The sequence below is a fragment of the Mastigoproctus giganteus genome, chromosome 6, assembly GCF_048544385.1.
Source record: "Mastigoproctus giganteus isolate SK-2022 chromosome 6, ASM4854438v1, whole genome shotgun sequence".
In the NCBI taxonomy this organism is placed as follows: domain Eukaryota; kingdom Metazoa; phylum Arthropoda; class Arachnida; order Uropygi; family Thelyphonidae; genus Mastigoproctus; species Mastigoproctus giganteus.
In genome coordinates, this window is record NC_143580.1 from 20,555,710 (window position 1) to 20,616,657 (window position 60,948).

General features: G+C 36.6%; 1 protein-coding gene across 1 annotated transcript; it reads left to right on the plus strand.

Moving 5' to 3' along the window:
* Nucleotides 1-21,792: 21,792 nt before the first annotated feature.
* Nucleotides 21,793-60,374, plus strand: tzn (hydroxyacylglutathione hydrolase tenzing norgay). The gene is made up of 8 exons (XM_090375008.1): nt 21,793-21,881; nt 34,867-35,036; nt 43,337-43,401; nt 47,081-47,198; nt 51,931-52,036; nt 52,141-52,244; nt 57,304-57,405; nt 60,175-60,374. Exons 1-8 carry the CDS (start codon nt 21,806-21,808, stop codon nt 60,346-60,348), a joined length of 915 nt encoding a protein of 304 aa, XP_090231134.1. The 5' UTR covers nt 21,793-21,805; the 3' UTR covers nt 60,349-60,374.
* Nucleotides 60,375-60,948: the final 574 nt, after the last annotated feature.

Below are 60,948 nucleotides of genomic sequence, written 5' to 3' on the forward strand. Positions count from 1 at the left end.
CTTGGCCACCAAAGTGAATCAAACGCCCCAGCAAAGTCAACAGAGATGAGCAGCAGATACTTTCGTCTACAATCCTGGAAAATCCTTAGCAAGTTTCCCAGTGCGTCCACGGTTGAGGATCCTGGTCTGAAGCCATACTGATTTCTGGCATGTAGGCCTGCCGCTTCATAGTGTTTTATAACTCTCACATGGAGTAATCTTTCAAACAATTTGCTTGCCACTGGGAGCAGTGCGATGGGTCGATATGAATCCGGAAATTCTGGATTTTTGGTAGGATTTTTCAGTATTAGTTTTAAATTTGCTGTTTTCCATGCAGTTGGGAAATGTCCTGTTTCCAAGCATCTATTGTATAGTGTTAGGAGTAGGTGCGGATTGTATTCCACGGTTTTCTTCAGTATTTCAGGCTCAATAAGATCGAGGCCCGGGCATTTTCTATTTCTGACCCTACTAGCGGCCACGCTGAGTTCATCCAGGGTGAAGGGAGGCTCAATCGCCTGGTTTCTGTAGTTATCGTTTCTGTAGCATGTCTGTTTCTGACCTGGCATAGTTAACATATTTGGTTTTTGATATATTCTGTCGAGTATGTTATTCATCGACTGCTCCCAGGTTGTGGTGAGATCTCCCTGCCGAGTCCTAGTGGTAGAAATCACCCCCCCCCTAGGCAGTCTATTGGTTGTTACTTTGTAGACAATGCCCCAGGGGTCATTGTTCCCTGCTGTGGAGACCAAGGACTCCCAAGAGCGTCTTTTACTTGTCTTTATGGCGTCAGTGTACCGGTTTCTTATTTGTCTATATATTTGCCTCAGGGCTTCAACCTCATTTGCTGGCCATGTTCTTCGGGCCCTCTGGAAGTCCTTCCTACTCTTGTTCATTTGTCGCCGGAGCATGGCAATGTCCCGGGTCCACCAGGGGACTGCGCCCAGTCGGGGTTGTTTCTTCCTGATAGTTTGGTTGCTGATATCTATCATCAATTTAGTAATTGCCTTCTGCAGTTCGTTCGGATTATTCTGTGGATCTAGGGACGGAGGTTTGTTGTTAACCGCTGTAGTTAGTAGCTCTTTGTATTGGGGCCAATCTGCCTTGGCAACTGCGTATCTGTGGGGTGTTTGTATATTTGCTGTTGTTCTTGGCAGCGTTCTTGTTACTTTGCAGGTGATGACTCGATGGTCCGAGGTGGTCCAAGCGTCTTCCACCCTCCAGTCGGTCACGTGGTTCGCCAGGTTCCTAGTTGCTAGAGTGATATCGATGGTGGCCTCCCAGAGGGTGTTGCAGAATGTTGGCAGATGGTGCGGTTGGTTCAGTACAACAAATTGTGATCCTATCAGATAGTTTTCGAGTTGCTGCCCATTTGTTGTTCCTCTTCTGTCGGCAGTAACGCTGTGCCATAGTGGAGAGCGACAGTTTACATCCGCTCCTATAATTATTTTTTCATTCGGCAGAGTGTTTTGGAGACGGCGCAGGTAGTTGATTGTGGTCTCAATTTCCTGTCCTGGCCTGCTGTAAAGGGCCACTACATATAGGGAGCCTAGTGCTGTAATGAGCTGGGCACAGGCAGCCCAGGTCGTGCACAGTTGAGTTACTTTTGTTGCAGTGATTTTGGTGTTCCTGACTAGGACCGCTGCCCATGGGGTGTCCTCCTCCGTGTGGACGGCCTTATATTGCAGTGGATACCCCACCACCCGCTTTGCGTGAACGTATGGCTCCTGCAATATGATTATGTCGGTGTCTTCCTCATCGGCCCTGACCCGGATTTGGTCTGCCACTGTTTTGGCTCGTTGCGCGTTAGTCTGGATTATCTTAATCATTGCTATATTATACTTTTTATTTCTTGTCCCCATAATCGATTCTATTTTGGTATATGCTTTTGGCTTTAAGGTAGACTGGGCACTTCGGGTCCTTGATTGAATGCGCGTGTTCTATTTTCATTGCCTTACAGTTTGCGCAGGTGGCTTCCTTGTCTTTGTGTGGACAGTCTTTAAAGGCGTGTCCCTTCTCTGTGCAGTGTCCACAAGTTGGAACTGTCTGGGTGCAGACATGCGTAGTGTGTCCGAACTTGCAGCATCTAAAGCATTTCGGAACCACCACTCGCTCCCGGAATCGGTAGCTGCCCCACTCAATATATACCCTTGTTCTGTCCTTTAAGACTTGCCATGCTTCCGGTATAAGCTCCACACTCCAGTTGTTGTTTATTCCTCCTCTCGCCTTTATATGAAACTTTGTGGTTATTACTTCGTGTGTTTCTTTGTCTGGTATTTCCTTTTGCAGATTCCTGAGGTAGAGCTCTTCGGCCAGCTGGGCTGCTGTGACTTCTGGATTGACGTCATAGATTATTATTGACGGTCCCTTCCTTTTGGGCGGCTGGGCCGTTAATCCGAGAGCGTCTATTTTGGGGTTTTCTATGATACTTTGTATTTCTTGTCTAGTTTCGGTTTCAATTACTAGTCCTACGTCTCTCATTTTCCGTATTCCTTTTATTCTTGTATTTTTAAGGTCCTCCCTCATATTACTAATTACTTTTGTTTTTAATTCCTCACTAGAGGGGATCTTGCCAGTCTCTTTTGGTCGGAGTATCACCAGGTTTGGTGTTGGCAACAGTGTTTTCCTCTTGTGGTGCGTCTCTGCGGTTGGTTGGGTTTCCGTTGCTATTGGGATCCTCAGCGCTTCCGAGTATGTCGGGACGCGCTGTGGCGTTTGTTTTTCCCCGCATTCTTTATATGCTTGTAGCCGTGGTGTAGGAAGATTCGGTAGAGTGTCCAGCACCTTCTCAAGGATGGAGGTTCTTGTCTTAAGTTCCTCGTTAGTGGTTTTTAGTTTCTCGCTGTCGATAAGGAGGGCAGTGGTAATAGATTCAAGGGTGGCCCAGAGTTCTTGAACATAACTTGCCGCTTGTCTGTTGAATCGACTATTATCTTGATTAAGAAAGGTCACAAGATTCCTATGTAAAGCAGATATTATTTGATGGGTTGGAGAGTCTTCATCTATAGGTTTGTGAGTTGTAGGGTATGCAGAAGGTGTAGTTACTGTGACGGTTAGTTTTCTAGATTGGGGGAGGCCTTCTGTCTCAGTCTGATCCAATGCTCTGCGTGGTCTCTCTGGTTGTTTGGCAGAGGAGGTCTTAGGAGTCCCTGATGGGGTAGGAATATTGGTTGATAGTTTGGCTGCAGATAATGTTCCAGGACTCTCTGCTAGATTAGGGGAGGGCCCTAGAGCTGCCTGGGAGGCAGGAGCACTTATAGCTGTTGGAGAGAGAGTGGTCTGTAATTTCCCAGTGTAGGGAGAGCTTGCCTGTGAAGGTTGCAGAGTAGGAGGGACAGGGGCTAGGCGAACTACTACTGGCGTTGAAGTGTTAAATTGAAACTTAGATGAGATCACAGGGTCAGATTCATCAAGAGGCACTTTGTTGAGAAATTCTAGTATGGTTTGAGGAGACCGGGGTGTTCTGGTTTTTGCTCTCCTCTTACTTTTCTGTTTCTTTTTCTTGGACTTGTTCACTTTGGGAGGCTGGAGGCCAACTTGGTCTGAATCGTCTGCTACAGCATTCTCGTCAGCCGACGATGAGGATGTTTCTCTTGAGCTCATGTCTAAGGGTTGTATGGTTTGGGTCAAAGACCAATAAAGCTATAATAAAGCAATTGTAAGGGGTTGCTCCTGAGTAATCTGATTTCTTCTGAAAGGTCTACCGGAGGTTTAACGGGGTTGAAATTTTTTACGCCTCAAGAGGACTGAAAAAGCCGCCGAACGAAAGCGTCAGGCCCGTGTGATGATCTGAAGCCGCACATCAACGCCTCGAAAATCCCCGAGTTATCCCCAGAACACAAGTGGGGGGAAGAAGTAGCCAGCGGTGAGCGTGGCCCTAGAGAGAGGAACCGACGGCGTAGCCAACTGCTTTTGTTCTATAGTCGGGAATTGGAAGTACTGTATTGATAAAATCATCCAAGAAATAAATAAAACATTACCTGAGGAAGATGCAGGCGATTTGGCATTATTACCGGACAGATCATCTTTAGAACATCTTTCTCGAAAATCAAAACAGTATAACCGCACAAATTATTAATTTTAATCGGAGCTCATTCGTAGGCTGCCACACACTATACGCGCAAAGGGTACTAGGAAAGTTTTGCAATATGACGCAACAATGAATCACAGGAAGCTGCATGTTGAGACATGTTCATACGTGCATAGTAGCCGCCGCGCCAAGTCGATGGGCTCAGTTATTCATTAGTAGTGAGAGTGTAAAGTGCTTGCGATGGCATCGTGGTCACGAAATGAGATAAGGACAGTTTTGCGGTATAATTTCGTGCGTGGTTTAACCATAGACCAGTGCTTAGAAGAAATGACTCTTGCACTAGATGACGATTGTCCACATCGTACAACGATATTCAGGTGGTATAGAGAATTCCAAAGGGGAAATTTCACTCTGGAGGATTCTGAGAGGCCGGGAAGGCCACGAACGTCAGTTACGGAGGAAAACGTTACTGCTGTGAGGAAAATGCTTGACGAAAACAGGCGAGTGACCTACCAACAGATAGAGGATACTTTGGGCCTAAATGCACCAGCAATTCGTTCGATTCTGCAAGATCATTTGCACGTGAAGAAACTTTGTTCTCTCTGGGTGCCGGATCAACTGACTGAAGAGCAGATGACACGACGTGTGACTTGGTGCCGGGAGATGTTAAAAAAGTTTGATAAGGGACAATCTCGGTATGTGAACAACATCGTGACAGGTGACGAGACTTGGCTGTACTATTACGATCTGCCGACCAAGGCTCAAAACAAAGTTTGGGTCTTTGATGATGACGACACACCCGTAATTGTCAGAAAATCCCGATCTGTAAAGAAGAAAATGATAGCTGTATTTTTCAAATCGAGTGGAATTGTGGAACGTGTCGTTTTGGACACGCAGAAGACAGTCACAGCTAAGTGGTATACTGAACAATGCCTGCCTAAAGTCATTGGATCTATGAAGAACCTGCGGCCAAAGTCAAGAATGGACACCTGGTACCTCCATCACAATGATTCTCCAGCTCACCGCGCCAAAGCCTGCACCGAATATTTGACCACGACAGGACTGAAACTTCTCGAGCACCCTCCCTACAGTTCAGACCTTGCTCCCTGCGACTTTGCACTGTTCCCGCATGTGAAAATGAAGCTAAAAGGGAGGTGGTTTTCCAGTTATGAGGACCTTCTACGGGCTTGAGACAACGAGTGTGCTTTACTCCCTAGTGAAACTTGGCAGAACTGGTTTAAAGATTGGTTTCGGAGGATGGAGAGGTGGTGTATTGAATGTAGAGGAAATTACTTTGAAAAAATTAAATAAACAAAGCTGTATTGCAAAACTTTCCTAGTACCCTTTGTATATATATATATCAATACCAAGTCTTCTGTGAAACTCGTTGAAGAAGTGTGGACGTGAATCTCGTCAGAAATTCGTGGAATTCTTAAAGGCCTCTTCAGTCGAGAAATATAGTTAACCGAACTGAGGAGTAAAGAATAGGATTTTACCGTGAATTATTCTGGATTTTTTAGTCTGTACATCACACAAATAGGCCTATATACAAGTACTTGCCCAGAAATAATACACACATTCTTAGATGCTAATGCCTTATATAAATGATAACAGCAGCAACAACCAATACAAATACACATAAAGTGAACGCAACATTTTTGTTTGTAAATTACTGATTGCACAACAAAGAACTTTCTCACAAAAAATTAAATTCACGTGTGAAATGGCCTGATATCCTGTGATTCAGGTAGTGCAGTTGCACCAGAGTCCTGAGTTCAGGACGGTCCAAAAGTAAAGAAAATAAATTGTACTTCGTAATCCAATAAAGCAAGATAACATTAGGACTATTAGAGCTTGGGTCCTAGTGCAATCGTTCTTTCTATTGGACCCCAGGGGCTCACACTGGTGAGTATGGGCTTGGCACACGCAGGGTCCTGAGCTCGATAACATTATTCTTTTCTTCTTGGTGATTCCCTTCTACTTTTGACACACACTCTCTCTCTCTCTCTCTCTCTCTCTCTCAGGGTAACTCGGGAATTTTTTTTTTTTTTTGGCTGGTGCAGCATAAGCCTCAGGCTTCCTCGCACCATATGGTTAATAATAATAATAATAATAATAATAATAATAATAAAAACATTGCGAAAGTTACCCCATTGGAGGAACCATTACCCTGGATCTGTATATCGTATTCAAGGGGAAATGACAGGTCGGCTTAGGAAATGTTTGGCTTCGTAACTAATGGGAATAACATCTGATCCGGTGAACGAGGTCAAACAAGAGAAGAGAAGAGAAGATTGTGGGAACATCTGACATCTGTGTGGCAGGATCGGTGGAATGCCAGCGAACATGGAATAGTTACGAGGCAATTTATAACCAAAGTGGTCTTTACTGCCGCCAAGGAAATAAATCCTTGGTTTGCTCCTTTGATAAATACAACGTACTTATTAAAGGGACATGGATCCCTCAGAGCCAAGTTACATGAACGTGGACTTGAGCCAGACCCTTACTGCACTTGTGGGGGTGTGGAAACTTGGTCTCATGTTTTATTTGACTGCCCACCATATCTTCAGGCACGTTTAGAGTTGTTTAGCAGTGTATCGGATCTGACAGAAGATAACGTCCCTTGGTCGAAAGCTGTAGGAATTTTAATGCTTTACAAACATTTTCAGTGACTGTTTTTAAAAGAAGACTAGAAATAAGGTCCCTTCACCCTCGAGGAAATTAGATGTAGGATGTACAGATGAATTATTAAAGAAACATATACTAAGATTATTTGTTTAGTTTCTCAGCTGGTTGGAAGTCGCAGATCGGATGCTTCGATAGAACTCTAATGGGAGGATATACAGGGACCCTCAGGTGTTAACAGGATTCTCAAAAGAATGTTGATTGGTTCTGGGGCGTGATACCTGAAATTAACAACTAAGGAACTAGATGGAAACATGGTTTACAACCATAACTTCTTCTGAAACATACGCAGTTATACCTTGTGTGGTCTTAAGTGACATCTAGATTTGTGACCATATAGATATGAACTACCGCATACATACACTTGAAAACTACATGAACTTAATGAAACGTGTTTTTCACAACGAGAACTTTTGTAAGTGAAAATACTCCATTTTCTTACCTATGGACTGGCATTAGGACTTATGGACTTATGGACTTATACCTGCGTGTACACCAATGCTAGGAGTTTGGTAAATAAATTTGATGAATTTGAGGTATTGCTCAAAACATCAAAGGCAGATATTGTTGGGATATCAGAGACGTGGTGTCACACAGATATAAGTAATGCGGAACTGGAATTTGGGGAATACAATGTATATAGAAAGGATAGACACGACAGGAGGGGAGGAGGGGTTATGCTATTAATTAAGAAACACATAAAGTCAAAGGAAGTGAAGCCAGTTGACATCGATGGACAGGGCAGTGTCGAGTCAGTTTGGTGTGACATAAGCATAGGGAAATCAAAATTGAGAGTAGGAGTGTGCTATAGGCCTAATGACTCTGATGAGTATAATAATATATTGTACAGGGAAATAGAGTGGGCCAGTAAATCAGAGAGTCTTATAATGGGGGATTTTAATTTCCCAGATATTGACTGGAATTTGTGGGTTGGTCACTCGCACACTAGCAAGGCTTTTGTGGATTTATTGGATGATTGTTTTCTACATCAGCATGTTCGTGAGGCAACAAGAGGGAGCAATACTCTTGATCTGATTATCAGTAGTGATTCTTCATGCATTAAGAACCTGCAGATAAATGAACCACTAGGTGGCAGTGATCACAGTGTGTTGAAGTGGGATTTACTCAAGGAGGTAACTACCATCAGCGGTAAAGGGAAGGGTTTTTGTTTTCGTAAAGGCGACTATGATGGTCTGAGACAGTATTTAAATTCTATACAGTGGGACCAACTGATGATGTTACCAACAGCAAACTCAAAATGGGAAGCATTCAAGGAACTAATCTTGGTGGCTACCAGGCTTTACATACCAACTAAGAAATATTGTTCAAGGTTTAGGCCTAAATGGTTGTCAGATGGACTAATGAGACATGTGGCAGAGAAGAAAAATGCATGGGATACATACAAATTAATGGGTGACGTGGAAGCCTATGATAGATATAAGTTGGTCTGTAACCAAGTCACAAAGGAGATTAGGCAGGCAAAGGCAGACTACGAAAAATCCTTGGCAAAGGATGCAAAGAAAAACAGAAAGGAGTTCTTTACATACTTGAACTCGAGAAGGAAAGGGATGAATCAGATTGGTCCACTGGATATTGATGGTTCAACAGTTGAGGATCCTGCTCAGGTGGCTAACAATCTAAACGAGTATTTTGCATCTACATTCACGCATGAGGAGTTATTCAGGAAGGAGAATGATGTAGGTAAAGTAAACATTGGCAGTGAGCTGGATGATTTTGTAATAACTGAGAGGAAAGTGGAAGAGAGATTGTTGAGGATAAACATAAAAAGGGCACCTGGGGTGGATGGGATCTATCCAGTTATATTAAAGGAGGCAGCAAAGGAAGTATGCAAACCCCTAGCCATAATTATGAGAGCTTCTTTGGACTCAGGGGAGGTACCCATAGACTGGAGATGTGCAAATGTAACCCCAATTCACAAAGGAGGATCAAAGGCTGACACAAGTAATTATAGACCTGTTAGTTTAACTTCTGTTCCAGGTAAATTAATGGAGGCACTGGTTAAAGAAGCACTGCAGGATCATCTAGACAAGAATTCAGTTATAGCTCAGACGCAGCATGGTTTTGTTAAGGGCAGGTCTTGCCTGACCAATTTGATTGGATACTATGATGTAGTCACAAAAGAACTGGATGCAGGGAATAACTTTGATATTATATATTTGGATCTTAGAAAGGCTTTTGATACTGTTGCACATGGAAGACTGCTGCACAAATTGGAGCAATGTGGCATTGGAGGCAAATTGCTGCTATGGATAAGGGGATGGTTGAGTGGCAGAAGACAGAGAGTGGTAATCAATGGACACTGCTCAACGTGGACTAATGTTATTAGTGGAGTTCCTCAAGGTTCAGTGTTGGGTCCATTGTTGTTTTCGGTGTTTATGAATGATATTGATGATGGGATATCAAGTTTAATGTCTAAGTTTGCAGATGATACAAAGGTTGGCAGGGTCGTTAAGGACACTACTGACGCTATGCTGCTGCAACAGGATCTGGAAAGGTTGAACAGATGGGCTGAGAGGTGGCAAATGAAGTTTAACATTGACAAATGTAAAGTACTACACATGGGAAACAGCAACCCCAGAGCAACGTATCAACTCTGTGGTACTACACACACAATGGTAGAGAATGAAAGGGACCTGGGGGTGGTTGTGCAGGCAGATATGAAGTTCTCTGAGCAGTGCAGACGAGCTGCAAGAGTAGCTCATGGTGTTTTGTCAATGATATACAGGAATTTTTCTAGCAGGGATAAGGAGGTGATTATTCCCTTGTATAAGGCAATGGTTAGGCCACATCTTGAGTACTGTATACAGGTCTGGAGGCCTCATTTCAAGAAGGATGTAGAGCTGCTGGAACGGGTACAGAGAAGGGCAACAAGATTAGTAAATGGAACAAAGGGTTGCTCTTACGAAGAAAGGCTTAAGTTTTGCAAATTACAGAGTCTGGAGACTAGGCACTGGCGAGGTGATCTGATAGAGGTGTATAAGGCTTTGAATGGTTTGAGCATGCTCAATGCCAATGGGATTCTTCATCTTTCTCAGAATAATCACCTGAGAGGGCATAAATTCAAATTGAGGAAGGACGGATGTCGGATAGATGTGCGGAAATTTGCCTTTGGCCAGCGGGTGGTTGGTTGGTGGAACCGACTTCCATCACTTGTTGTTGAAGTTGATAGCCTAAACAAATTTAAAGCTCAACTGGACAGGTATTTCGAACGAACGGAGGGGTGAAATGGGAGAGGGTTTTTTTTTTTTTTTTTTTTGGCTGATGCTGAATAAGCTTGCTTTCTTGCATCATATGCCTCTACTAATGCTAATGCTAATTAGAATTCCAAATCATACACAAGTTAGGATTCTCGGGAAAAAGAGAATAGTTAGAAGTCTTCAGCAACTAGAAGAGAACTACCTGAAGAAGAGTTTTACGACTTATGCTGGCACAGAACGGAGAAGACTACTGGGACTAACTTCTTTCTTGAATGAAATAAAACTGGACAGTTCAACTTGTGACTTCATTTGAAAATAAGAAAATGTACTGAGAATAATTGAACTGTGGTGAAAAAGACTAAGACTAGGAAATCATGTATATATGTTAATATAATTGTTACAATTGTTTTGCTAGAACATCCTCCTAGCCTTGAAGTGGTTGGTCCTTGTAACTCGGGACCAAAATTACATATCTCCTAAGAACAGGAGCGTTTGATCGAGGTACTCAGACCATAAATATATATAACTACTAGTTTTGTTTTGTTTTTTTTGCTGGCTCTCAGGTAAGGGCAACCTGGGAGCGGGATTGCAAGTACTGCACTACTTCTGGCGGGTGCGAGATTTTGCGTGGTAATTACACCGGTACCGGATGAATATTGACCCAGGCCCGGTGCTAGGGATGGGCACCAGGCAGCAGCTGCCCATATGTTGGCTGCACCCTGGTGGCATAATAGCCTGACACAAACAAAACAACACACATTAATATTACACACATACACTGACGCTTTTCAGGTCCCTTATGCAGAGTTTCTACACCATAACAGAGTACAAAGGTGGAGATGGGCTAACGCCTAGGAGCCACCCCGATATAAGAACACACACACACACCCCCATTGGAATTACCTTCCCCAAGGTCGGAGTGACGGCTTAGGCAGATAGTGGCGCCATGTGGTGTCACTCACGAGAACTAAATAAATAAATAAAATAAATAAATCACTGGACATAAGCCGAAGCTAAACAAGTCCACCTCCATAGATGGATGATGTCGCGGAGAAATATTATTCACACTCCATCGAGTGTGGCGCAGGATAAAGTCACTCTCGTTCAGGTCGGTTCAGGCCAGTCACTCGCGTAGAGAGGTCGGTTCGAAAAGTTGGAGACAGTCTCCTGAGCAAGACAGTGGAGCAAGTGGCGCTGTCCCCCATAAGGCTACCACAAGAGAAGGGCAAGACCATCCAGCCCCATCAACTGGAAGTGTTTCCTGTGCAACTGCACTAGTGACCACCCAAGAAGGAACAAAACACCAGCGCATGAAGTGGAGCATTGAAATGAATACATACATCATGCGAGCATACTATGAAATAATCAGGCTAGAGACCGATATGACAATGTACAGATCGCGACTACATACCCAGTGGTTGGAACGATACCCGGATATTTAGGTCACCGAACAGCGATTAGCAGACCAAAGAAGGACCATCGTCACGAAGAACTTAATAGCTCCTGCCATCTTGGAAAAAATCAAGCAGGATGTCAGCGATCTGCTAGAAAGCACAAAGAATATGGTCAATATGGAACCAGAGGAGGAACAGCAAGAATAAATACAACCCAGAGTAACTGAAGTGGAAATAGACGAAGTCATGCTATCCAGAATAGAAGACGAGTGGAAGAAGGCCCTAACAGAATTCGAAGGAATGTACCCCACAAGAACCCACGTGATACCTAAGCAGAGGCCAAATAAAATCCTGTGGAGAGTAACAGACCACCTCAATCGGCAAATAATGCCACATTACCTTGACAACAATTGTGCAACGCTGGAGGCTTTCCACACAGCCATATACTGTGCTGCCATAGGATTAATGAAAAAGAAACGAGAGACCAGCAACAGAAGAACCGAAAACAGAAGGAACCGCAAGATTGGGAAAGAAGACTTCAGCAGAAGATAGAAGAATTAACAATCAAGATAGGCCAGTTGACCCAGTACCAACAGGGTAATAGAAGTAAGAAATTGATTGGAAAGGTGAAGAGCATCCTCATGAGATAGAGAGACAGCGTCCACAGCAAACATGAGACCAGAAATCAGAGAATAGGGGAATACTTAGACACACTGAAGCAGAACCTCCTCGCACTCAGCAAGAGACTACACCGATACAAAGAGAGCTCCCAGAGGAAAATAAACAACCGAATTTTCGATGAGGACCAAAGAGCCTTCTATAGGAAACCGGGTGAAGATGAGAAAGCAGGAAACGGACCACCTGAGAAGAAGACGATCGAAGAATTCTGGGGAAATATATGGAGCAGTGAAGGAAGATATAACAGCAGAGCACCCTAGATAGAAGTAGAACGGAAGAAAACGAAGGACATACAAAAGATGAGAGAGTGGGAAATTCGAGAAGAAGTAAAACAGTCGATCAGGAACACCCAGAACTGGCGAACCCCGAGAATTCATAACATCCACAACTACTGGTACAAGAAGCTCATCTGTACGCACAAGCACCTAGCAGAACAGTTCACTCGAATGATAAGGCACCCAGAGACAATCCCGAAGTTTCTCACTGAAGGAGTCACATATCTGAAGCCTAAAGATGAAGATACAAGAAACCCGGCGAAATACAAACCAATCACATGCCTCCCAATGATGTACAAGATCCTGACCAGCTGCATAACTAAGAAGATATCAGACCATTTAGAGAGTCAGAACATAATGGCCGAATAGCAGAAAGGATGCAAGCGGAAGAGCAAAGGATGAAAGGAGCAATTAGTATTCGTATTAGTGTTAGTAATGGCCGCATGGTGCAAGAAAGCCTATGGCTTATGCTGCACCAGCCAAAAAAAAATTAACCATAGATGCCGCAGTTACGGAGCAAGCCTTCAAGAAGCACCGCAACCTATACACGGCCTATATCGATTACCACAGGGTCTTCGACTCCGTACCTCATAGCTGTCTAATAGAGACCCTGAAGATCTACAAGGTCAATCCGATAATGACAAACTTCCTAGGAGCAACAATGGCGAAATTGAGTACCACCATTAAGGTCGAGAACATCACAACCGGGTCAATCCCCATTAGAAAGGAATCTTTCAGGGAGATGCTCTGAGCCCACTATGGTTCTGTCTGGCACTCAACCCGCTATCCACCATGCTCAACGGCAGCAAGTATGGATATAACCTCAAAGAAGGAAGAAAGAACCTGTACACTCTCACCCACCTGACGTACATGGATGACATCAAGCTCTACGCGGCAACCGAGAAGCAACTCCAGCAACTACTCCGGATCACCGAATAATTCATCACCGAATAAGGACATCAGGATGGAATTTGATCTAGAAAAATGCAAGACCCACACACTCCACCAGGGAAAATTAGTTGTCCGAAACTACCAGCTGTTGACTGGTAAAGATATCGAAGCTATGACAGAAGGAGAGACCTACAAATACCTAGGGACGATGCAGGCTGAGCAGTTAGAACACGAGGAAATCAAGAAGTGCCTGACCGAAAAATATCATCAGAGACTCAGAAGACTGCTGAAATCAAAATTGAACGGAGGGAACACAGTTAAAGCCATAAACACCTATGCAGCTCCCTTACTAACATACACATTCGGGGTCATAGATTGGACTAACACTGAGCTAGAAGATATCATGCGAAAGACAAGGACAATGATGACCAAGAGTCGCCAACACCACCCGAAGTCAGCAGTGGAAAGAATAACAATACCTCGGAAAGAGGGAGGAAGGGACCTGATAGCCCTGATAGAACAACAGAAAACAGCGATAGCTAACCTGAAGGATTACTTCGAGAAAAACACAACACCACTCCACCAGGCCATAAGGAAGATAGATAAGTGGTATACCCCACTCAACCTAAGCGAGGAAACCCTTCCCGCCGAGACGGTACAAGAAACGAAGTTAGAAAGATTTGCAAAGAAGACACTACAATGACTTCCATCAAGATCACATCTTGATGGAAGTCATTTAGCTTATGCAGGGCGACTCCTGAGCGTTGCTTCAACTACATTGTGATGTTCGCGATGATACAAAACTCTGTAAAAGGACATGAATGAGTTTAACGCATGTTTGTGCAGTGTGTACTGTTTAGTTGTTTCAGAACACTTTGCTACTAGGAAATGTTTGTCACCTTCCTCCCCACACCGGATGGAAAAGGCTCGGGTTCGAATCCCGTCGATGACGCGAGCAACTTTAATGGGCTTTTATCACTTCGTGGCTCAGTTAGTCGGTCTCAGGTATAGATAGCAAGGTTTTTCCCCCAGAAACTGGGGCTTTTTGTCCAGCAAAACAAACAAATCGACCGTAGAACACACGCAATTAACAGACATAAGGCACATAGCACGGCAGATAAATTTAATTATTCGGGTGGCCTAAAAATAACATTTTTTTTTTTTTTTTTTTTGCTACTAAAAAATAGCAATCACAGAGAAGGTGACGGCTGCCTCCTGGTAGTTACCCAGCCATAAGGAAGCTGGCTACAACTATGTATGAACGTTTCACGGAGAGGCAGGACGGATATGCATGTACTGAACTCTCATAAACGCTGAAGCGAACATAAAGAGTCAAGAAAAAGACGGAGATTATAATCACTGTCCTGAAAAAAAGTGAACCACTACAGAAAAATAGAGAAGTCGTGCTGCATGCAGTTATGAGGGGTATATTAAGCTAAAACAAAGCACTACGAAGCATTAGTACTGTATATCAGTAGGCTACACAAAAGAGGCTTTATTAGTCGGTTCGGATTGAGCTGGTCAAAATCGCGAATAAATCTCTATGTACTGATAAACAACGGATACAGTTTTACCCGTGAACGAGATCAGCGCTTTATATCCTAAATCTTTTTGCTAGTGTGCACTAGCACCACGGTTTTATCTGTAAACTCAACTACGTGCTTTAGTTAACGCAGTTATTTGTGATCAGTTTCTCCGTTGATTCGTAGTTGTGGGAATTCTTCTTCTTCTTAAGTTGCTTCAGTCATGTGTCTGGTAGCTCAGTAGCTTCTATTCTTCTCCGTCGTTAGCATTCATCTTTACCTCTTGGTAAGAATTTATTTTTGTACTTTCCTTTAATTGTTTAATATAGCTTTTCCTTGGTCTCTCTATGGTCTATTCCCTTCCCCCAAAACTTCTTTTTGTTAAGCTTTCATGTCTGAATAACTGCCCGATTCATCTTTCTCTTCTGATTCTTAATGTCTTGATGAAGATTTTTGGCTCGCCGATCTCTTCCCGAACTTCATCATTTCTTTTACTATCCGTCCATTTTATTTTTAGTATGCGTCTCCAGCACCATAATTCAAAAGCTTTCAGTCCTTTCACGTTTTCCTTTCCAAATATTCCAAATATATGTTCGTAATAATCTGTTTCTGAGCTTTAGGTTACATTTTCCTGATTAGTATTCTTCTCATATTGTTAAATTGAATCTTGACTATTCCAATTACAGTTTTTTGATCTTCCCTACGCCTTCCATCTTCTGTTATAATACTGCCAAGGTATTTGTATTTTTTAACTTGTTCAATTTTTGTTCCATCTAAGCTTATGTTTGTTAATTTGTTTCTTTCCTTGTGTGGACCATTATTTTTGTTTTCTCTATATTTATTTATTTTAATTTTCTATTTTTTAAAATTATTATTTATAGTTTCTAGAATTTTTGTAGGTTCATTTTCATCTTGGGGCAACGATTGCAATGTCACTGTGGGAATTTGTTTAAAAAAATGCCCAAATTATTGTGCAATTCATTGAACCATATATAAACAACACCCATATCTGTGGAGGGCAAAATCCAAATAGCATACCAATAAAAATTTAAAATTAATAAACTTATTGAAATCTGTATATCCAGTAGCAGACTGTTGTTGTAAAAAAAAATACAAAATTTACGTGGGGCATGAAAAGAATTGCCAAAAATTTATGCTTCGAAAAAATCAAGAATATCTGTATGACACTTACTACTTATTATGACTTATTCACTAAAGACTGCAGCGAACCAGAAGAAAGTATTAAAAATATCATTGTTTCCGAAGAAAATAACGAAATTTCTTTCATATCTACTATTGTTGTTGTTGTAAAACTGCAGCCATTATCAACCCACTGCCGGATGGAAGCCTCCTCAACAATTCAAGCTGAGGAAAATGGACCATAATCTGCCACGCTGGTCCAGTGCGCGTTGGCAGATTGACTGTATTTAGTAGTCAGGGGCTTGAACCCCGGTCTAACCAAAGAGCATTTGCTTTGCACTCCCGCTCCTGACCACTCGGCTAAGGAACTAGATTTTAGGAGCATCAGCGACTAAGGCCATATTGCTCAGTGTTCATTATCTGTAAATTGCGTGTATTCTGAGGCACCCAAAAAAGTTCCTCCCATCATCAACGGGGCTCGAACTCGAGTCTTTTTTTACCCGGTGCAGGGAGAATGGCTATCCTACCAATTGTGCTACCCAAGAGGACGCGTTAAATGCCAAGGCATCCAAAACTATGAGACATCACTGTATGTATTTTCCCTGTAATTCTTTGTGTATTCTTCAGTCAGATTTCTGGACGAAAAATCCAATTTTATCGAAGGAAGAAACCATGAAACTCCAGCCTGAGAGTGATTAACACAGCTCAGTTATGAAAAAAAGTCAACAAAAATTACTTGCACCATTCACGGGATTTTAACGAAAGCTTTTCCATTAGGTATGGAAAGACGGTGATTATCACCGCAATGCTGTCCCCGTGTGCTTTTCCCCTTCCATAGATCCATTCTTCCAATTGTGAGCAAACGTCAGTGAAGTGCGCTTGCATGAGTATGTGAATTCAGATGGAATCAAATAAAGAGCAAGATTGAGCGATCAGGTTTCGTGTTCGTTTGAAGCAAACTGCTGCAGAAACATTCTATATGATACAAGAAGCTTATCGTGAGGTGTGCATGATAAGAACACATTAAATATCTTCTGCTTGCATAAAGCATTTTCAGAAGTTAGAAAATCAATGGTGGATCAGCATCAAACCGAATATATTTCGACCTCTCGTAAAGAAAGTTTGGAGAACGTAGCGTATTTGACAAGGTTTGTTCATGTTTTATCAGTTTTAATAAGTACTGAATATGCAATCTTGAAAGCTGACTTAAGAATGAAACTAATGTACATATTTTGGATTTCCATTCAAATTAAATTGAGTGTTAAATAAATCTAAGTCAAGCTCTAAACTAAAAATTTGAGGGACTCGGTGAGTTCTCCAAAATGTTATTGCTGTTGACGAAATTTCGAATATTTCCTTTCTATCAGGCGATGTTTATTTATTTATTTTTTTACTCACAAAACAAAGAATAATAACAATCAGAATGAGACATCAATGTAATTTATGTAATTCCGCAATTCCGGAAATGTTACTCTGTAAATTATGTGTTGTTTTGTGGTTATTTTGCTTATATTTAAAAAAAAAACAAACTATTCTCTGAAAAATCTGTGCATCTCGGTTCTTTCAGAGACTGACTGAAGTTGTCATAATATGAAAAAAAAAGCCGAACTCTATCCGTCTTGACGTGATTCGAACTAGGCCTTTCCTGCATAGTTTAGGACAGTGATGGTCATCACTGTGCTGCCTAGTAATGACGTTTCTTTATGATCTCACTTCCCAACAATTTTGATGGAAAACTCCCTGTTCTTCAATCACCCACCCAAAAGCACAAAATAACATTATTTTGAAAGGTGATGATGATGACAACCATTTTCGACCACTTAATTTCCTGCAATAAAATGTGCTAACAACAATCAGATGATGCCAACCATTTTCGACTACTTAATTTCCTGCAACAAAATGTGCTAACACAACGTTCCATTATTAATGGATGTTGTAACGATAACGTTTTTTTACACAGTATATGATTTCCGATGGACACGACCGGGGGGGGGACAACAGGCAAAGCTTCTCTTTAATCACTACAATGCACATCAACAAACGTTGCGCTCTGCTTCCCTTTTCCAGCATGAAAGAAGCTTCTAATGTCCAATAGGAACAGATTTGCCATCAGCCAGATCTCGCACTTCAAACTTGTATTTCTTTATGGATTTGAAAAAGACTTAAAGGAGAACATTTCCCCTTTAAAATTTCCGATTGATTACCCCATTACATACACGAAAATGCATGCATGGAATGTACGCACCTCGAAATGCCACTGGTTAGGGGTGCCGACTGAATGGCGGTGTTGTTGTTGTTGTTATTTGGTTTTTAGGAGCATTAGCAACTAAGGTCATATTTCTCCGGGGATATGTGGTGTCATTCCCTGAGCTTTCCACATCCTCCGTATTTGGTGGTTATGGGCTCGAACCCCGGTCTAATCAAGAAGCGTGTCCTACGCACTGCTTCTCCTGCCCACCTGGCTACGGAGGTGCCTCGAATGGTGGTGATGCTCTCTCGCATAGTATGGAAAAAAAGCCATTCGATTTCTTTCTGTTGGTCAAAGTGGAGAATTAATTTTTATTTGGAACAAAGAACGTGTCTGGGCATTTTGACACAACAGCAGAGTTAGCCAGTGTCAATTAAGGGAGTAAACGAGTTTTTTCCACTAGAAAGTTAGGTTTTTTTTATGACATAAAACTGATAAATGAATACTCACAATTTATACACATGAAATACTCAACCGAAATGGCTTGAGTTGCTAATAATCCAACCTAGGCGCAGTTGTATAACTCGCTCTCTATCTATCACATTATATGGGAAATTCTTAGATTCAATTTCACTATTATGCTGTCCAGCAAAACAGGCAAATCGACCATGGAACATACGCAATTTACACACACAAATACGGGTTAATGTATTTAATTAGGGGCAACCCTAAAATAATAATAATAATTCACTATTATCCTATATTGAATTTGTTCAGAGTTTTGGCACAAATTCCAAATGACCAAACCTGTCTTCATATTTTTGTGTTGGTCGGTTGTCCGCACGGTATCCCAGTTTCCAGGAGAAAAAAACCATGTTGCTCTCGCCTGAGACCGATTAACTGAAAAAGGTGAATAAAAATTCTTGACGACATTGAGGGATTTGAACTCAAGTTGTTCACCCAGGTGTGGGGAGGACGGTGATTATATCAACTGTGCTACCACGATATAATCTACTGGATACCTGATCTGCCTCCTCGTGGCAAAGTGTGGGCAACGGTGGATCCCATTAGGGGCCCAACGGCTAAATGGTCAGAAGATATAACGCACCGCGACATTACATTACAGAACAATACACAGAGTACTGTGTTTCACAAACAATGCATACAACGCGGAAATGGGGGGGAACCCCTGGTGCCGTTAGACCCTAAATACTTTACACAACTCAGTATACACTCACTTCATTTTCCGTCCTTTCTTCTAATAATTAGCCATTTCGTCTTTAAATATATTCGAATTTCCTAGATAATGTAGTAGGACATTTAAGCGCATCATCAACTTAGGCCATATTTCACTGAATATAATTTATTTGTAAATTGCTTCTGTAATCACTACAATGTTGCTGCTGTTGTGCTGGATGAAAAACCCTAGTTTCCGGGAGAAAAAACCACATTGTCCTCACCTGAGACCGACTAACTGAGCCATTATTATTATTATTATTATTATTAGTAGTAGTAGTAATATGGTGCAAGGAAGCCTACAGCTTATGCTGCACCAGCCAAAAAAAAGAAAACATTTCTGAATTACCCCGAGAGAGAGAGAGAGAGAGAGAGAGAGAGAGAGAGAGAGAGAGAGAGAGAGAGAGAGAGAGAGAGTCAGAAGTAGAAGAGAATCACCAAGAAAGAGAAAAATGATGATATCTAGCTCAGGACTCTGGGTGTACCAAGTCCATACTCACTAGATGTGATCCCCTGGGGTTATGTTGTGAAAAAGGTGCATAAAAATTCTTGGTCATTGAAGGATTTGAACTCAGATATTTTCCATCCAGTGTGAGGAGAACGGTGATTATACCAACTGTGCTACCCATGAGGGCTAAACTTCCCAGAAAACGAGTGGACACCGGAAAAACGAAACCTTATTTATTTATCCAAACCTTTATTTTTTTATTTTATTTTTTTAAAATCCCAGTGATTTAAAAATTTTACCAAATATCTGTGCAGTTTTAGCAAGAGCTGGCACAAAGTATCCTTGCTAGTAGAACAGTGCATATAAACAACATCCACTCCACTCTGGGTGAAAATAGCCGGCTTCAAATCCCGTCACTTATGTGACGAATTTTAATGGGATTTTTTCACAACTTGTCTGAGTTATTATTATTATTATTAGCCATATGGTGCAAGGAAGCCTGTGGCACCTCCATAGTCAGGTGGGCAGGAGCAGCAGTGTGTAGAACACGCTTCTTGATTAAACCGGGGTTCGAGCCCGTGACTACCAAATACGGAGGATACGGAAAGGTCAGGGAATGACCACCGCATATCCCCGGAGCAATATGTCCTTAGTTGCTAATGCTCCTAAAAAAACAAACAAACAGCAAGGAAGCCTGAGGCTTATGCTGCACCGGCCATAAAAAATTCCTGAGTTACCCTGAGAGAGAGAGAGAGAGAGAGAGAGAGAGAGAGAGAGAGAAGAATGATGATATCCAGCTCAGGACCCTGGGTGTGCCAAGCCCATACTTACCAGATGTGAGACCCTGGGGTTGGGTCTCAAGTGAGGATTGCATGGTTTTCTCCTGCAACTTTGTTATTTCTTCTAGATAACATACAAATTAACCAGAGAAGACGCAATCTGCAGACGTAATATGTACGGCACAAATGGTCTAAGTAAAAAAAAAAAAAGAAAGAAAAAAAAAGTATTAGTGTTTTTATTTGAAATCCACTCGTTCACAACACCTCGAATAATCGAGACTTTGCTGCGAATCTTTTAATAATTATGGAAAAATGAGAAATATTACTCCGTTGGAATAAGAACAGTCTAGCGATTAAGTCATGAAACAGAGAAATAGTGACTCACAGGGATACCGTTCTGTTATCCCCTCCACTGAGTTCAATACTTTTTCAGTTCTAAATAAGAAACCTTATTTATTTATGTAAGCGCTTTTTTGTTGTAAATCCCCCTGGAATGCAAATATTTACCAAATATCTGCGCTAAAACTGAGCAGATATTTGGTAAATATATAAGCATCAGGGGCTCACATCTGGTGAGTACCGGCTTAGCACACCCAGGGTGCTGAGCTAGATATCATCATTCTTCTTTTTCTTAGTGATTCCCTTCTACTTTTGACTCTCTTTCAGGGTAACTCGGGAATTTTTTTTTTTTTTTTTCGGCTGGTGCAGAATAAGCCTCAGGCTTCCTTGCACTATGTAGCTAATAATAATAATAATAATAATTAGTTTATGGCATAGTTCGTAATTAGTTTTTACTTCGCAGCTCCCCCTTTCTAAAAAAGAACAGAAAAAAAAAAAAAACACGATTAGTATAGTCTTTTCGATTATTTGAAACACTCTCGGTCCAGTACACCTCGGATAATCGAGGCTGTTCTCTACAGTTGTCAATAATTATTGAAAAAGAGTGATATTAGTTCTTGGGAGGAAGAATTGTCCAGCGAATAAAGCATAAAGTGAAGATTTGTCGATCCCAGGAATTAATACCATTCTGATTCAACATATTGTTTTTCAGTTCTAAATAAGCATTTTTTTTCTGAAACGTGAACCACATCCTAAAAAATAACGAACTACATAAAAATGGAATGAACTTTGTCACAGAGTAATACGTGTACTCTGTGAGTAATTACTATTTTTAATCACGAAAAGCAGTTTTACAAACTGAGGTTTGAAACTCAAATATGCATATTAATTTCATGTCGTGAATTGGAAAAATTAATAATATATTTAAATACCATTTTATAGTCAATGTTTACTTGCCGCCATTACTCTTCAAAAAGTAATATCAATCGCTCGATTTTGCGCATTATGTATCATTCACTTGTACGATTTGCTCTTGGTTGTCGACCTATAGGTTGTGTTGTTAATACTTTGTGTAAATCAGGTAATTAATTTTTTTGTATTCAGATATCTGTTCATTTACGAATGGAATGTAGGGTTTTAAATGTAATTTTGTTCTTTTTGTTGTTTCCTCAGTCACCTGTGTGCGTGAAATGTTTAATGCTATGACTGCTACCCCTCATTACCATTTGGAAAGTGTGAGCAACTTTAAAATTACAGCTACCTTACAGTTTTCACTTTTACGTCAATAAAAATGAGACTTTATACATATGTAGACTACATATATAAATTTTTAATATGCTGCATTGAATATTCTTGTTCCTGCCATTGAGTTTTTTCGGACTTCAGCAAATTTCAATTTTTTAGTATACCAAATATTCTAATATATTCACACCTACGGATTATAAGCATTAGTTGTTGGCATAGTTCATAATTAGTTTTTACATCGCAGCTCCCCCTTTCTAAAAATATTTGCCGTACGATATCCACTTTTTTGTGTCTAAGAATTTATATATTTTTTGTATTCTAAGGTAGATGCATATACCTAATAACAGAATAGTAACATATTCTACGAAAACTTACGACACTACTGCAAGCTTGAATAGGAATGGGGTGGGGGGGGATCACCGCTGTTACTTTTTATCTTTGTTTAAAAAAAAAAAAAAACTCCCCACCCTTCTAAAGCAAAAATTTGTGATAGATATGTTTCATGCTAATTTAGAAAATCCTTTGTCAAATTCATGTAGTTCTGGACCTGCTGCAAGAATATTGGACTTTTTGTAATAGTGTCCACAAAATTCTCTTTTAAATATTAATATATATTAGTATCAATTCTACATTTATAATTAGTTTATTGTACATATGATGCTTTTAAGTCATTCCAAGGTTTTGGGAGCTGTTGCCCATGCCCTATTTGACAAAAAAAAAAAAATAAATAAAAGAATAAATAAATAAATAAAACAAAATGCATACAAAATATTCTCGTTCACAGATGAAGTTTTTAGGGATTGGGATACCAGAAGTATGGCAAGTTATGACCAATAGCTAATTGATTTTTTGATAACTAAGAGGAAAGAGAAATTGTTGAAGCTGAAAGTAAATAAGCACCTGAGGATCCATCCAGTTATGTTAAAGAAAGTGGCAAAAGAATTAAGCAACCTTTAACTATAATGAGAGTATCCTTGAATTCAGGGAAGAACCCTTTCAATTGGAAATGTGTAAATGTCTCTTCTATTCACAAATGATGAAGTGGGTAATTAGCCTGTAACAGGCTTGCAAGCTTTATTTCTGTTCCAAGAAAATAATGGAGTCAGAAGTCAATGGCAGAACTATCTTGACAGGAATGCAGTTGTATGGCAATCGCAGCATGGATTTGTTAAAGAGAGATCTTGTTTGATAAATATGATTGGCAGCTACAATCACTAGCCAAAAAAATTAGAAACCTTCATTAATATCCGGTAGGGGTCACCTTTTGCTGAATTGCAGCCCATGCACATTGTAGCATGGATTCCACTGCTAAGTTTCTGGGGAATCTAGCTCCTGATTTGACTAATCTTCCATCAGGGTACTTATTAGCTGCTTTATTGTGGTTGAAAAAGAATGCAAAGCTGAAATCCCCTTTCCAACATATTTCGGACATTCTCAATAGGATTCAGATCCAGAAAATTAGGTAGCCAGGGTAATGTTGGAAATCTTGGATTATTCCTCAAACCATTCTGTCTATAATTTTTAATGATGGATAGTTGCATTGTCATCTTGAAACAGTCCATTACAATCTGGGTTTAAAAGAAGCATTGCAAGGTGAAGTTTGTCCAATATGATATGACAGAAAGATATTTATTGAAGGCAACATGACCTTCTGACAGTATGAGGATCAAGGCTGTACCAACAGAACAAGTTGTTACATAGTTCAGTTAGAAATAGGTCTTTCTTTACATAAATTTTAATTTCCCAGATACTGACTGGAACTTGTCGGTTGGTCACTTGAACACTAGCAAGGCTTTTATGGATTTATTTGATGATTGTTTTCTACAACAGCATGTTCAGAAGGCAACCAGAGGGAGTAATACTCTTGATCTGATAATCACTAGTGATTCTTCTTGCATTAAGAATGTGCTGATAAAGGAAACACTAGGTAACAGTGATCACAGCATGCTGATGTGGGATTTACTCAAATTGGTAACTGCTATCAGGGAAAAAGGGAAAGGTTTTTGCTTTCGTAAAGGTGACTACAGTGGGACTAACTGATGATGTTACCAACAGCAAATTCTAAATGGGAAGCATTCAAAGAATTATTCTTGAAAGTTGCTAGGCTTTTCATGCCATCTAAGAAATATTGTTTGAGGTTTAGGTCTAAATGGATGTCAGATGAACGAATGAGATGTGGCAGAGAAGAAAAATGCATGGGATGCATATAAATTAATAGGTGACAAAGAAACCTATGGTAGATATCAGCTGGTCTGTAATCAAGTCACAAAGGAGGTTAGGCAGGCAAAGGTAGATTATGTGAAATCTTTGGTAAAGGATGCACAGAGAAACAGCAGAGAGTTCTTACTTATGTAAACTCAAGAAGGAAGGGAATGAATCAGATTAGTCCACTTGATATCAATGGTTCTACTGTTCATGATCCTGCTGAGGTAGCTGACAAACTGAATGAGTATTTTGCATCTACATTTACACATGAGGAGTTCTTCAGGGAGGGGAATGCCAGAGGTGTATTAAACTCTGGTAGTGAGCTAAATGATTTTGTAATAACTGAGAGCAAAGTGGAGGAGAAATTGTTGAAGTTAAACATAAGAAAGGCACCTGGGGTGAATGGGATCTATCTAGTTATATTAATGGAGGCAGCAAAGAAAGTAAGCAGACCCTTAGCCATAATTATGAGAGGTTCCTTGGACTCATGGGAGGTACCCATGGACTGGAGATGTGCAAATGTGACCCCAATTCACACAAGGAGGATCAAAGGGTGACATAAGTAATTACAGACCTGTTAGTTTAACTTCTGTTCCAGGTAAATTAATGGAGGCACTGGTTAAAGAAGCACTGCAGGATCATCTAGACAAGAATTCAGTTATAGCTCAGACGCAGCATGATTTTGTTAAGGGCAGGTCTTGCCTGACCAATTTGATTGGATACTATGATGCAGTCACAAAAGAACTGGATGCAGGGAATAACTTTGATATTATATAATGAATTTATGCCCCCTCAGGTTTGTAATCTGAGCAAGAGGAAGAATCCCATCAGCATTGAGCCTGCTCAAACCATTCAAGGCCTTATAAACCCCAATCAGACCACCTCGCAGGTACGTAGTCTCCAGATGCTGCAATTTTCAGAACTTAAGCCTTTCTTAGTAAGAGGATCCCCTCGTTTCCCTCACCAATCTTGTTGCCCTTCTCTGTACTCATTCTAGCAACTCTACATCCTTCCTAAAATGAAGCCTCCAGACCTGTATGCAGTACTCAAGGTGCGGCCTGACCATTACCTTATACAAAGGGATAATAACCTTGTTATCCCTACTAGCAAAATTCTGTATATCATTGACAAGACCCTATGACCTGCTCTGGCAGCCTGTCTGCACTGCTCAGTAAACTTCATATCTGACTGCACAATTACCCCCAGGACTTTTTCATTCTCTACCACCCTGAGTGTAGCACTGCACAGTTGGTACGTTTCTCTGGGGTAACTTCTACCCATATGCAGTACTTTGTATTTGTCAACGTTGAACTTCAGTTTCCACTTCTCAGCCCATCTGCCCAGCTTTTCTAGATACTGTTGCAGTAGCATACTGTCATTAACAACCCTGCCAACATTTGTATCATCTGCAAACTTGGACATTAAGCCTGATATACCTTCATCGATATCATTGATAAATATACAAAACAACAATGGGCTGAACCCTGGGGGACTCCACTAATAACATTAGTCCATGAAGAACAGTGTCCATTGATTACCACTCTCTGTTGTCTCCCACTCAACCACCCTTTCATCCATTGTAGCTACTTGCCCTTAATGCTATACTGCACCAATTTGTATAGCAGTCTTCTATGGAAGCAACAGTATAAAAGCTTTCCTGAAATCCAAGTATATGATATCAAAATTATTTTTTGCATCCAGTTCATTTGTGACTACATCATAGTATCCAATCAAATTGGTCAGACAAGACTTTCCCTTAACAAACCTAGTGCTGTGTCAGAATTACTGCAGTCTTCTCTAGATGCTTCTTTAACCAGTGAGTCCATTATTTTCCCCTGGAACAGAAGTTAAACTAACAGGTCTGTAATTATTTGTATCACCTTTGTGAATTAGGGATACATTTGCACATTTCCAATCTGTGGGGACCTCCCATGAGTCCAAGGATGCCTTGTAATTATGGCTATAGGTTTGCTTACTTCCTTTGCCACCTCCTTTAATATTCTGGAATGTTCTGCCACATACAGGAATCATTTACAATTTTCTACTACATTCATGAGCCTTCTGTACCTTTCTGGAATATTCTCAAATATTCTAGAAATTTCTTAAATATATCATTTGTTTTTTTATTTTTTGCATAACAGAAAATATTTTAATAAAATTTGGTAAACAATTTGGTTTTAATTTAATACAAGTTTTGATAATTAAGAAAAATGAGATGTGATTCCAGACTTTTAGTCAGTGTATTCATGATCTCCTTCACTTTATAATCACTTTCAAACCTTATTTAGCTATTCTTATTAAATTACATTGCGAATTGAGAAAATTCAAAATAGAATCCAGAAACATTGAATTAATCTTCCATCCTGATAGTAAATGGAAACACATTCTTGGGCATTTTCAGTTTGTTGAAGAGTATAAGTTTATCAGCCAGTTGTGTTTATCCTAAGTCTTCAAATCTGGACTTTGAACCATATAGCAGTGATAGCTTGATCAAGAAAATAGGTCATTCTGAATATTGGTTTTACCTTTCAAGGTTATAATGTATTTAGCTGCACACATCTTTTTTCTTGTCAGTTTGTTCTGTAATATTTCTGTAATCTCCTTTTTTATATTTCTGTACTGTAGGAATTTTACTGTTCGTTTCACCTTTTTCTTTTTTTTTTTTTTTTTCTATTTGTGATTTTATCACATATTTACATTGTTTTTCTTGTATTTCTTTCAGCTCTCCTAACACATAGTTCTTATTTACTGTACTTGGCTACTGTATTTTACTATACTGTGTACTCAATACTTAGATTTTTCAGTAATAATCGAAGAAAATTCTCCTTTAAAAAATGATTGAAAAGAAAGCGAGAACCGAAGAGCACTTTTAAAGTATGGTTTGAGCACAATAGCCTCTGTCTTAATTGTGATAAATGCTTCATCATTTTGTGTAGCTTTATAAGTGCATTATTCAGTTATAAACTGGATAATATTTAAATGAATCAATCAGAAATATTATAGATCTAGTTGCCTTCACTACCACTGCATTCTTCAATTAGTATTAGTAGGGAAAATGATGCAAGAAAGCAAACTTATAAAGAATCAGCAAAAAAAAAAAAAAAAAAAAAAATTGTGCATTACCTCTCCATGTTTTCCAGTAATTTGTCTAGTTCTTTGAATTTATTCAAACTACCTACTGCCACACATCTGTCCTGCAGCCATCCTTCCTCAATTTAAATTTATACTCACTCATGTATAATCTGAGAAAGAATGCCATCAGCATTGAGCTTACTCAATCCATTCAAAAACATCTCAGCCATTCTTATTCCATCTTAAAATTGCATCCCTTATCTTAATCTTGGTTTTTCAATAAATGTATTAAGGCTGTTCAAGATAAGAATGTTGCATATTAGAATGGGCATGCATCCAAATCTCCAGTTTCATTTTCTGTCTACACAAAAGCTCACAACAATTTTAAAGCAGTTATTAATCGATCCAAACTAGATTTTGATACATTTGTTGAATTAAAATACATTTGATACTAGAATTAAAAATACATTTGTTGGAAGACAAAAGCACTAAATTCCTGCATGAAAGTCGATTGAAAGATAAACTAAAATCAGATGAAAGTGATAATGTTGAGGAAATCTGGTCAAACATGAAAAAATCAATTCTGGGAGCTGCTGAAGAAAGTCTTGGATATAAACCTATAAAAAATAAAAACTGGCTAAGGACTTGGAATGAAGAATTGAAACAAACAATCAATGAGAAAAAAAAGACCTATAAACTGGACCTACATCTACACATAAAATATAAAAAGCTTCGAGCAGAAGTCAGAAAACTAACCAGAAGAATCCGACGAGATGACTGGGATAAATTTGTTAAATCTTTAGAACGTGATATCACGGGCTCACAGAAGAGGTTTTAAAATTTTTAATAAATTATAACTAGACACAAATGATCAAATAAAAACCAACTCCATCTCTCAAGCGGAATGGAAGCAACACTATTCCAAACTATGGTATAACCCAGGCACTAGGGAATTGGAAGATGAATCTGTGATAGCCAAAGATAAAGAAAAAAATATAACAATGGAAGAACTAGAGTTAATATTACAAAAATCAAAAAACCAAAAAATCCCAGGCATAGACAATTTGAATGTAGAACTATTTAAATATGGGGACACCTTACTAAAAAATGCACTACTAAAATTATTTAACATCATATGGCATAAGCAACGGATACCCAAAGATTGGGAAACAGGAATAGTAATCAATTTACACAAAAAAGCTCCAGAAATAACCCTAACAACTACAGAGGGATAAAACTGCTGCAAAGCTATAATCTAATATACTAAAGAATAAACTTAATAAATACAGTGAACAATTCTTAGAAGAAGAACAATGTGGTTTCAGAAAAGATAAGCACAATAGATGCCATTTTCTCACTACAACAAATTTTGGAGAAAAGAAGAGAATTCAATCTACCAACATTTCTGCTCTTTATTGATTATGAAAAAGCATGTGACAATGTAAACCGGGAAAAACTTTGGCAAATTCTACATGAAGAAAATATCCCAACCCAACTCCGAAAAGTGATCCAAAGCCTATATAAAAACTCAAAAGTCTGTATAAAATATTCTAATGGCCAACTATCAGACCCGATTAACACCAATAAAGGAGTGAAACGAGGATGTGGACCATCACCAAATTTATTTAATATCTACATCAATAAAATTCTTAAAGAATGGAAACAAACAATTAACAATGGAATACAGTTGAACAACAGGAATAAAATCCAAACTATATTATATGCTGATGATCAAGTTATAATTGCAAAATCCGAAGATGAACTACAGATAGCAGCAAATGAACTTAATAAAATAGGTAAAAAGTACGAGATGAAAATCTCCACCTCAAAAACAAAATCAATGGGATTATGGGGAAAAAACATACAAAGAGTCAAAATTGTTATTGATGATAAAATAATAGAACAAATATCTGACTTCACCTATTTGGGAAATTTAATATCAAATGAAGGGAAAGACATCCACACTACAGAAATTAGTAAAATAATAAGAGGAGTATACCTCAATATAGTGTGTAGAACCCTTCCGTATGATACCCTCCAGAAATTAAAACGAAAAAAACGAAAAAATCGGCAAACTTACCGGTACATTAGAGTAACTCTAATGTACCGGTAAGTTTGCCGATTTTTTCGTTTTTTTCCGTACCGGTAAGTTTGCCGATTTTTTTCGTTTTTTTCCGTTTTAATTTCTGGAGGGTATCATACGGAAGGGTTCTACGCACTATATTGAGGTATACTCCTCTTATTATTTTACTAATATTATTATCAACGTAGAACATATTGAGTAGCACAGCTCTGATTCATACTATCTACACTACAGAAATATAATAAAATGAATGGAATGATTAAACGCCACTTCGAAAAACAAATGACAACTGAAACAAAATTACGACTGCACAACATCACTTCAAAACCAGCCCTCTTCTACAGCTGTGTGAGACTTGGGTCATAAATAAGAAATATGCACACAAACTAGAAGCAGCACAAATGAGATTTTTAAGACCATTATTAGGCTTTACAAGACTAGACCACCAAAGAAATTTAGATATCCGCGAGAAATTAAAAGTAGATAGCATAGTAAATGACATAAAACGGTATCAGGAAAAATGGATCAGCCACATAGAAAGAATGAACCCAGACCGGATCCCAAAATTAGCCTTTAACTACAAACCTACAGGCAAGAGAGATGGCACCTCCATAGCCAGGTGGGACGGAGCAGCAGTGCGTAGCACACGCTTCTTGATTAGACTGGGGTTCGAGCCAGTCACCACCAAATATGGAGGATGCGGAAAGGTCGGGGAATAACCACCGCATATTCCTGAAGCAATATGGCCTTAGTTGCTAATGCTCCTAAAAACCAAATAACAAACAAATAACAAGCAAGAGAGAGATGTTGGTCGACCAAGACAACGATGGCGAGATCAAGACCACCTCCAAGAGCTACAACGGAACAGGTCTTAAAAGTCCTAAGCCGGACCAAGTTCATGATGATGATGAACTAGATTTTGAACAGGCTAAGAGTAGAAAACTTGTTTCATGTCCAAATGGTAGTTGAGCATTTTGGTCTCTTGTCAAAGCTTTTGACTGCAACTTTTTGCCAATCTCTGTTCCCACCAATTTAAAATTGGAAAGTTCAATGGCCACTTCAACTAAGGATAAAGCTGACCTTCTAGCATCCTACTTTTCTTCTAACTCATGTATTGATGATCTTGGTAAAAGACCTCCTACAATTACCAGTACACTCCATTCAGTGCCTCCTGTAGTCTTCCAACAAAAGGATGTCAGAAGAATTTTAGTCTTGATGCCAGGAAATGATAGTATTTCTTCACTTGTTCTCAAAACTTGTGCTTCTGAGCTTACTCTCGTTGTGTGTCGCCTTTTCCCTACTGCTTGGAAATTTGCTCATATCAATCCAGTTCCAATTATCATCCCATTGCACTCACTTCCACTCTTTTTAAAGTAATGGAGAAATCCATTAACCACAAACTCCTAAACTATCTAGAAACCTATCTGATCAATGATTGCCAGTATGAATTCTGTCATTGTTGATCCACTGGTAATATAATGACTATGTTACCTGTCTGTGGTCTAATTCAATGGAAAAGGTTTCATGAAACTCAAGAAGTTGCTCTTGATTTTTCAAAGGCTTTGGATCATGTTTGGCATAAAGGTTTTTTAAATAAGCTTCTATCTTGTGGTTTTCCAACTGTCTTTTTGTAATTGAATGTTCTCTCTCTCTGACTGCTCACTGTGGGTGGTGGTAGACCTATGTCTTCTAATTTCTCCACTAATGCTGGTATTCCCCAAGGTTCAGTTCTTTCTTCCACTCTTTTCCACTTGTATATTAATGACCTTCTTCCATTGACCAAAAATCCTATCTGTGGTTTTTCCTCGTGATAGCACATTGCATTCCACCTTCCGGTTTGAGAAACCTTGCCCTGCACGAACAGCTTCAACTCGAATATACTCTACCAATTCTAGGAGCTCACTTCTGGTGAGTATGAACTTGGCACACCCAGGGTCCTGAGCTGGATATCATCATTCTTTTCTTTCATGGTAATTCCCTTCTCTCTCTCTCTCTCTCTCTCTTAGGGTAACTCGGGAACTTTTTTTGGCAGGTGCGGCATAAGCCACAGGCTTCCTTGCAGCATACAGCTAATAATAATAATAATTCCGTAAATGCTGATCTTCGGGTAATTCTCCAGTGAGGCAAAGATAACTTAATTGATTTCAATCCTTCTAAAATTCAGTCTGTTTTATATCTTACAAAAAGAATTCTTCTGCTCCTATGCTTATCTTTGATGACACTCTGATTTATAGGCAAGTTCATATATCTTTGTTAGGGATTACCCTTAATTTAATCTCTCTCTCTCTCTTGGCATAAGCACACTGCAAATATTGCTTCCCCTGCATCTAAGAAACTGAGTTTTCTCTTTTGCTCTCTGTGTTGCATTTTCTTCCAAGAAGCTGTTCACTCTGTACAAATTGCAAATCTGCCCTACCATGGAATATTGTTCCCATAAGTGGGGTAATGCCACCAAAATCTCTCTCAGGCTTCTAGATTCCATTCAGAACAGTGCAGTTAGGTTAATTAAAGACTCATCTTTTACAGTGTCTCTCTATCTCATAGACTTTGTGTCTGCTGCATGCCTTTTCTATAGATACTTCCATGGGCACTTTTCTTCTGAGTTGGCTGCTATAATTTCCTCCCTCTCTCTCTCTTCCATACCAGTCTGAACATGTTCTGCAGCAAGTCAGCATCCTTTTACTCTCCAGCTTTAAACTTGCAGAACCAACTTTTCTTCCTCATTTATTCCTTCACCTCTTTTCTGTAGCAACCTCCCTTCATAAATATTTCCTGAAAATTACAATCTACAGAAATTCAAGTCTAATGTCAACAAGTATTATACTTTTATTAAGAACCACTTAAATATCGAGGTAGTTTATTAAGTTAATCACTAAATTCCTGTACATTAAGGTGGTGTTTGGAGAACCTTGCCGATACTAATCATCAGACCATATATTAACTGTTGTCAGTTAATGTTACAATCCTTATTGTATGTTCCAGAATACACAGTAGGGATCAAGGCATTTGGTCTCTAAAAATAAAATGGTCATGACTAAAAGTATAATTCTGTGGAAAAACACTACATAACATCCTTCCCAAACTATGTCAGCAAGTATTTTCTTTCATCTTCTCAATCTCGAAACAATGCATAGAACTAAGTAGTATAGGTTCTATACCTTCTCATGCTTGAGATTTTCAAAAAAAAAAAAAACTAAAAGCACAATCCCTTTCCTCTCCTGTTCTGTCTGTGCTTTCTGAACACGGGCTCATCACATTCAAAATCTGCATACGCTATCAGAGTGACACCATATCTCCAATATCCCTACAAGGTCTGCATTTGATGATTAGGGTAACCAAGAGTAAGAGCACGTGCAAGTATACATGCACGTGTTCTTACTCTTGGTTACCCTAACACAGCCCATGTATATACTTGTTTCGTGATGACTCACAGCAGGGCTCGAAATCCCAGACATCTTGCTTTCTACTCTGTTGCATGTTCCAATAGAAAAAGTGCAAGAATCACTTTCATCTCTGTCTGCATCCACTGTTAATCTGTTAGTTTGGGTATCTCCCCAAGGTAGTAGTTTTCTGACCCTCCTAACACTGCATTAACAAAATTGCATCCCATCCCCATAAAAACAGTCTCTCCTCTTAACAAGCTCAGACCATGCTGGGCAGACTGGGCTAGCCGGGTGGGTAAAGTGCCTGCCCGGCAACCCAAAGGTCGCGGGTTCGAATCCCGCCTTGGGCTTGGATCAGACTAGTGCAAAAACCTTGGGAGGTGCATTATGGCCACTGAAGCCGATGCACCAACAACTAACAAAAAAAAAAAAAAAAAAAAAACCATGCTGAGAAAAAAAGTTTACCTCAATATGATATGTAGAACGTATTGAGCATTATAGCTCTGGTTCATACTATAAAATTCTACTATATAGTTTAAATTTTTTTTGTTTTTAATTTAAAAACAACACAGGCCATGTATATGTTGTTTACAATTCCTTAAAGCTTAAAGGATTAAAGAATAAACCAATGCTAATCCTGCTTATTTAATTGCAGTAAACACTATGTTCTTTTAGATTACATTACACTTAAAGTTACTGTTAAACACGTTTGTATTGCTATAAATTTATAGGTCTCTATTGATATCGATTACACTACTACAAAAACTACATAGTGAACTTCGAAGTATTGCCTATATCAATATTATAACAATGATGGTAGAATTTTAACATTCTTACTGACACAACACAACAATGGCAGCGGAATTCTTATTGATGTGACACAATGGCAGCAGAAGTCAGCTATAGTTTCTTAAGTAATTTATTTATATTTATTTATATTTATATATTTATTTATTTATATTTATATTAAGTAATATATAAGTAATTTCTTAAGTAATTACAAAGGCTGAGTAAGTATTCATCAACTTAATCAGAGAATCACAAATAATAACTAGATTACTAATAAAGTAGTAGGATGTCAGAAAACAATTTTTAAGCAATAATGAAAGTTCCACTTAGTGGCTTCCAAAAAAGTTGCGCCTCTAGATAACTGCCCTTTTTATGTTTTTATCATTTAACCACCATTTTATTCACTGAGTACCTTCCCACTATTGCACGTTATTTCACTATGATTCAAGTTCACATGACTGCTAAATACAGTGCAGTTTCTTGTATTCTCTCTGTCTTGTGAACTCATTCGACTGTGTGGTTGTCCAGGAGTATAAACTGAAGATTTATTTATTTATTTCAACTTATATCAAAAGCCATACTAAAATCTAAATATACTGTGTCAAAATTTTCATCAATTTCTTTTCTGACAGCCTCCTAATAACTTATTAGACCTGATTTCCCTTTAATAAACCCATACTGTTTCTTTTATAATTCCATTCCTGTCTAGGTGGCTCATAAATACCATAATTTTTCCTGCCACAAATGCTAGACTTATAGATTTGTAGTTACTCATTTCACTCTTGGAACTACCTTTGTAAATTGGTGAGATTTTTGCGCATTTCCAACCTCTGGAACTTCACATGAGTTTAGAGATGCACTCATTACAATAGATGGGATTTGACAGTCCGTCATTCTGTTTCCTTTAATGCTTCATTGGATAAATGCCATCAGATTCTTATGTCTTTTGCATTTAATCATGATAATTCCTCTTCCATTCTATTGTCAGTGATCACCTTGTTTCCAATACCTGTTATCTGAGCCACAGAACTTTCAAGACTAAAAGAATGCTCACATGTATGCAAAACAGTTTTATTTCTTCCATTTAATATCAGTGATGCTACCAAAGCTATTCTATAGAGGAATAGCTTTGGTTTAGTATTGCAGTTGGTTTAGTCCCTTCCTTCTAGTGTTTCACATGCACAAAAAATTCTTTATTATTGCACTTTTTTTCTTTTTTTTTTTCTTGTTGTTTTATAATTATTGATTTTTATGTGCACATAAAAACATTAAATAAATTTTATTTTTAGTGTGGTTACCAATTGTTTCTTCATCAAGATTCCACAGTGAAGAGTGTAGCGTAACTCAAGCAGATATGAAGGTTAATCTGTTACCTGCACTTGAAGACAATTATATGTATCTTTTGATAGATGAAGATACAAAAGAAGCAGCTATTGTTGATCCAGTAGAACCAGATAAGGTGTTTTTTTGTTTTGTTTTTTTAATTTTTGTATATTCAGTATGTTTTAGAAATATAGCATCTGGAGATGTAAGTTCTGAGAATTAAATATTAAATTAATTGATCTATATAAGTAAAAAGCATTGAAAAAAGTTAATGGTCTAATGAAAATTTATATTTTTATATGAACTTTTTATTTTAATCAGAGAGACAGGGAGAGTGCATAAAGACAGAAGTTTTTAGAAAAAAATGTTTGTGCACCCACACATAGTCGGGGCCTTTTTTTTTTTTTTTTGTGGAGTATTGAGGAAGTGCTCCTAGAAAAGAGGGGATCGTCTACTCCCCCTCCCAAGAAAATTTTTAAAAATTCATGGCGCTAAATGAGCCAAATTTTTGAATTTTGGGGTGTGTACAAAGTCTTAAACAGTTAGTTTTGAATGATATATATATATATATATATATATATATATTTTTTTTTTTTTTTCTGAGATCTCAAGAAAAAAAATTATTTTATCATTTTGGCTGCTTGTTACTTTTGATGCTCACCCTGCACTCTTGCTTATTTGTTGCCATGTGTTTAATAAAGTCCCCTTATCCTTTATTTGCTACTCCAATAATGTCACACTTACACAATAAACAGTATGTGTTCTCATTCCCCTCTAGTGCAGTGAAGTTTTTAAATAATGGCATCATAAGTGCTAATTTGACATTTCAAATTACAAAAGTTAAAATAATTAATAACACTAATTTAATGGGTATTATTTATGTGTTATTCAAAATATTTTTATAGAGATTTCCACAGTAAAAGCATGTTATATTTCTTATTGCAGTTTATTTTTTTACTTTTTATGTCTATGGCTGCATAATGGCCCTGAACAAGCTGTGGCTTTATTAAGCATTTTAATTATTCAATGTTATGATTGGTGAATTCTTCGATAGATGAGTTACAAAGTCATGCTGTGCATCTAGCTTAATTCTCTGCCAATGCACAATTAGTAATAATAAATAATTTTTATTTTAAAACCAATATTTTTTTGTTTTAAATATATGATTTTTTATTTTTATTCCTTTTTAACTTCTGCAATGCCTTTCTGGCTCCTTCAGGCAGAAAAACAGCCCTGCACATAGTAGATGTAAAGTTTCTGCAAAACCTTGTATTAACATACATGCTTAATACATCACATTTCTTCACTCAAAGCAGCATCACTGTATATAATAAAATTTTATTTTTTATGATTTACTTAAATGTTTATAAAATGCTATTTTTATTTCATCTTTATATACAATGTCTGAAATTTTTTCAATTTTTTCTGTTCATATGAAAATTTACACATTCCTCTGGTGAAGTAGCAGTAAGGATGGGTCACAGTCAGGGCTTAACAGAATTTCTGTTGGGTTCAGGTAAAAATACAGTCATAAAAAATAAATTTTTTTATGACTGTATTTTTATTTTTTTGTTCAATAATATGCCCTAATGGTGAAAAAAGGTCAGGTTACCTCCACTTGAATCCCATGGGAGCTTGAACCCCTCCTGAAATGGAGGGGTTAACCTAACCTTTTTTCTTTAGAATCATGGGTGGACTATCGCATAAATTGTTTATTAACAAAATATTAATTTTTTATTACTGTAATTTTATTTTTAAGGTAAGGTTACGAAATATAACGAAAAATAAAGAAACCTTTTCCTTTTTTCGTAACCAAACCTAAATCAACAGTATAGTAAAAACACTCATGAACTCCAAAAATATGCTTCTTAATAATGAGAAAAAAACATAATGAAGAATATAAAAATGAACAGAACAAAACTTTTATTAATTTAGTTTTCATCAAAAAATCAACCAATGTTTTATTTTCCTTACAAATTTCTTCCATCTTTAAAAGATTCATCGGTACTATTACGTGTTTACCGTTCATCACAAAACTATTATGCACTTCTTTACTCATAAATACACATTATAATGCCAACCAGTGACTACACAGTAGCTTGTCATCTTTCGCACCCACCACCAATCATTTCATCGTTTGCCATGCCTACCTGTCAATCAATATATCCTTCTCGATTTCGGCTCCAGACCGATAACACCTACTGTCTGTTTACTGAGCGAGCAGCGCTCGAGTCCTGTGTCAGGAAGCTAATTTTCCATGTAAGTTATCCGACGTTTCTTGTCGTTCTCGTGTTGGCTTTCTTTACCTTAGCCAGCTGCTCATTTCCCATAGGTCATTGCTCAGCTTTGGTTTCCATGTTATAGCTTCTGCTCCAAACAAATATAATGTCAAATATTGCTTGACATTTAAATCTAAAGAACTTGATTATTTGCTGGAGGGGTTTGACTTCTATTTGCAGAATGTTAGTCCTGGATCTCCTGTTCCTGACTGGGTCCTTCACACATGGGCCTTTGGGAATGAGTTGGAATGCTGTGCACTTGATGAGAAATCCAAATTGAGCATTAACCTTCATTTCTTTGATCTCTGTGACTTCGAGTTGCTTCATCAGGTGCACAGTTTTATGTCCCTAGACATTAGTTATATATAATTTGTATTAGTTTTATATGAATATGTCCACGAGACATATTCGCCTCCCATATTAATGCATTATTTGGTGTTTCTTCTCAAATTGAAAGATTGTATATTCTAGTTGTTATGGAAAGCTGATGTTCCATTATTTCTGCTATTCCATCTGCATATAATGAGATATGTCAGTATGGAACATTTGGCATTTATTTGTACACTAACATCACATGTTAAAGAAGAGTTTAAAATAATATATGCATGTCGTACAGATTCCATCCTAATTTGAACTGACAATGAGAGAAAGTTAATGGAGATATTCTAATATTTTTAATTCTTTTAAGCATAAAATATATACATACATACACACAGTATAAACATAAGTAGAATATGTAAATTAAGAAATGGTAGCAGAATGGTGACCAGATAAGAAAACAGTCAAATTTGTTTTAATTTATTTTGTTTTACAAGTAAAGGTCATGTTGTTGTGGTCGGTGTTTTTCATTTCTATTTTTATTGGTATTTTGCACAATTTGGCTGTGGTACCATCAAGGAGGACCTGAATTTATTTGAATTGATATTTATTATAATTTTAGAAACATGTTCCTTCTGAGATACCCTATTTCAGTTTAATCTCCACCCTTTGTATTTTCCTCATACCTGATTATCATTCTGCTAACATTTCCTTAATTTACATGTTCTGTTTCATTTCAACATCAATTCATTTTAATGTAATTTCATATTTTATCTTCATTGCTGACAGAAAAAATAGGCTCTCCTTTATACATAAACAACAAGTGTAGCTTAAATCAATATACACAGTAGACTGTCGAAATAACGGCACATTGAGATCGGATATTTATATACAGCCAGATGTCTTGCAGTGCCAAAAAAAGAAAACGGCAAGTCACATGATTACTGTATTTGTTTACGTTTGCCAATTTCAAAGTGAATTCTGTACTGATATTATTATTATTATTATTATTAGCCATATGGTGCAAGGAAGCCTGAGGCTTATACTGCACCAGGAAAAAAAATTTTCTGAGTTACCCTGAAAGAGAGAAAAGTAGAAGGAAATCACCAAGAAAGAGAAGAATGATGATATCCAGCTCAGGACCCTGGGTGTGCCAAGCCCATACTCACCAGATGTAAGCCTCTGGGGATATCATGGATTATACTGCTGTTTTGCATTTCTTTTAATTAAAAACCCCTCACTATGGCTCCTAAAGTTAATAAACCTCATACATAGAAGAAAAGAAGAACAACATTAAAGCTTGGTGACAAATTTGATATAATTCAAACTATTACATTAGGCTCACCCAGAAAGTTAATTCATATACTCATGAGTATTGTGTCTGTAAATTGTGTGTTCTCTGCTCGATTTGCCTGTTTTGCTGGACAAAAAACCCCAGTTTCTGGGGAAAAAATCTTGCTATCTATGCCTGAGACCCACTAACAACCATGGAGTGAAAAAAAGCCTATAAAAGTTCCTCGCGTCATCGACAGGATTCGAACCCAGGCCTTTACCACCCGGTGTGGGGAGGATGGTGATAATACCACTGTGCTACCTGCGCAAACTAAACTTGATGTAATAAAGAAATGAGAAGGGGAATAAGCAGAAGTGTATTAATGGCAGAATATAGCATTGGATCATCAACATGTTTATGTTTTTTATGTGCAGTTAATAAAATGGCATTCTTAATTTCTCTATTTCTTATTTGGCCTCATTATTTTTGCATTAAATACATTTAAAATAAAACTTTCTAGATAATGGGAAATAAGGGCACCTTGAATCCCCGAAGGTGTCATTATTCTGAAAGTCTACTATATCGTGGTATATGTATTAATGAGTTCAAAAAGTGGGCAAGAGGTACTGGTGCAATGAAAACCATATGCAGTGTATATGGAGAAGTACTTTGAATATCTGAAAATATCAACAATGGTTTTCAACATTTTTGATCTGAAATCGTGGTTGCCTTGTGTGGTCACTGGAAGTGAGATTAGTATTGAAGACCTATAAGCTTTGTCAAAAATGGATCCCAGGAGCCACTTATGGCATATACAGATTTGTACCCACATTGGTAAGTTTGGAAAGTCTCATTTATGCATTTCTGTTCAGCACCAAATCCAGGTATCATCGTAAAGGGGGGGGGAGATGCACGCTGACCAGGTTTATGAGTGGTTTTTTTAGATAGACCTACGAATGCTTATACACACATAAATAATGTTTGATTTATTATCTTTATTGGAATATTAGGAAAGCATGTGAATAATAATACATATTAATTACAAAAAATGACAATAATATATTATTTATAAACATTTGGCAATACAACACACTGAGCTTTTTCTTTAATTTTGAATTTTTGGTTAAGGAGCACATGAATATGCCCCTGCCACCTGAATATGCCCGTTTTTGTTCCACATAGATTTATGAATAACAACTACAAATAATTCTCTTGGAATAAGCAAGCTTTGGAGTCATTTCTACTCTGAGTTATGAATGGAGACAGGAAATAGTGCCTTCTCTAAACATTCATTCCAAAAAGCAGTGGCTAGATCCAAAGCAAACCTCATTACCTACCCTGTAAGATACCTTGTACCTACAAAAGGTTTTGCTTTACATATGGCAGGTTACAAATGATACATTTCATTTTGAATGTACCAAATTAGTGTCACTGTAGAATAGATGTAATTCTTACACTGTTGGGGGATGGGATGGCTAGTGAATATTTAAGGTGTTCCGAATATTTTGCACCGTCAGTGTAGTTCCAGCATTTCTAGGCATCACCACCTTTGACTCCCCCTGATGTATTCATATAGTGTAATGTGTTCGTGTAGTGGTCCTAATTTGGAGAAAAGTCTCTAAGGCCCTCAGCACTCAAGGTTTGAAAAACACCTGGCTGCTGCGGCTTTGACTGCATTGTGTTTACATTACAGATTTCTGCTATGCAGATTAGCTCAAAATCTCTAATGCTGCAAAAACCTTTCTTATTTCTACTTCTGGTATTTTCTGTTGTGGATAAGAATATTGGTAGAGAGAGAGAGAGAGGATTCAGCAAAACATAACAGTATTTATTGAACAATAAGAACACACATATAATGCATTTTTACCACACATCATTGTTAATATAGATACTATATGTCTTTTGTAAATCTAAGATTATAATAATTGCAGTAATCCGCTCATAGCTATAATGTAGTTTACACCATTGTTATAACATCCATTTAATGCTCTTAAAATCACTTGACTCCTCAGCCTTTCCTCGTGCTTCCTCACTCACCTCTCTGACTGTCCTTTTTTTGGATTTCCCCAAATCCCGCTTTTATTGTCCAGCATACTCCTAAGCTGTTTATAGAATACTCGCTTCTCATTGGATGCTAAGGGGAGAAATTCACGCTTATGACACTTGGTATTTAGAATGTCCGAAATGCACATCTGCTCTTTGACATTTCCTTTTTTGGAAGTAGTAACACGATAGCATACAGATGTATGAAGTTGCTCTTACTGAGGCCGAAAAGTATTTAACACGAGAGCCACGGTATTTTCTTCTCTTGTCGTCCCACGCTCGCATCTTATACAGAGTAAAACCTTCCCGTGTTTATACTTTTATTTACCTCTCCTGACCTGCGAGCAGAAACAGCTGTTCTCTCATTACACCAATAGGCAGACTTCTATTGCTTCGTTAGAGTGGAAATTTTGCAATCTTTGTTGCCCAACACAATTTCTTTTAAATGGTATTAAATGCTTTTTTCCCTTTGTTGAAAGCTGAGGGCTATTAATAAACGGTACTGAAGAATACCCAGGGTTACAGGAATATGTTAATTTGGTAAATAATTTGCCTTAATCAAATTAAAGAAGGCCTAAATTTACACTATAACATGATCAACAGTTTGTTTAAGCTAAGCTTTTACTGCAAAATGGCCTATGTTGATGAATCAGAAAGCACGATGCTTCTGCTGATAATGCCAGATCTCACATTGAAAGAGTGGTATGAAAAAAATTTTTTTTTTACTCTTTAATAGGAAGTTCTCCCTCATTCAGTATACTTTTTTTAGACCTCACTACCTCTGATTATCATATGTATTCAGTACTTCTTGGATGGAAAGATGCATGGCAACTATGATACAGTCAGAACAATTCCGTGACTGCTGAATACGGTGCTGTTTCTTGTATTCTGTCTATCTTGTGAACTCCTCTGACCATTTGGTCATCCCGGAGTATAAACAGAAAATTAATTTAATTTAATTTAGATTGTTTTTGCTGCTTAAATGCTATCAGATATTACTATTAGGAAATTCAGAATTTGGTGATAAAATGAAACTCAGAGGTAGAAGGGGAATTTATATTCTAAAGTGATGTTATCCTCAAGCCTTTTGCTATTTTTAATAAAAGTATACTGTCTAACTGTATTAGTTATATAGTGCAAGGAAGCCACAGGCTTTTGCTGCATTGGCCAAAAAAAAAAAAAAAATGTACAATTAGATAAGAAAATAAAACAACTTATGCATTTCCCTTCTCACTTAGGTAACTATCCAGTTAACCTTTGAGTTTTTTCAAATTGTCAGCATAAACTACCTGTGAAAGCAACTTGTTCTAGTAATCAACAACTCACTGGCTAAAAGAAAACCTTCTGCAATCCAGTCTAAACCTCTTCCCCTGTAATCTTTTTATGGTCCCTAGTTCTGGAATTCTTTATAATGGTGAAAATTTCGCTTTCATTCGTTTTGCTAACCACTCTTAGAGACTTATAAACCTTAATTAGATCCCCTCTAAGGTGCCCAGTTGCCAAGCTTAGTGTATCCCATATAATCAGTCTTTCTTTGTATGGTTGTCCTTTTGCTGATCTTACAATGTGAGTTGCCCATCTTTGGACCCTTTCAAGAAGTTCAACTTTGGATGGGTTGAGGATTGGGAATGTAGAAGAAAGTTCTGATACAAGATTTGTGATGTAATATGCTTAATATTAAGAAAGGTTAGAAGTTAAGGTTACTCCAAGTAAAAAAAAAAAAAAAAAAGGTAAATGCATTGTCTAGAAATTTTTTGTATAGAGTGATTCCCAGCACTTAGAAGAAGAAAAATCTGTGTATGTGTTAAATTGTTTTATGCTACATTATGATTGTTGATTATGATAACTGTTCATCAGTTGTATATGGTCTTGGAATATAATCATTACAAGAACATACACAAAGTTTGTATTTTGACTAATAAGGAATTATAATATTAGTTTTAAATTTAATGGACAGTTATTGTAAACCTTCTTTGGACTATATGCCAAATTTTATAGTTTTTTATACTATGCTTTTTTTTTATATTAGCATTGATGACAAGGGAGCTGTCATTATCATTTGGTCATGGGTCAAAGTAAGGAACCCCTGTTTTTCCCATGCCAGTAAACCCCTAAAAATCTTCAAGGTTTTTTGGAAACTTAACATTCTATTGATCACTGTAATCAAAACTTCTTTTGTTCATGTGCATTAACATTTGTGCCCCCATCTTGAAGATGCTTTCACTCAAATGCCTACATAAAAGAAAGGCACATCAGGAAAAACATAATTATGATCCCAAGATATTTTTTATTAATTGCACATAAAATTTAAAGCTAATATTTTAATTCCTTGCTAAACTTACTGAGTAGCCCTCATAGTTAATTATTAAAGTAATATGTTACATTACTTCTTAAAACTTGATTGACTAGTGATATTATTATATAACTCATTATTCTGCTTTTTTTAAAAAATACTGCACCAGAACAATTACATTCTGGTGCAGTTTATTTTGCACATCTCACTCTTTTTTTTCATCTTGATAGGTTTTACAAGCTGTAAATAAACAAGGGGTCAAACTGACCACAGTACTTACAACTCATCACCACTGGTAATTTCATTACTAAATTTAATTTTTGAAATTTCTCCTTCTCTCTATTTAGAAAAGCTTTGTTCTTTTTTTTTTTTTTTTCATTGTTGTATTTGATATGTTAAATTTACTTAAATGCTGTCAGAAATTATTTTCTTGACCATATTCATTATAAAATATAATATTGTTTAGTGCAATTGCATCATTTCTGCATAGTTGAATTTTAAGACAAACCAAAGTTTGTACATAAGGCATCATTATTATAACATTTTGTTTTGTGAAATCCTCCACAACAATTTACCTTCCTCTTATACTTTCAACTTTTCCATTAGAGAAGTCTACTGTTACTTATTACTTTAAAACAATACCACTCAGATGGCACATTTTTTAAGCTATTTGGGCCTCTCATCAGTGGATGGATAGATACCCATAGGTATAAGAGCTGATGGCCCAATTGTGACTTATTTACATAATATGAGAGATGCAAAAAGTGCACTTCTTAGACTAATCAAGTTTTAGAGAATTTCTGCTGAAATTTTATTTATTGTATAATATTATCATATTTATGCATGAACTTCTCTATTTTTATGAGAAGTACATGCATTTTACTAAAGGAAAATTTTCAAACATCCCAGTCTATAATTATTCCCTCTCAATTTAAATAATGTCCCCCTGTGTATGTATGTCAGTGACTAAACAAAATTCGCTCAGCTTTTAGTTTAGTCAAACCTTTCAAGGCCTTAAACACTTGATCAGCTCATCCTATAGATACTTAAGCTACAGTTTACAAAAAAAAAAACTAATTCTCTCTTGATAAGAATACCCCTTTATGCCCTTAAACAAGCTGGTCACTTATCTCTGTATCTGTACCAATAGGTCCATATCTTTCCTAAAGTGGGATCTCCAACCTATATGCAATATTTGAACTGCACCATAACCATCGCTTTAAATAATGGAATATTTATCTCTACTGGCAAAGTTCCTATATATCATTGACATAACCCCATGAGCTGTCCTAGTAGCCTGTTTACACTGTTCAGAAAACTTAATATCAGATTGGATAGATATTCTCAGGTCCTTTTCATTATCTCAGTCTTGAGTTGGTAGTACCTTAGTAGTACATTACTCTAGGATTACTGCTATCCAGCTGCAAGACCTTGCATTTTTCAGTATTAAACCTCAGTTCCCATTTCTCAGCCTAATTCAAATAATTTATTCAAGTCTTATTGAAATAGCACACTCTTATTACTGCCATTAACTATCCTGCCCTCCTTCATATCGTCAACAAATTTAGACTTTAAACTCGAAATATCTACATCAGTAGGCACCTGCGAGGAGACCTGATTTGAGGTATTAATGGTTTTTCTACATTGTTTGACACATAATGGCCTTTAGTGCCATAGACTCTAAATCTTCCAACAAACAATATTAATGGCTTTAAATGCTGATGGTATCCTTACTCTTTCTCAGATGACACAAGGGGACAAGGGGACAATTTAAACAAAAGGAAGGTTGTAGGATAGATGTATAAACATTTTTTTTTTTTTTTTTTTTTTTTTTGCTTTCACCCAGATGGTAATTGATATTGGGAACAAACTTTCATCTGGTATTGTGAAATTAGGTAGTTTGAATAAATTTAAGGAAGGCTTAGACAAATTATTAGCAAGTATGGACAGATGATGTAGGTAGCTTTTATCTTAGCCAAGAACCAAATCCTGTGGGACTCCACTTATAATATTAGTCCATGAAGAATAGTGGCCATTTATGACTATTCTATCTGTCTCCTATTGCTTAACTGTCCATTTATTCATAGTAATAACTTGCCCTTAATGGCACATTGTCCCAATTTATACAACAGTTATTCATGTGAGGCTGTATGAACAGCTTTCCTGAAATCTAAGTGAATTATGTCAAAGTTTTTTTCTTTCTTCGTTCAGTTCTTTACTGATATCCTCATAGTAGCTGATTATTCAGACATATCCTGCCCTTAACAAAGCCATTCTGTGATTCCCTTACACCCTCACCCGAATCCAAGGATACTCACATTATAACAGAGAAAGATTTGTATCTTTGGTAATTTGCATCTTTTGCTGACTCCTTTAATATAGATTTCATCAGCTTGTGGTGCCTTGTTCTCTTTTGATTTTAATTTCTAGTCCATTCTCAGTTATCGTAAAATCATTTTACTCCTGATTATTATTAGCCAGACCACTGGTCACATGTTAGGAAGTTTTTAACTTTAAAAACTTCCTAACATGTGAGTCTGGATGCAAAATTATTCAGCTTAACAGTAGCCAGTTTGGGATCACTGATACCACAGATATCAAGTAGGCCAGTATGGTTGATTCAGTTCCTTTTACTCTTAACATAAGCAGAGAAATACTTGTTACTGTTCTTTGCTCTCCCATAGCTAAAAACTTCTTAATAATCTGCCTTAGCATGTCTAACCCCCTGAATAACTTTATTACTGACTAATTTACATTTACTGTAGGATTCAAGGTCCACTGATAATTTAAAATTGTAATCATCCAATACATCTTTCTGCTTTGCCACTAAGGTCATTGGCTATTTTGTTATCCATTGTGGTCTGTACCTTGAGAAATATGTTTTTTTTTTTGGTATAAAAAGCTTAGTAGCTTCTAGAATAACTTCTTTAAACATTTCTAGTTTAGCATTTGTATTTATTAAAGTTACTATTTGTTCTTACTGAAAAGGCTATTTACCCAGGTTTTTTTCTGTGGCACGTGACTGCTGCATATTGCTGCAGAAAGACCTGATTCATTAGGTCTTTCTGCATATATAAAATTATCCCTAAGTAACCAGGAGCATTTGTTAGGCACATTCGCATGTATTCTAAACCACCTATCATCTTTCCATTCATCCACAAGTAATAACTTGACTCCTAATGGATAGATTTTCATTAAATTTTATGTTTTCCTCTTTTAGAAAGGTTTATCAAGCCATCCCAAATTTCATTAATATCTGGCCAGTATAAATTTGTCCCTCCATCCTGATCTAATAACTCACCTCTTAGTGAATAGATTTTCATGACATTTTATATTTGGCTCCTTCAAGGTGATTTGAAGGAGCCTTCCCAAATTTCATTAAAATAAAACAATAGAAATCCAGCAGATATTATTATTTTAAGCATGTCACATAGGCTGTTCATATACTGTATATTGTAGCTGAAACATTGGATATTGTGTTTGTTGCTGTGGAGCAGTGCTTCTCAAACTATCTATGGTGAAGGACCAGTTCCTTTTATTTCCAATCCATCGCAGACTGGTACTTTTGTAAAATACAATTGTCGCGGACCAGTAACACTGACGACAAATTTCCAATTCTTCGAAGACCGGTAACAAACAGTTCATGGACTGGCACTGGTCTGCGGCCACTCATTGAGTAGCACTGCTGTGGAGGAATGAATGGGAAATATGGCAGATGCACAAACACAAAATGCTCTCAGGTTTTGCATAAAAATTGTTGCTTTTTGATATATTTTTTTTATTAATATATATATAAATCATGAATTATTACTATTTGTTAATGGGCTGAAATGTAATGCCCTGTGCACATTAACTAACTTATGGGATACTTCTATACAAGAAGTTTTGCATATACCCAACTTGTACACTTCTTGCATAGATTTCTTGACTCCTTTTGTGATCAGTTTTTTTCTGAAAAACTTTTTTATTTTCAGGGACCATGCAGGAGGAAATGATAAACTAGTGAGTAGAGCAGCTAATTTAGTGGTGTGTGGAGGAGATGACAGAGTTGGGGCTCTTACAAGAAAGGTTAAACATGGAGATCAGCTTAAGGTTTGTTTCTGAGGAAAGATGCTTTGTTAACTTTATTAGAGAGAGAGAGAGAGAGAGAGAGAGAGAGAGAGAAAGGACTTATGTTTCCTTTAATTGTTTTATCACTAAATTTTTCTCTGCTTTAAAAGTTAAACAAAGAAAAGTTTTGAATGACATTTCTTTCTCATGATTTGTTTCAAATTATTGAAACAAAATGAATATTTTTCTTCAGGCTGTTGAAAAACATGCTGGAGACAGGTACGGTTACTACAAAATATTGATTAAATTGGGAGATCCAAAATCCTCTTTTCTCTTCCAGTTTTGGCACTTTAATACTTGCATATGTTGTGTTTATATTTTGCATAGCATATTAATATTTAATGCTGCCTTTAATTGATGGAAATGTTGAAAATTGCATCACCACTGCTATCTATAATAGTGTTCAAATGAAACAGATGGAATAAAAGGTTGGGTGTGCATGATATGAATTTCTGCACCTACAGAAAAACAGTGTTCTTTAGAACTGATATGCAATAAATGCAAGGGAGTAATACTGGCTGTAATTTGAATTCTATGAACAACATAGATGCATTAAAATGTGTCCGTCATGCATGTTTTGAATGCAGAGGGAAAATTTTTAAGCCACCTGAGGATGGACTGTTTGAAATTTGCTGTGATCTTCTAACGGTATAAGAATTTCACACAGGGATGGTGGTTGTCTGCAGGGCTGTAGTAAAGAGTATACTATGCAGGTATACACCGAATACCCTCTGGATTTGTTTAGGTGAATAGCATATACCTTCTAGTTTATTGAAAGACTTGAAAAAAAACAAATATTATTAAAATATTTACTGAAAATTAAAAAATAAATTTATTAGAATTTGATTCTTAGGCAATAAATATATAATTTATTACTTTTTATATATATATATGCCATATATATATATATATATATATATATATATATATATATATATATATAGTAAATATATAGTTTTATTATTTTTAATATATATGCTGTATATATAAGTAAGTAAATATGCAGTATATCCTGGAATTCAATTATAAGCTTACTGAAAAGGCTATTTACCCAGAAAAGGCTATTATGCACAGTATACTCTGCTTTTCTTAACATTCATAGAGTATACATTCTGCCAATTTTACGACTACAGCATTTGGTTGTCTGTAACAAGTTGCTCCTCATTGTTACTTCATGAAAAATATATAAAAGAAATTTATACAGCCAGGCTCAGTTACAGCAGTACAGTTAAGAAGAGCTACCTATAGTCCTGGCCTGTCATCCTGATACTAGTACATCTTTGCTCTCCTGAATACACTCAAATCATTTCTTTCAATTAAATTGTGAGGTGAAGAAGACCATCATTTACACCTGATAAGAATGATATTTCAGTGCCATAGTTTGCTTAATTTTAAAAAGATGCATTCTGAACAGTCTATTCCAAAGTTTTGAGGCATAAATGAACTGGTGTGTAGGTACATACAGGTGTACTTATATTCAATGTCTATATTTTATATGAATTGCTTTTATATATTTTTCATATTTTTGGACTGCAATTTCCATTGATATAGGCATTGCTTCTATTTGTTGTTTAAGTAATTATGTTTTTTTTTTTTTTTTTTTTTTGTTATAGAATATATGAAAGACCATATATGCAGTTTCACCACTGAATATGTGTCCATAATGTGCATTCACTGCTGAAAGTATAGTGGTTTTGCTAGTTTTCACTCATTTAAATAGGTCTGAGGAAAGCATATTGTTCTTGACTGGGAGAATTCTTAAATGCTACTTCAGTTGGGTTTGTAATTAGCTAATGTAATTAGCAAGTATGTGTGTTTATGGGCTTTTTCAGCCCATAAACACACATACTTGCACACACGTAATTCATGCAGTGCATTATGGCCTTAGATGCCAATGTGCCACATAAACAAAAATTAATATATATAATTTTTCAAATACTTTTAGTAAATTAGAAATTGTAAAAATATGAGCATGTTTTCATTAGTTAATGCTTCATCATATGTTTTCACTAGTGAATAGTAAGTCTAAGCTAAGAATCAAACTGCTGGCCCATGGGTCACTAGTGGATCTCTAATGTATGAAGGGCATCCCTCAAGTGTTGTCAACTTTCACAGATTATCATTGTTAAACCTATATAAAAATAATAGTAAATGGTGATGATACTAATATATGATTTAAATAAAATTCATAAATTATACACACTTTCATAAGTGTTGTTGATGCAGACAGGTATGGTTACTACCTGTAACCTTGAATTTTTGTGCAAGGGGAAATACATTAAAATATTTAATATATTTCTTTTTGCTGATGAACTGTGTGCACATTAATGTGGCTCATCATCCCCTGAGAACCATTTTTGTTACCCACAAGCACTTCAGAGTTTAACACTCTTGGTCCTAGAATTAATGTATATGTTACCTGGTTAAAGTGTGATTATTATCAGTTTTTCACATTGCTTAACTTTTTTATTTATATATGTATTTGCACACGTCATGTGGACTACTTCTATGTCAATTTTTGTAACTGTTGTTGATCCACTTGTAGTTTTTGAGGTGTTAATATCAAAATATAAGTAACAGAAGAACACATTAAGCATATAATACTGTATGAATTGGAATAATGCAACTAAAATCTTTCAAGACTCATGTGGTGGGCAAGTTTTAAATGCAAAGAAATGCCAATGGTGATTCCAGAAGTTCAGGGTCTGGTGACTTATAGCTTAACTATAGATGTTCAGGATGACCTGTTAAGATCAGTGATGACTTCCTGATAGACACACTTGAAGAAGATCCTGCTGTAACTGTCAAGAACTTACCTAGAAACTCAATTCAATCCATTTCACTGTTCACTGCAGCAGCTGGTAAAAGTTTAAAAACTTGGAAAATGAATCCCACACATTGTCACCAGAAAATCTGAATGATTGAGTAAATGTTTGTACTTCACTGCATTGTTGTGAAATATCATCACTGGGGATGAAAGAGCAAGGCTTTATCACAGTGTTGCGCATTATTGCCAATCAGTTAGTTTCCAGAGAATTTGCTACATCAAAGCCAAGATGCTATCTTCTCGTAAGGAAGTTTTCACTGTGCATTTAGTGAGATATTTAGAGGCGTTTTTTTTTTTTTTTTTTTTTTTCTTTCTTTCTTTTACTGTTGGAATGAAATAAAAGCATCACAGCTGATGTCTACAACCAGAAACTTCCAAGTCATAGAGAACAAGGCAAAATATATGCTTGTTTAAAATATGATTTGATGTAGTTGATTTTAGTTTGAAAAAGAGAGGAAAACACATTACTTATGCAATGGCTTGACTTGATATTTTTATATTTTAACCAGTGGAAACATTAAATATGCATTCAGTAGTGAAAGTACACATTTTATGAACATTAACCTTAATCAAAACACACACAGATTGAGTTAAAAATTAGTAGTCAGTCAATATTTCTGAGTTCTGTGGAAAAGTATAGAAACTACATTATTTAATAAATCCAAACATTTATAGCCATATACAGTGGCAAAACTACCATATCATTACATGGGGGCCCCCTTAAAAGTTGAGGGTCTTGTGACATGCTGAAGGGCAAGGGAAGGTCTGACATGAATCTTGGTGGGGGCAGAATTTGTGGTTTTCTTACTACTGACCACATAGAAAGATATGGTGGACTTAAATGACATCCTTTAGTGTTAATGTATGAGAACCATATTTTTCACATTTTTGTATACTTTCAAATATAACACAATTGCTTTTGACAAATTTTTAAGTTATCACTGTTTTTGTGTTTTCTACAGTACAAGATTTTTAGAATAGACAAGATCTTTTAAATTTTCCCATAGAAAAACAAAAATAATTTGCAGAGATTCTGATGACCTGTGCAGGCCATGACTCCTGAACCACTTGTTTAGTAATATTTTATTTAGGAATTTTCTAACTTTGAGGAAATAATGTTCATGAACACATTCTACATGAAAAAGAAGTAATTTCCTTCATTTTTAGGATAAGAAAAATGTAACATTGATAAATAGCCGTCTGAAGCAACATTTGCAACAGTCCCCTCGGAGCAGATTACAGTTACAGCACACATCACAACAGTCTCTGCTACATTGCCACGGCTGTATCCAAGGGTCAGGTGAACGTAAGCATGCTCTATGAATATATTTAGGTTCCTTGATGACATGAAACAGCTGTTGCTCAAACACATTAATAAGCTTATAAAGTTGATGTGTAAAATTCACTCTGTTATGACCATTTAAGTTAATATTTTTCAAAAAAAAAATCTTTCAATTGTCGTTACAATATTTTTGTTTCACAGCTTAATGACCATGAAACAAAACAGATAACTGAAAAATATTCATAAATACTTATACTAATGAGTTGTACCTTTGGAAATAAAGTTCCATGCAACCAATACATAATGTAACAAAAATTTTGGTAATGATAAATTGGTTAAACTATAATGTGCAGATTAACAGTCTTTTATTCACAATTGATTGGTTTATAATTTGTGAATAATGCAAAGTTCTGAACACTGTGAAATTTTGTGAAAAAAAAAAATAGTATTACAAAGAAAATATTTTAATTTCTACCAAAATGTTTTGCATTAAATTATAAAATTTTTATTTTATTTATTATGTTGCTGCACTAATTTAATCATGTAATGCTTCACGAATTTTCTGTTTTAGCTGTAGAAGTTAATTAATATTTAAATTTCTGTAGCTTGGTTCCCTAAACATCAAATGTCTATCAACTCCTTGCCACACTAGTGGACACATATGCTATTATGTCACAGGACCTGAAGGTCAAAATCCTGCAGTTTTTACAGGTAACTTTTATGCTGAACTGTGTAAAAATAGATTTATATTGAATTTACAAATACTTGCTAGTTTAAGAGACATATTCAGCTGCTAATTGATATTGTTATTTTAGGTGATACTTTATTTGTGGCTGGTTGTGGAAGATTTTTTGAGGGAACTCCTGATCAGATGTATAAAGCTTTAGTGGAAATCTTGGGATCTTTACCAAACAATACAGTAAGATTTATTCTTTCCTTCTGTTTTTGGGTTTTTTTTTTTTGAAATTTATATTACTTGATACACCCGCATAGCAGAAATATAAATTTCCAAAAAATAAATTTTTTTGACTTTTTGCACTGAATTAAATTATAGAAGGGATGGGACAAAATAATATAAACAGCTGTGATAATAGTTGTTACAGGTATGCACTAATATGGTGTTGGGCTAACCTTTGCTATTAAAACAGCTTGTATTCTACACGAAATAGATTTAAATAAATCTTGAACTGTCTTAAGAGGAATTTGGACCATTCTTTATGGAGGAACATTTCAAGCTTCTTGAGTAATAAAGGGAGGAGAATCTGCTTCTCACTCTCCTCTCAAAATATGTCCACGGTGGCTCAATAACATTAAGTCTGGTAATTGTGCAGGCCATGGAAGTGCTTAATCTCAATTTCATAGCCCTCAAACCAAGGTTGGGCATATTTGGTTATGTATTGCCTAGAGGAGACACTATGAGGCAAGGGAGTGGATGGAGCGCCGTCAGTGATCGGTCATTACCATGAGTGTGTTACATACTTCAAAAAAGCAGTACCAAATGTCTTTACCACTCATTTTGTTATTCGTCACCAACATCTTGTTACAAAAAATCTCAGAAATTACCTGCACAAGTCATTATGCATTGTCATTTTATTTATTTATTTCGTATGATGTGATCAATACACGAAGGAACCAGTTTTTTCTTGCTTCCTTCGTGTATCGTGGCCGGGATATCCAACCAACCGGTTGGTTCGGCACCATCATGATATCCAGCCCGAGGCGGGAATCGAACCCGCGACCTTTGGGTTGCTGGGCAGGCACTTTACCTACCCGGCTAGCCCGGTCGGCATGCATTGTCATCATTGCAGTGAATAAAATTAAAACCCATGCTCTCAGTGATCAACTATTCCAGAAGCTCTGTGTTGAGGATGATAAGGATTTTAAACATTTTCTGCTTCATTTGCAGCATATTCATCTATCAAAAAGAACTGTGTGAAATGCTTTTATGACTTTTTTTTTTAACACTTGTGGAGCTTTTTGAAGACACGAATACTTTGCTCAGTGATGAACTCAGAGAGATAAGGGCATAACATTGCTTATTTATCAGAATTATTTGCAAAGTTCAGTGAAATGAATTTGCAATTGCAGGGAAATGAAGTCAATCTTATTAAGGCCAAATCTGTCGTCTCTACGTTTATTTCAAAGTTAACTTCATTCCAGCGTAATATAGATCATCGAAAGCTATACCAATTTCTGAGCCTGCCTAAGCTAGAAGAGAAAGGTGGGATACAAGGTGATGATCTGCAAGTTTTTTTCATGACCATTTGAATGTGCTGCATAAAGATATGTCTGAACAATTTGAGGATCTTCTTTTGATGGAAATTCCAGATTAGGTGATAAATCCTGAGGATACTGATACTGAGGAAGTTGGTGTAGTATAGGAAGAACTAATTGACAAACATCATATTTGATGGAATATGGTTTTAGTGTGGTCCACCAGATATTGGGAAACTGGTATCACTTCATCATGCCCATCTGTTGCAGTAAGAAGTTATTGAACAGTGAAGTAGTTACTAAATGTAGTATCTAAGCTCTTGCTAAACAACTATCAGACTTTGAAAAGTTGGTATCACTGGATAAAGTACATCAGTTTTGTTGAATTAATTAAACTAAAAAGTTTTAATTGTGTTTGGAATAAATGTGCAATTAATTATTACTGTTTTGAATTTTATTATGTTATCTTCCTTGGTGGGTGGTGCAAACTGCTAGTCTGAATAATGCTTTTTATAGGGTGGGGTATTGGGGCACTGGAGATGAGTTTATGGAAACAAGGGGGCAGTGGCCAAAAAAGTCTGGGAACCACTGCATTAAACGAATCTGCAGTTTTAGTTACCAATTCCGCTGCTAAATGTGCACCAACAGTTTGACCTCTTTAGAATCCAGACCGGTTGGTCACTTTCTTCATCAACTTTTGTTGTCTTTCCTTCACAGTACTATCTGCAAGAAACACACACACACACACAAAAAAAAATAAATAAATCATCACTGCATGTTCATAAATATGTTTTAGAGCCGTTACAAAAACTACTTTTTTCCATCACTATACATTTATGTTTTTGCTTAGCATTTATAGCTAAGTTTATGCAATCAGTCCTTTGTCACTTTTGCTTATCAAAAGAATAAGCTAACTCACCAGTATTAAGCCAATGAAAATTTTATTCTCTTCAATGGATTAATATGAATTGGATATAACCCTAATAGCTTTATACTCTTTTCTTAACATACATATGGTGGGGAAAGGAATAACAGTGGTAATGTTTTTTTTTTTTTTTTTTTTTTATACCTTTCTCACAAAAAAGCTTTGTGTGAGTCTTTTGAGGCCTAGATTCTTTCCACAAACTTTTGAGCTTTGCATTGGCAGCAGTAAAATCTTTTAGTGTAATGATGCTTCCCCAACTAGAATTTGATGGCATTTTTATAGTTTCTAGCATTGGATTATTTATTAAAGATGCAGATTTTCGCTTTAACACTAACCATGCAGAAGCCTTTAGAAGATACGAATAACTGAATCTTAAGGAAAGGTTGCCAGTGAGACAAGTGTCATGTTTGTTTCATCACATGAACTGACTGTTTAGAGAAAGCAGACACTGTTCTTCACATGTCAGAATTGCTTTATGACACTGATTTTGTTTCAGTTATCTGATGTCACCTATGGAGTAGTCATGTGCACCAACATGACCACTCCATGGGCATGTTGTTGCTACTACAAATAAGGCTGAAGGTCAACTATAGTTGGGAAAAGTTTCAGCTTACTACCAATGCATGCTATATTTCACTCCATTATTTTAGACTATTCTTTATTTACCCAAATACAAGTTTTTGAAGGTAATATTAAAAATCTTTTATCTGTATTTTATTTGTGGGGGTGGGGGCTGGAAGAGATTCTTGTAGCAATACTTTTTTGTGGCTATATGATGAACTTCTAATGTAGGATGGGATTTTCATAATTTTTTTAAAATGTAATTATTGCCACTATGAAGATACTTATTTTTATAATCCTTATGATAATTTTGATGAGAAAGAAAAAATTTAATGCAGCTCATCATATGTAATCACATTGAAAGTTTGTTATTATAGAAAACTACTAGGCGCCTCCGTGGCCAGGTGGGAAGGAGCAGCAGTGCGTAGCACATGCTTCTTGATTAGACCGGGGTTCGAGCCCGTCACCACCAAATACGGAGGATGCGGAAAGGTCAAGGAATTACCACCGCATATCCCGGAGCAATATGGCCTTAGTTGCTAATGCTCCTAAAATCCAAATAACTAACTAACTAGAAAACTACGTGCTCTCAACATCTGCTTATGCTATGAAAGTTTTTTTTTTTTTTTTTTAATAAATTACTACCCCTGAGAATATATTGCAGTGGGTATAACATCATTGACCGTGAAAAAAATTCAACAAAAATTCTCTGCTGGTAGCCATGTTATGAGCTTGTAAGAATTTTTAGGTTTAAAAATCAGCAAGCATGGTCAAATTGGGTTACTACTTTTTTTTACTGCTACTTCGTTAGACTACTCCGTAGTCTAACGAAGGACCCTTATAATGTCACTCGGTTGTCTGTCTGTCCATCCATCTGTCAGTTATCTGACAGATGGATGGACAGCATTGTATCTCTGGAACCACTCAACCTATTGACTTGAAATTTTGCATGGGTTTGTACATCATGTGGGCCAACATAATGCCACATTGATCATTGTTGACAAAAGTTAGTCTGAGAAATGGGAGGGGTGTAAAATGTGGGGTGGGGGACAAAATTGCCGTGAACAACCTAAAGCTTATTATACACCATTGGAATGAGCTCAATGAGTAGGTTTAAAATATTTTTTAAATTAAAAATGGCAGTGCCAGACAGGAAAATGTGATTTTCCTGTCTGGAATTTGTGTTCTCCCCCCCTCCTCTATTTCCGTCACTAATGGAACTAAAATTTTAAAAATCACATTAGTTACATGTTATTCGATGCTTATCAAGGGAAAACTATTCCAATTGAAATCTATCATTTACTTTTCCTGTTAAAATTAAAATAAAAAAAAACAAACAAAAAAAAAAACAATTTTTTATTGCACTTCGATAGTGCACTTCTTTGTACTAAGTAACTCTCCTTTTGGTGACAGAAAGGTTGCTAAATAGTTAGTTAATAATTCTATAAAGGTTATTTATAAATTTTGCGACAAGAAGTATTTTTTAACAATCTTCAAAGTTGGAGTTGTCCCAGCAAGGAGGTACTCAGAGAACCAGTGTTGAGGTGGCAGTGGTGGGGAGGCACCTGCACAGAGTCTTGCAGAGCCCTCACCTGCCAGTCACTTCTCCCCCAAGACTTTAATCGCTTCTCCAAGAAGAAGTCTGAGTTGTTTCTCCCGCCCTTGTCATTCACAACAACTGGAAAGACTCAAATAGACAACATTTTCGTTAGTTCCTCAGTTTTAGGCCAAGCCAGGGTACTACAAACTTTTTTCAGTTACCATAAAGCTCTCTATTTGAGATACTACACTAACGACCATTCGTGACTATGGACCCTTCATCCTGAGTGCCTGGCACTCAACAGTTGACTGATTTATTATTATTATTTTTTTTAATTAAAAGTAATAACTTGTATAGTAACTTAGAATTAAAGGAGTACTGTTATTCATTTACTATTTAATTTGTAGAGATAAAAACCAAGAGAAATAAAAAAAAAAGTAATGAGAAATATTCATAAATTATTTTATCTATAAACATTTATTAGTGTCTAAGGCAACCTCACATGCCCACTCACCTTATGGGAAAAAAATAAGTTTGCTGATGGATTATATGTGGCAGCTTTTTCAAGTCTAAAAAATTTTTCTCTCAATGTGAGAGAAAAATTTAATACAATTTAAACAGTCCACTAAGTTATTGTGAATATTTCTACTACGTTATTGATTTCTAGTTGCTAGTATAAGATTTCAGTTTATGTAATACAAATTTTTCCATTTCAACCCTTATTGTAAATCCTTGCAGCATGTGTATTGTGGTCATGAATATACTGTGAACAACTTAAAGTATGCTTTACACGTTGAACCAGAAAATCCAGCCATTCTTGAAAAGCTATCTTGGGCACAGGTAAGTAAAGCAATATGTAGAGAATACAAATTTTATCTTCATTTACTTTAGAGGCATATTAGTTATTGTACATAATACAGACAGTGAAAATAATAACAGTGTAAAAAAATATGGAGGTCCTAAAGTCTCAAAACTTTATTAGACAGACAACTTGAGTAGTCGAGACCCGCTAATTTTTCGTGAAGTCAGACAAATGCTAATAATTTATTGTAATTTTTCCTTGTAGTGGATCTGTGATCTCATTATGGATTTAAAATAAACTTTGTGGATTTTTTTCCAAAAAGGATAGTATAGGCTATTTTTGGAATATTAAATTTTAGAAATATATATTTTAAGACAGAAGAATTCTCTTACCTGGGGTTTTCTTCAGGAAAGGCTGCATCCAGGTGAGGTGTAATTTAAAAGGTGTTGAAATAGCATATATCTGGAAGGGGGACGACAGAAAAAGCAAGCTTTTGTCCTAAATCCTTGGGGAGTAATTATAGGTATAAAGGGAGATGATGTCCTGAAACCTGATGGGGGCTTTTCGTTAATACCATCTTCAAAGGAGGGTGAATACGTGTCGTAGGCCGTCTTTTATAGCCTGGGCACGTTCCATTGCTGTATTTCAAAAGCATGGTGGGGGGTGTTGAGTAATCAAAAGAAATAGGGTAGAAGGAAAATTTTCCCACCACACCATATTACACTTATAGTTTGGGAATTTGGAAATTGTAAATTTAGAACAGCTTACAGGTTTTTTTTGAAAAAAAAAAAAAAAAAAAAAGGTGGAGAGAAAGGAGGAAAGGGAAAGAAAGGTTTCACTTGGAAATCCGTGTGCATGACTACTCATCCCCGTTAGTAGAGGTCCTGGATTGGGGGGTGTTATGTTCTTTTATTAAAGTTGAACTTATAGGACATTTGTTTTAGGTCCCATTCTTCAGAGATTATTATTGGTCTATGTATATTGATCTGTATGTTGATCTCATTGATAGTGTCTCACTGGTTTCTAACCTAAATTTTGTCTTGTTTGTCAATTATTATCGTGTTTTCAAAGGAAGGGTAATGTCCTTTGTCTAAATGGAAAGAAATAATTGTTCCGAATTGATAGCTCACCACTTAGACACAGGACATTATAATTGACACGATAATAATTGACAAACAAGACACAAAATTTAAGTTAGAAACCAGTGAGACTTACAGTACTACAATGAGTAGTACTATAAGACGTTATTTTTAATGTAATAGTTGTAATATATAGATTTTGTGCATGTCCTCTGGTTACATAAATAACAGCAGAGTAAACTCGAGATTTTATTGTGCAGGAAACCCAAATTGTTAATGTAATAATTTTGGAAACAGTTTCCAGTAAAATGAGGTATGAATTCAGATGAGTGCCAGAAATTCAGGCCATATTTTTCTGTCCACTTGATTGACTATAGTGCATGTTGTGGATGCAAATCCACCAATGAAGGGGTAGAAAATTCAAAAAATTGCTTATTCTGATCTCATTAACAGAAAATCAGAGTGCTTTTTAGTGCCCTGTTGTAACAGGGCTGACAGGTGCATTCTGCAGTTGACTTAATGCTGAGAATACTTTCTGAAAAATATTAGTAATTTCAGTATTGAGATATTAGTACTTTCAATACAGAGCAGGTTTATGGTTCAAAAAAATGTAGTATACTTATCAATTTACTGTACATGAGGTCTTTTCAAACACCTTGTATGGTTTTCAGTTGCCAACTGGTAGAGAATCTTGTGTTATTTGCCCTTTACAAATAATAGATGAATGAAATCATACAAATTTAACTTTTATTGGCAATATGAATTCAGTTTGTGACGTGGTAATGTTAGTATGGAGTTTTTGTTCCAGATTTGAGTTCATGCTATGCTCTAAATGTATCATCTACGATTTTAAGCATTGGCATATGATAAAAGTGACTGATCAGTTCTATTGTTTGAAGTTTCAATCTCTTTTTCAAATTTAAAATTAATTTTAAAGGTAATTCTCTGTTCTGTAATAAGTTGCAATTAAAAGTAATTTCTGTACAAATTGACAGTAGAACTAACAGCTTTCTTTGGTGCAAATCTGATGGAGGAGTCTCCAAATAATTTTGGAAGGGGCAAGTTCATATATTTAAGAATATGCACTACATTTTAACACATTTGGAAATGACTTTTGAACATGTGTGGGCCCTGGCTATTAAAAAAACAAAAAAAATTTCAAAATTCCATGGATTCAGTTTTTTCATGGAATTTTGAAAATTTGTAAAAATGAAAACTTTGTATACAGATGCATTTAAATGTTAATTTTCTTATTTTGACTCAGTTGCCCAAAATTAGAGTTAAATTATCGTCAAATATAAAATCGGAATTAAAAATATATAAAATTGTTTTAATATCTTCTACATCTATTTATCACTGAATTCACTTTCATCAAACTATGGATGATGAATCCAGAGAATTTAGGCTTTTTAAGTCCAAATTGAATAACTGGTGCATTCTCCTCCACCATCAATTTTAAAAACTATTTCTGTGCTGCCATCTGCTATGAATTTATCTATAATAATTTGGTAAGAGATGGCAGTACTTAATGGAAAATTTGAAGTTCAATGCATAAGTAGACACATTATTTGAAATGACCTTGAAAAACACGTATTATTCTGGGAGGATTAAAGAAACCATCCTTGATTTATAAGGAAAAATGAAAATTCTTCCTTTCTGAAATTACAAGTTGTTTTAAACTGTAATACTTTCCTGGCAAAATAATAATTTTTTTTCCTTTCCTTACAGAATAAACGAAGCAAATTAGAACCAACCATTCCATCGACAATTGGTGAAGAAAAGACATATAATCCCTTTATGCGGGTCCATGAAGAATCTGTACAGCGTCATGCAAGTCAAAATGAACCTATTCCTACTATGGGAATGTTAAGAAGAGAAAAAGACGGCTTTAAAGCTAAATGAGCACTCCTGAAAGTAATAATTTCTTGAAAATGTACATGAGTTATTAAATGTTTAACACTAAATATAGGACTTTTCATTGCAATCTTTAAGATTGAATGCAAAATAGTAAATGCATAATTAACATCAATTTTAATAAGAAAATAAGGAAAACAGGACTGTTATCTTATGCATTAACTGTATACATACACAAGTCTTTGACAAAATAACAAAAAATTGAGAAAAAAAAACAGTAACATTAAGTGGGTGTGGTCACCTTCGACACACTGCTGTTTGATTTTATAGCATATCCCAACATCTCTGCTGTGTCTGGAGCCAAAACAATTTTGTTTTTTATTCTAACTGTAATAAAATTACCAAACGGTAGAACCTAAGATAGAGCCTTGTTTTTTAGATATAAAATTTAAAAAAAAATTCATATACTTTATAAATAGTAAATGCATATCAGAACAGAGGGAAAAGTGGCTCACTGGCATTTGTGACCTATAATTAAAGTCTGTTATTTAATGACAACAGTTAATACTTTTATTTCGAAAAAAATAATTAAAATATTTATTCAGTCCTTTGCAAAATAATATTAGGTGAGGCCCACACCTCTTTTCC

What these genes read in the sequence shown, in the direction of transcription:
- tzn (XM_090375008.1), top strand. Translation starts at nt 21,806, where the DNA reads ATGTATCATTCACTTGTACGATTTGCTCTTGGTTGTCGACCTATAGGT. An exon ending in ATCCAGTAGAACCAGATAAG is followed by an intron (nt 35,037 to 43,336) that starts GTGTTTTTTTGT and finishes TCATCTTGATAG; the next exon opens with GTTTTACAAGCTGTAAATAA. An exon ending in AAATCCTGCAGTTTTTACAG is followed by an intron (nt 52,037 to 52,140) that starts GTAACTTTTATG and finishes TTGTTATTTTAG; the next exon opens with GTGATACTTTATTTGTGGCT.